The following is a 63,958-nucleotide window of genomic DNA, read 5'->3' as shown; positions in this document are numbered from 1 at the left end:
CCCTTTTGCTGGTGCTGGGGATTGAATCCAGGGCTTTGTGCATGCTAGGCAAGCACTCTTATCAATTTAGCTATATCCCCAGCCCTGCTGCTTGTGTGATGAATCAGATAAAATTCTTAACATTCCATTTGTTCTATTATTCAATTGAATGCGCTGATAAATTGTTTATTATTATAAGAACAGTAGATGCTCTTTCAGGAAAAAAATGAGTAGATGATATGGAAGTAGATACAACCCTAAAAAGCAGCTTCTCTATAATTCTTTGGGTATGAGTAAAAATATTACTTCAGATTAATTAAATACATACACAGTTCTTTTACAACTCGATTCACTTGGGTATGTCTTAGACTTGTATTTCAAGGATTCATTTCTACTTTTAATGCATGTCATAATTTTCTGTTGATAATTTTTGCTAGTTTTGTAGTTTTTTAAAAAACATTTTTAAAGTATTAATAGGAGAAGCAAGTACAAAATACACTGAAAGGGCCTCATAGCAATGAGACCCCAACAGCAGTGAGCACTTCTAGCATCCAGATCTTGGTTTCTCTATAAAGAACAAGAGGTCCTTGGAGAAATGGTTCATTCTAGAGCTGGGGCAACGAATGTACGAGATGAGCCTAGAATGTACAAGATGAGGTGTGCTATAGAATACCTGACCAGTGTGCCTTAAAACTGTCAAAGTGATTAAGAACAGAGAAAGTCTGAGAAACTATCATAGCCAGGGGGTCATGACTCCTAAATGTAATGGGGTATCCCAAATGGGATGCTGAAATGGAAAAAGTTCAATAAGTGAAAATAAATAAATTTTAATAACAATGTGGATTTTAGTACTGATTCATTGATTATTGCAAACATACCGTAGTGATGTAAAATGTTATTATGGGAAGTGTGGTATGAGGCATGTGGGAACTCTTTTTTGCAACTTTTCTGCAAATCAGAAAATTTATTTTGAAATGTACAACTCAACAGTGAGTTTCTTACAAAGCAAATACCTTCAATTCCCCAGGTTAAAAAATAAAAAACATTGCCAGCATCTTAGAAATCATTTTTTTACAAGTCATTTTTTTATGCTCTTAATTCTTTAGTTTCCTCAAATTGCAGTTAGCTTTTCACATGACACTTTTTGTATATTTTGAATTTTCTGTAAATTGATGCATCCACATTGTGGCATGTAGCTGTAATTCATTTTTAGTGTCATATATTTCATCATGAGAACATAAAATTTTTCCATATTGTTGATGTGCAGTTTTAGGTTGTGACTATTCAAGCCCTTTTATCTCTTTTATGTCTTTAACTTATTGATGTTTAGTTGTTTACATATTCAAGATATATATTGTCAGTTTGATGGGTTGGAAATATTTTCTTCTATTTTGTGGCTTTTTTTGGGGGGGGGTAAAGAGATTGATCTCAGGGGCATTTATCACTGAACTGCATCTCCATTCCTTTTTAAGTAATTAATTTATTTAAAATTTATATTGAGACAGAGTTTTGCTAAATTGCTGAGGCTGGCCTCAAACTTCTGATGCTTCTGCCTCATTCTCTTATAGTCATGTGCCACAATGCACAGCTATATTTTTAATTTTCTGTTACTAATCTTGAAATTCTTTAGTGTCATTCAATTTATCAGTGTTTTTTTTTTTTTCCTGACGATTGATGCTTTCTTAAGAAATCTTCCCCCAAGATGATGAGGTTGTTTATATTAACTCTCTTTTTCCCCTGTGTTCAGGGCCTTACTCAGTAAGATTTTCCCACCCAGGATTAGCAAATTACTAGAGATAAACAATTCTTTACTCTCAGTGCTGGCCAGCTAATCCAGAGCCCATTCTACCAACCAACTTTATCATTGGCCTGTCAAATTCAGGACCATTAACTACCTGACTTAATCACTTCAGGGCCCAGTATCAAACAACTAGGGACAGCCCCTAAATCACAGCTTGCTGAAATTATTTACACAAGCCAATCCTGAGACAAGGCTTTGTTGCCCTGGCTGGCCTCATGGTTCTCCTGCCATAGCCTTCCAAGTAGCTGGGATTACAAGTATGTTCCCCCACATCCAGCATGTACATTTTCATATTAAACTTGTCCCAAAAAAAGGTGAATTTTTTTTACTCTTGCCTGCAAACACTTCTATATTTAGTTTCACAATCATTTTATAGTTTTGTCATACATCACTTAGATTTGATATCTTTAATAGTATATTTTTGAAGTTTCATACTTGCTGATATGACTGACTTCTCTACATTGACTTTGTAATCTTCAAAATCTAAATTTAATTATTTGTGTATTCAACTCACCATCTATGAATTAATTATTTCTTCTTTTTAGAGTCTTCTTGTTCTTAAAATATTATCTAAGATCTCCAGTCCATTACAGGGTTTCGTGAGAGATGGTAGTGGGTATCTTTGTTTCATCTCACAGGAAAATCTTTCAAAACTTCTATTAAATATTTTTACAATAGCATCTTTGTAGATATGGATACCCTTACAAGAAAGAAATTTTTAAAAAATTTTTAGAAATTTTGATCTTGATGTTTTTGTTGCTGGATTTCACTAGTGTTTTGTTTAGGATTCATGTGTTCATGAATGAGAATCTTTGTAGGCTCTGCAGTTTCCTTTTTCTCATTCATTATATGTGTTTTTTTTTTCCTTTCTAGATGAGTCTTGCTATAGTTTATCAATTTTATTCGTATTTTTAAACACTCAACTTGGTATTGCTTCTATTAGGCTTGTTTTAAGTTTTCTACGTATGATAGATTGTTTTATACATTTTGGTTAATTTCTTTTCCTAATGGGAGGGAGATAGATGCTGAATGTGCCCTCTGAAAATTCACATGTTGAAATTGTAATCCCCAAGGTGATAGATATTAAGATGTGGGGCTTGGCAGGGGTGTGATTAGCTCATTAGGATGAAGACCCGAGTGGGATTAGTGCCTTTACAAAGGAAGCTTTAGGGAGTTGCCTTGCCCATTTCTACTATTTGAGGACCAGAGATGCCATCTATGAGGAAATGGATCCTCACTAAGATACCACCTTGATGTTGGGACTTTCCAGTTTCCAGAATTGAAATTTGTTTTGCAGTATCAGGAACCTAACCCAGGGTCTCAAGCACACTAAATAAATGCTGTACTAGTGAGCTCTATCCAAAGTCCAAGAAGTTTCTTTGTAAGCCACCTAGCTTATGATAGTTTGTTATAGCAATCTAGAATAGGAGGCTGGCTGTTTTGTTTATCCTATGTACTTGGCTCACTGAGTTTCTAGCCTTTTTAATATAGCATTTAAGGCTATAAGCACTTTTTTTTTTCCCTGAACCCAAGTTTTTACATATAGTATCTTCAATTAAAGATCCTTTTGTTATTTTTATTCTGATAAACAAATTACAGGTCAAATAGGAACCAGGAGACATGAAAGAAAAATTAACATTTTCTAGGCAGCTGCTAATTATCTCCATTTTACAGATGCAAACAGACTTCCAGAGGCCTTATACTGGTAGTAAAGGCAAAGGTTCTCTAGGAGGTGAGAAAGCCACCTGTTTTAATTTGCTAAGTTATTCAGCAAAAAGTCCTGCTGTGTTGACCCAGTCACAGGTTGCTCTTGAAAATGAGGGCATATAAACAAAATAAGTTTACATCTGAGACATAGTTCTAGAATAAGAATAAAAACCATTTTCTTGAAGTTGGTAGCAAATTGCTATAATCCTGTGTTGATTTACCCAAACTAAAGGGGGGAAGCATGCTGGATTATTTTGTTCCAACTCTAGGAACTGGAACTTTTCAATGAAAAGTATCAGTTTGTTTTTTCTTTTTTAATCCACTTAATGCTTTATGGCTTATAAACAGGAACTGCTAGTCCTCCTATTGAGAATGGGCACTTTGTTAATTTGGCAAAGAATGACACAATATACAAGTCAGAATGAGGATGGTAATGTTATTGAGTGTCAGGATACAAAATTATACATTAGATTTCTTAATTAACTTTTCGATTTGCTTTCTTGGCACTTTAATTTTTAACATTATAGCCAAGTGTGAGTACAACAACTAGATTCACAATTACAATTCAGTAATTTTGAAAATTCCAAGGTTGTGGCAGATAGAAACTACTGATACAAATCAACTTTGTTTTACAGATTAACAAAATAAGGTCAAGAAAGGGAAAGAAATATACTTGCATTCACTCAAGAAGTTTAACAACAACACTCAAATCAACTACAGTATAAAGTAAGATAATGCTGAGACTATTCAGTATGAAAATTATCTTTTATTTTGTATTGTCTTACTTGAGTTCTATTATTTTTACACAACCTTGAAATGCAGTATAGATTAATAAATAAAAACTAAAAAAGGGATCAGTACAGAAAATACAAGCCAAAGAATCAAATTACCCAAGAAGCTATTCTACTGAGTCATTTTTTTCTTCAAGTTCTAATGACCATTTATAAGTACATTAGCCAAAAAACAGAAGCAAATGCAGGCTTTTGCACAGTATAAAGTGCTAATTTTAATAGATCCATAAAAAGAAAATATGTAAGAACGATCATTAGTAAAAGTTATGGTCATTCAATTCAAATTAATATTAGACAGTTTACAACATTTATAGTTAGTGTTTTAACTCTATATGAGCAACATTTAAGGGCCTGCAGAGCTAGTTTTTTAAACTTCACAGAAAATCCAGTATAATACTGAGTGCTTATCATGCAAATATAAAATATAGCCTTAAGAAGTAATTCAAATGTTAACAATACTATGGTCCTACAATAGGCCTCTTTCAGAGACTAGTAACTGTAGATCATCATAGTAACCATATAAATGTATCCAAATAAACAGAACAGTTACACAAACCATACATGGTGAGGTGGTCATGACATGATCACTGGCCATCTAGTTCTAAAGCTTCAACAATGCGTGCGGCAGAGGGACGATCTTTAGGATCTTCATTAGTGCATACAGAGAAGAGTTCAATTACTTTCTGGTAGGATTCATCAAGTTCTTCCATATTAATAGGTGGCCTGGTTCCCAAAGCTGCATAATATGCCTCATCATTGAAGTCATCTTCATCAAAAGTTTTATCTGCTCACAAAGAAATTAGAGGTTGAAATAAGCTAAACCATTTGAGGTCATGGAAAAGCTTAATAGCTTACCTTCTTGAAGTAAGAACTTATCATCCAATATAGTGTCCATTATACCACAGGCAATCTCTTCAGTCAACATGCCATTGAGTAGATTACTATTGTCTTAGATTTTTAGGCTACCAACCCATATTCCTCCTATGATAACTTTCCAGTATTTTTTTCTCAAGGGGAGTTTTTAAGGTAACTTTGTTTCTCTAGATTTAACTCAGGGGCTCTCAACCTCTGAGTGAGTCCTATTTTGTGTTTTATTTAGAGACATTGATGAGGCTGGCTTTGAACTTACGATTGTTTCAGACTCCAGAGCTGCTGGGATTATAGGTGTGAGCCATTTTCCCCTTCCTAGACCTAAATTTATTTACCTATTTTCGATCAATCTAAATCTCAATTATGTGACATTAAACATAACCAAATTAATCACTAATATTAATATACTATGTACGTTACAAACTATCTACTAAGTCAAACATCTTGCTTTTTAAGAATTTTATCTTAATGTAAATATATAAATGTATAAGCAAATCTTCAATGTGAAGCAAAGACATTGATTTATGTTCTATTCATACCACTGGTCTGGGGGTGTAGTTCAGTGGTAGAGCATTTACCTAGCATGTGCAAGGCCTTAGGTTGGATTCCTAGAACTGAAAACAACACAATAATAATAAAACAAAACTGTACCTTCATCATCATCATCATCATCATCAAAATTAAAGTGTGGAATAGATAAAGTCATCATTTCCCACAGAGTAAGGCCATATGCAAATATGTCTGCCTTATCAGTAATAATGCCATTTTCCTCTAAAGCTTCCTTGGGCTTCCACGGCTCAGTACCAATGTAACAGGCCTCAGGATCAGTCACTGAAATAAGCAAAATGCAAATAAAATTATGAGGGCAGCATTAGAAATCCCTAAGAAGAAAAGCTACACAATAAAAATGGGCAAATGGTTCACAGGCTAATCATATCCAGCAGACATGAAAACACATTCAACTTCATTGATAAGGTACTTTCCCTGTATCAGAATGTTAAATTTCAAAAGGTGATCAGTTGTCAAGACATAGGGAAACAATTCTCTTAGAAAATGGTAGGAATATAAATAGATTGTGGATAACAAGATTTCATACTCTAGAGCAAGACGGCCTCATCAGAATTCAAATACATGCAAGCTGTCAGCCTTGGGCAGATACCTAATGGGCCTCAGATTCTTCGTTTTGTGAACTTGCTGTCATAGAACGGAGGATGAAATTTCATTTCAATGCTTTCATGATTGCTAAGTCAGAAAATCAGGAAAGGGTCAAATCATACACTGGCTCTGCTTAGGAATGACACAGGTCCACTCACATTTCTATTTAAATTTTAGAGTCAATTCATCAATTTCATCTATAATTCTGACTGGGAATAGACTGAATCTCTACGTCAATTTGGGAAGAATTAACATCTCAACAGTATTGAGTTTTCCAGTCTATAAACGCACTATTTCTCCATTTAGTTATATATATTACTTAATTCTCTCAGTGATGCTTTATGGTTTTCAATATAGAGACCTTAGACTTGTTAGATTAATTCTTGAATATTTTTTGAGTTTTGACACTTAAAAATGGAATTTTTATTATTTATTGATAATATACAGAAATATAATAGCTAACTTTACTTTTTCTAATGGTTTTATAGATTTCTCTAATGTTCAAAAGAAATCAACAGTAGAAACATTTAGCTCTTGAGTTTTCCTTGTGGGAATGTTTCTTTAATAGATGTAAGGCTATTTAGATTCCCTATTTTCTTCCTATATCAATTTTTGTAATTATATTTTTAAGGCAATTGTCCTTTTCATTTTAAGTTATCCAATTTAGTGGTATAAACTATCTTATTCTTTATATATGTGTAGAATCTACAGCTGTATTTCTTTTGCATTCCTGACATTGTTTTCTCTTTTTTTCCGGATCAGTCTATAGGGACTTATAACTTTTATTATCTTTTCTATGAACCAGCTTTAGGCTTTACTAATATTTTCTATTGTTTATTTTTTCTTCTGATTTCTATTCATATATTTCTTATTCCCTTTCTCTGGTCTCCTTTGGATCTGTCTTGCTCTTTTCTAGCTTGCAAGTGAATACAGGTGATTCATTTAGAACTATTTTTTTTTTTTTTTAACTATAGTCACTAATAGCTACAGATTTCCCTCTAGGCCTTGCTTTAGCTTTCCCTCACATATTTTAATGTTGTATTTCCTTATTATTTAATTCAAAATACTCTCCAATTTCCCTTATTGTTTTCTTTGGCCCATAGGTTAAATTTTTGTTGTTAAATTTCCAAATACATCTTAGTGGTTTCTAAATTTTTATTTATATATGACAGAATGCATTACAATTCATATTACATATATAGAGCAAAATTTTTCATATCTCTGGTTGTATACATAGTATATTCACACCAATTCATGTCTTCATAAATGTACTTTGGATAATGATGTCCATCACATTCCACCATCATTTCTAACCCCCTGCCCCTTCCCTTCCCTTCCCACCCCTCTGCCCTATCTAGGGTTCATCTATTCCTCCCATGTTCTCCCTCCCAACTATGAATCAGCCTCCTTATATAAGAGAAAACATTTGGCATTTGGTTTTTTGGAATGAGTGGTTTCTAAATTAATTTTGTAGAACTTATAAATTTTCTATTCATTGCTGTTTTCTGCTTTTCTTAGGGTTTCATTTTTTTGTTTGTTTATTTTTATGTGGTGCCGAGATCGAACCAATGCCTCACACTTTCGAGGCAAGTGCTCTACCACTGAGCCACAACCCAGCCCCTCTTAGGGTTTCATTTTTTAAAAATATTTTTTTAGTTGTAGATGGACACAATATCTTTTTTTTTAATGTGGTGCTGAGGATCGAACCCAGTGCCTCACACATTCGAGGCAAGAGCTCTACCACTGAGCTATAGCCCCACCCTAGGGTGTTTTTTTTTTTAAGTATAACTCAATTTCATAAAAGTTAAATAATGAAAAAGTTTTCCTTTGAATAGTTTTAACTATATTAACTAGGTTTTGATTTGTTGTAAATTTGTATTTTTTGAATATTTTCTAACTGGAATTTGATTTTTCCTTTCAGCCAAAAATTATTTACAAGTGTTTTAAATTTATAAAAAAAAAAAATTAGGAGTTTTTATTTCCAATTTTGCTACATATTTCTAGATTTACAGCACTGACATCAACACATGCCAACTACTACACTACTTTTATAATCTGAAGTTTTCTTTTGTGACCTAATAATACATGGCCAATTTTAATATTAATTTCCCCCTACCCCTGTAGTAAGGACTGAACCTAGGTGTGGGTGCTCTTTCACTGAGCTCCACCCCCAGCCCTTACTATGTGTTGAGACAGTGTCTCACCAAGTTGCTGAGGCTGCCCTAGAACTTGCCTCATTCTCCTGAATTGCTGGGATTAGAGGCATTGCTAGGATTATAGGTGTGCGCTATCTGGAATTTTTAATAAATATACTAATACAAAGAGTTTAATCATATTATTCAGATTCCTTACTTAGTTTTGTCTACTTGATTATTAAGTTTTGAGAAAATGACATTAAGAAAATCTCATTTTTATTATCTTTCAAGAATTTCTGTTTTTCCCCAAAGTTTTGACTTTGTTGTAGTTATTTAGCATAAGGATACAGGACAATTCTATTTTTATTAATTATTGATATCATTATAGTCACTATTTATTCTGGCTTTTGCCCTCAATTCAATTTGTAAACTTGTTTTATTCTAATTACTTATACATGATAGCAGATGCATTTTGATTCATTATACACAAATGGAGCATAACTTTTCATTTCACTGGTTGTACACAATGTAGAGTTGCACCACATGTGCAGTCATACATGTACCTAGGGTAATGATGTTCATCTCATTCCACCATCATTCCTACCCACCCCGCCCGTAAACTTTTATTTCTGCTAAAAATTAAGGTTTACATATGACCCATAAAAGCAGTCATGGGCCATCCTTTTAACTTATATTCATATATTAAAAAAAAAAAAAAAGGCCCTTTCTTAAGGCTGGCTCTTGGTTCTCACCAAGAACATATCTTAAATTTCTGAGAGTGATCAGTATTTATAATGCAGAGGGAAGACTGGGTTGGGCTGGGCCAAAAAGCAAAAAGCAGAAGACTGATTTTTACTAACATTCCTCTTTCCTAGTTCTACTCCAGTTTCTTCGAGCAGTTCCCCAAATTTCATCACATTACTGAAATTAAGTGAGTCCCTTTCAAAAATCTTGTTAAAAAATTTTATTTTCCATTCCAAGATGTTTTATATCTTAAAAATCTCAATCCATATTAGAAATCTTTCCCAAGCCTATCTTCAGTTAAAACATAAGCTAATAGTAAAGCTAATAACATATGTGGCATAGGAGGGCCTGGAGGCTAAGTCAAAGTGAGATAGAAAAGTAGGGATACTTTTTATTATATATTTTTCAAAATTTGTTTTAAATCTTTGAAGCATGTGAATTTACTATGTATTTTTACATATAAAAATCAGGAATTTTGAAGTTGTATAAAAACAAAAATTTAAAACAGTATTACTTACCAGTCATATTTTCATCCAATGGTAGAGAGACTCCTACATCACAGATTTTAATTGTTTCAAAATCACCTTTAATTACAACATTTGAAGACTTTATATCTCCATGAAGCAGTTTCTTTTCTTGGTGTAAATACTAAAATTGTAAAAAATCAACACCCGTGAGCAGAAGTACAACTTAATCGACATATGTAACCTTCAGGACTGGAGATGTAGCTCAGTGGTAGAACACTTGCCTAGCATTCACAAAGTCATGGGTTCAATCCTCAGCACCACAAGAAAACAAATTTAAAAAAAAAAAAAAAACCTTCAAATAAAATTGAAGTTCAGTGACTTGAATTCCCTTCCTAAACTATAAACTTATTCAACCATAATTTCAAATTATTTGAAGCCAGAGAAGGGAAAATCTCTGATAAATCTGAAAGATTTCTTAAAGATAGATGTCTAAGTATATGTTAACTTCTTTGTATTTTCAAACCCATCCTATGTATTTACATATCAGAAGGCGCTACTGCAGTTTTCCAACTTCAATTTTACTTGAGGCTAGTATTTTGGAAATGATTTTGGAATCTTCCACAAATCTTCCTCAAATTGTTTTTTGTTTGTTTTTTCAGTACTGGGGATTAACTTAGGAGTGCTTTACCACCAAACTAAATCCCCAGCCCTTTCTAAAAATATTTTAATTTTGAGACGAGACAGGGTCTAAGTTACTGAGGCTGTCTTAGCTTCCTGGTTAGCCAAGACTACAGGCATGCACGCACCACTGTGTCTCCCTCAAATTACTGAGTTAATGAAGAAGTGACTTAGGGCCACATAATTCAGAAGCAGAAGTGGAAGCAAATGCACTACATTTTGTTTTATTAACTCTTTTTTGTACTTGACAAGTAATAATAATACATTGTAAAATGACCTGCAAAATGGCTATTTGTTCATTCATCAGTATTTGAACATTTCTCTCTGAGCCCAGCTTAGAAATGAGACCGTTTCTTGCCCACGTCCCACAGGGGTGGTGGAATTTGGGTTTCTTCTGTGTAATCAGCTGGCTGCAAAATAAAGCTAAGAAAGAAACAGCAAAGAAACCACAGGACACAGGAAGTAATTTTAGAAAGGTGGGGTAGCAGGTGGCTCTCCCATCCTAGGGATCAAGCTTCCACACTGGAAAGAGTGAGAGAGCCCACATGTGCTTTATTTATACAGGGGAAAGCATCAAAGGTTTTCTATGGGATGTTCTTTGCCAAATAAGGTAGGAGGTGGGCTGTCCAGTTTCCAACAGGTTACACCCTACTCTGGAGCTACAAAAGCAGTCTCCCTAGTGGAGGAAAATAGAGGTCATGTCCATTGTGCAATCCATTGAGTGGGAGGAGCCACAAAATAGTTTGCAAAGTAAAACCTAATGGCTAAAGGTCGAGTGAAGACCTCAAATAAACTCAAATAATTAATTCATGGGTGGTGTCCCACAACTGTTCTTGGTGTAGATCTGCTCTTTACACAGGTACGTTTACATACTTAATTTAAATGCAATCCATCATAGAGTGAATAGGCCCAAGTATATTTACACTATTAATTTCATTATTCATACACATCAAAAATATTACTAAACAATTCAGATTTTTAAATTTATTCTATTTGAAATTAGTTTCTTTATAAAAGTATTAGAATATTTAGGAACATTGCTTTTTTTTTCCTAATCTGTTTTATCAATTTCATTTGAATTTTTAACATGCAACTTTGGCATCAGTATCATCATTACCTGATCCAATTTTGAGTCACCCAATAGTTTTTTGGAGCCAATGTTACTTCTGTGTAAATGATTTATCCAAAATTACAATAATTTCTTTGCATAACCCTGAAGAGTTTTCTTCATTGAACCTATATGTGTATACCCATGATACCTAAAACTTAACATCACACAAAGTAATCCATAGGGGGTTTGCTTATATCAACAAGGGTTAAGGCTATGCCCCCAGGAATAATTACTAAATTTGTGTTAACTAAGTCTAACATGTAATCGCTATTGTAAAACTACCTGGTCTTAGATTATTTCAGGCATATGTGGGGGCCCTAAACAATACTTTCCTAATCAAAATAAAGAAATGGTACATTCTGCAATATGAGACTCTATTCAGACTTAAGGATTAACTCCCTCCTTTGAAGAAAAAAAATTGTAATTATGTATAACAAGTATTTAGTATTTTCATAGTCCACAAAAATATAGTTACCTTTAGCCCTTTTGCCATGTTCAAAGCAACTTTTAAAATTACAGCTGCTGGAAAGGCATGCTGGCTGTCTTTATTTCGCTCCTCTATTAAATCATTTAGAGACTTTTCACCTCCATACTCCATAGCAAGGCACAGACTGCCATCACTGGCTTCAGTAAAAGCACGATAACCTCAAGAAAACAGAACATGTCTTTTTTACAGCACTGTGATTGAAAGCATGAATCTGGACTAATACTAACAAATATACGATGAAACAGCTATTATTTACAAAACTAATTCAGTAGACCAAATTTTAAATGCCTTCAGTGGTCGACACTAGTAACACAAATTAAAATTTTTTTATACTCTGTGCCTCCCTGAATAAAATGATTTTACCATTAAATGAAGATCATTTTAAAAGGACAGCACCATAATGACTACATCCCCACGAAGTTTAAATATATACTTAAAAGATTTTTATGAGATTTTTTTTTTCCCTTCAATCCAGGGTTTCTCTACCACTAAGCTACATCTCCAGCCCTTTTTATTTTAAGACAAGATCTCCCTAAGTTACCAAGGCTGGCCTTGAATATACAATCCTCCTGCCTCAGCCTCCAGAGTTCCACAGGCATGTGCCGCTGCACTAGGGTAGAATTTTTTTTTTTAGACTGTCCACATTAATTTGATTCCTGACAACCTTCAGCCCCATTCTCTTCATTTTGATTAGTGAAACCAGTTAAAGTATTTATACTATTTCTGGATATAAAGAATAATAATATTCCACGTAACTGGTAACAAATTTAAAACTTACCTACAATGTTTGGATGATGAAGGCTTTTCAAAATCTTAGCCTCATCAATTAGTCTCTTTTGATATATACTCCGATAATCATCACTACAGATGGGATTAATCTTTTTTACAGCCCAAGGAGAATGAGACAAACCTCTTGGAGATCTAAAATAAGTAAGTAAATATATATGTATGTATATATTAATAAAAAATAGTATTAGAATGAATAAAGACCCACAATACATTTTCAAATATTAAATTTTGAAAGACTTGACAGTAATTGTTTTTAAAAAATATTTAAGGGACTGGGACTGTAGTTCAGAGGGAGAGTGTTCACCTCCCATGTGTGAGGAACTGGGTTCGATCCTCAGCATCACATAAAAATAAAATAAAGATATTGTGTCCACCTATAACTAAAAAAATAAATATTTAAAATATTTTAGACTATCAACACCTCTGCTACATTTCTCTTGCAACTAGAACATATGAAAAGATGAGAGAAATCTGTTGATGGAACAACAGAGATGGAATAAAAAAAGGAGAGACTGTTATAAACTATCTAAAATTATAAATTTTTAAGATGGACATAAGTCTGTAACCCAGCAATCTGGGAGGATCCTTGGGAGGACCACAAGTTCACGGCCAGCTTCAGCAATTTAGCAAGGGCCAAAGCAACTTAGTGAGACCTTGTCTCAAATAAAAACTAGAAAGAGCTGGGGATGTGGCTCAGTGGTAGAGTGCCCCTGAGTTCATTCCTGGTACCAATAATAATAACAAAATATATGTATACACACACACATTTTAAAATTGGAAACTACTATTTTCTATTTTTTCTCTTCTAGCATGTCATATAACCAAATGCTTATTAAACATATGAATCAGAGATGAGTTACAGAATGATAACATAATAAATATTAAACCTTAAGAAATTTAATTTAAATTTAAGAAGAGAAGTTAAACAAAAACACTTGGGGGGCTGGGGTTGTGGCTCAGCGGTAGAGTGCTCACCTAGCATGTGTGAGGCCCTGGGTTCGATCCTCAGCAAAGGGGAGGGTATGTAGCCAAACATGGAAGTTTGTGAATAGGCCCAAGTATATTTACACTATTACACCTGTAATCACAGTTTATCAGGAGGCTGAAACAGGTGATGCCCAAGCTCCAGGCCAGCCTGGGCAACTTACCAAGACCCTGTCTCAAAAAATAAAAAGGGCCTGGGAAATAGCACAGGTAGAAGGGCCCTGGTTCCATCCCCAGTACTGAAAAAAGATGTAGACTGAACCAAAGATACAGTTAGCTTTGTACTCTCTCACAGGCATAGCACTGCTTTGCAGAACTTTGTTCAATGGAAAATCCTGTACTCAAAAGAATCATAATATTTCTTAATTCATATATATCTATTATCCATAAGTTTATCTAAATTGTTTTTAAACTTCCAGGTTTTGGGGGTTTTTGTTCATTTGTTTTTGTTTTGTTTTGTTTTGGTACCAGGGAATGAACCCAGGGACACTTTACCACTGAGCCACATTCCCAGCCCTTTTATATTTTATTTAGAGACAAGGTCTCACTGAGTTGCTTAGGGCCTTGTTAAGTTGCTGAGGCTGGCTTTGAACTTGCAATCCTCCTGCCTTGGCCTCCCAAGCCACTGGGAATGCAGGGATGTGCCACCATGCTCAGCTAAACTTAGTTTTAAATAACAGCAGCATTTGAGGGGAAACCTTTTCCATATCATTTTATTGTAAAAAAAAAAAAAAAAAAGCTATTTCTCAAGTTTCAGTGTTACCCTCATAGCTCTTGAATGTTTAGACTCTAGAGAGAAAGTCTATCCTCTCCTTTTCCATACCTACTCTGATCTACAGAATAACAAGAACAGATTTATAAAATCTGAATAAATACTTGGCTATGCTAAAAGTTGATTCATTAAGAATAATAAAACTGACAAATTTCTGATGAGATTATGCAAAGAAAAACAAAAGGTAGCATAAATAATATTTCAAATAAAAATGGGGACATGACTACAGGTATAGTAGAAAATTTTTAAAGTAAATACTAAAACTTTTTGCCAATAACTTAAGACAAAATGGATGTTACTAGAAAAATCTAAGAAAACTGATTAAAGAAAAAAATTACTCAGTAGCTTAAAATCTTCCTACGAGAAATATGAAGCACAGATGATTCTATAAGTGAATTTACTAAACTCTCAAGAAATCTGCCATTCAATCTCATACAAACTATTCCCCAGAAAATGAAAAGTAAAGGGACTCTAATATAACTCCCCTTTTAAAAAAAATCAAAAAGAGAGAGCAGAAAAAGGAAAATCACAACCAATTTCACTTATATATACTTATAGAACAAAAATTCCTAGGAAATATTAAAAATCTATCAATTTATTTAATAATAATCAAAATACATTGGGTAGTTCAGGAATTCAAACTTGATTTAACATTTAAAAATATAAACTTCTTGATTAAAATAATAGCTTACACACATATGTATATGCCAGGGATGGTACCACATGGTACCATGTGGTAAAAAAGTGAGTCTGTAATCCCAGTGACTCTGGAGGCTGAGGCAGGAGGATCACAAGTTTAAGGCCAGTCTCAGCAATATAGTGAGGCCCTAAGCAAGACCCTTTCTCAAAATAAAAAGGGCTGGGGATGAGGCTCAGTGGTTAAGCATCTCTGGGTTCAATCCCCAGTACCAACAAATAAATATATGGCAAATAGCTGTTTTAAGACATACCCACTTACAAGAATGGAAATAACAGAAGAGGAGACCAGAGCAACTCAATTTCAGAAGCTAGAAAGCAGATGAAAGTAACTGACTCAAAAGACCTAGTGAAGAGCTTGAAACATGATATACAAAGCAGGGGGATTCCTATACACCAGTCCCAATTCCGTCCCACTGGGCAGTCCCCAGCCCCTACTTCTAGAGACCTGCTTTGGGAGGAGGTAAAACAGAGGGTCTTTAGCCTTTGGTTTACTAGCAGTTGAAAACATGAGACTCAGGTAGGAACAGAGTAATAACTAATAACACAAGCATACTAAGTGCTCAGTGAGTTTTTACATGTGTATACATCTGTTCTCGATATCCAAGATACAGAACACATCTACAACCTCAAAATACTTGGATGTTATTTTTAAGAAAGATAATTAAAATCAAGATTTAAAAAATGAAAAACTCAACTGAAACCTTGGAAGATAAAGTTGGGGAAATATCCCAGAAAACAGCAAAAAGACAGGATAACCAGATTAAAAAAAAAAAGAAGTAGGTTAGAAATCAGTCCAGTAAGTTCAATATCCAAATAAAAGGATTTGAGGTAGAGAAGAGTGAAAAACAAGTTGGAAATCATCAACAAAGTAATTTTTTTAATTTAAAATATTTAAGAACAGTAACTATCAGATTCCAAGCGGGGCACACCCAGACATGTAATTTGTCAAATTTCAGAACACTGGCAACCATCAGATCATACAAAGATCTGGAGAGTGGGGGCTGGGGTTGTGGGTCAGTGGTAGAGTGCTTGTCTAGCATGTATGAGGCACTGGGTTTGGTTCTCAGCAACTCATAAAAATAAGTGAATAAAATAAAGGTTCATCAACATCTAAAAAAATTTAAAAAAAGATCTGGAGAGTGGGAGAGACAGATAACATAAAACAGATTACATGAAAAGGAATGAGCAATCAGAAAGGCTTCACAATTCTCAACAGTAACACTGTAAACTAAAATACAATGGTGGTGATAGATATTCTCAAAATACTGGAGGAAAATTATTTCCAAACAAGAAATGCTTCAGGAATACTCCACTGTACATAATTGCTAGAATATTCTTAATTCATTAGCTTCTTATTTTAGAAAGCATTTCTGTTTGGAAACAATACAAATCTAGGTAAATGAAGCTAAGATATCCTAGGAAAGATTGGACTAATCAGGCCGATTCCAAGAATTCATTAAGGAATACATACTGAGTATTCTGCTACTTAACAGACATGAAATTAAGTAAAGAGTAATGATTAAAAGAAATAATTTTAGAAAACAAACCATCACCAGTGCCTGTAATCCCAGCAAATGAGGAGGCTGAGGCAGGAGGATCACAAGTTCAATATCTGCCTAGGCAACTTAGTGAGATCCTGCCTCAAAATTAAAAAAAAAAAAAAAAAAGAAAAGAAAAAAATGCTGGGGATGTATGTGGTACAGCACCCTGTAGGTTTCAATCCCCAGTAACACACATACACACAAAACTGTTGACATCTATATTACTGATAATTAGCACCATACTTATTCAATTACTTCGTTTCTAACACAATTTCCTACACTTTAAAATCATGTATTTCCTCCTCTTAATAACAACGCCATGAGAAACAAAGCCCTTTTGACTTCTTTTAGAAGGAAAGATCCTGAGAAGGCAACTCACCAGATAGAGGAAGTTATTAGTCACTATCATTTTCAAGCAATGGCTTCCTCTTTGAGGTTTACTTATTGAAAATCTTATGTTAATACTACAAAGGAAACCTTTCCTCTGTCACTTCCCCTTCTTATAGAAGCCAAGGAAAAATTAAAAGGTAAACTACTTCCTCTTAAGTAATTCATCAGGAGTAGGCTACAAGAAAAGTATACCAGGCAAGAGCTGGAAGTTATTGCATTCTAGGGACTGGGATACAGCAGTCAGGCAGGATAAGAAACGTACCCTAAAGCCACATATTTGACTTTTCATATTCCTTTTTTGTTTCTGAGTTCCATATAAAACGGTTAACCTGAAATTTTATACTCACCTCTTCATTAGGTAAACATTTACCCCAGTCCCAAAGCCAAGCTTCTGCATAAATGGAGAGGCAGGGATAGTTACATACGGAGTTGGACATAACACTAAATGTTGGAAAAAGAAACAAAAATAGAATTAGTTTGTGAAAAAGCTAATAAAAGCATCCTAATAGTCTAAAAATATTGTCATTAAGACTATTAATTGGCATAATCTTTTTGGAGAGCAATTATAGTTATCTATCCTAATCTTAAATGGATACCCTTTAACCATGCCTACATTAACCCTGAAGCAGACGTCAGTAAATTGTCTTGTGTTTCTATGGCCCACAGACTAAGAATTTTTTCCAAATTTTTAAAGGGTTGTTAAAAAAATAAAGAATATACAACAGAGTTCACGTGTGTGGCCCTCCAAGTCTAAACTATGTACTAACTGCCCTCTGAGAGAAGAGAAATAAATGAAATATAAATATATATATTTGAATATTGGTGTTTGCTGCTTTTTTTTTTTTTTTGGCACTGAGGATTGAACCCAAGGATGCTCCACCACTGAGCTATATCCCTAGCCCTTTTTGTTTTATTTTGACATGGGGTGTCATGAGTTGTTATGGCTGGCCTTGAACTCAGAAAAAAAAAAAAAACACAACCCTCAGTGATCACCATCAGAAGCCTAATTACAATATACATTCCAGAGCATTATTGTCTTTAAAAAGATGTGATAAAGGAGTTCTACTTCTGCTCATGAACAATTACTGCTCTTGAAATGACGATCTCATCATGAACAACAGAACACCTGACACAATACAATGGATTTTACACATGACGACAGGCAGAGTAGGTCTGCGTTCTCTGAGGGAAGAGAAAGAAATGAAGGGAGCCCTATATAACTGCCCTGATTTTATGCATAAAGGCAGTTTCCAGGCTGCAACATAAAGGAAACACAGCCTTGCAGTCTTGTAAAACTATGGAGATAGAGATCAAAGAGACCTAGGTGACTAGAATTTGTAGAGCAGAGAACCAAAATGGAAGGAGCTAGAGAAAGAGTGCTCTGAAGATCTGGCAAGATCTCCCAGTGAGTACTTGGCTAAGTGCTCATCTGCAAACACAATGGGTAGTTACATATGGAAAGCCAGGAAACAACTGACTAATTACTAGAAATCCCACAAGTCTAGGAATGAATTCACTTTACCATAAGTCAGAATGTAGTAACTCTAGTCACAACTTGGTAGCACAGCTACCTTTTAGCCCAACAAGAAAAATCTATTAAAAAACTTAAAAGCAAGTCTCAAAAGGAACAGACTAACATGCAGGTGAGTTAACTTTAGGCCTTAATGAAATCAAACAGTCTAAAAGAATAAGAAAGTCCAGCACTAAAAGATGTGAAATATAAAAAAATTACCAGCCATGAAAGAAGCAGGAAAATATGTCCCCAAAATATGTCCCATACCAGGGGAAAAATAAACTAATAAAAACATACCATCAAATGACAGGGATTGTGGAATTAATGACAAGAAATCTTAAAACATATGTTAAAAATGCACTTAATTTTGTAAAGAAAACTCAAAAGAATGAAAAATGTAAGAGATAAGAATAACCACCTTAGAGTCTAAGAAAGGTGAACAGAAACTCAAGATACAGCAACAAACACTACCAAAAATGAAGCAGAGGAGAGCAAAAAAATCAGTGAGCTATGGAGTGTTAGTCTGTAAACAAGTCAGGATGGCGCCTGGCATTTTGCCAGAGGGAGTGGTTTGAGAAGTAACGCCAGCGAGCCTTAAGTGTGGAGATTCCTTATTGGTTGACTGCTGTATCTAGTTTATGTTAATTAAGATAAGTTGTATGGAATGTATATATACCCCTCCTGCCCTACAATAAACAGCTCCCACTCCTGCTGTATCAATCTACACAAGTTCTTTGTCACCCCCCCCCGTCCCCGTTATTTTGCTGCAGCCGGACTGCGGCAATGGAGCAATAGCAAAATAGATTTAAGTTCCATAATTTATTAAGTATAAATGGTCTAAACAGTATTATCCAATAAACCCTGCCACAAGAAAAATATTCTGTATTTATGCTGTTCAGTACAGAAGTCGCTACCCAAATGTGGTTACTTAGCACTAAAGAGTGTGGCTAATATAAATGAGAAACTAAATTGGTGATTTTATTTAATTATGATTAATCTGAATCCAAATTTTAAATGGCCCCATGTGGCTAGTGGTGAAATTGTCTAACTAAGGGTGAAAGTTGTCAGAATGGATAAAAACAAAACTATATAATATTTATAATAAACTCACTTTTAAATATAAAAACACAAATAAAAGGTTGGAAAACATATACCATTCAAACAATAATCAAAATAAAGCTGGATGGCTCTGTTATTATCACATAAAATGGGCTTCAAAACAGAGTATCACCTAGGATAAAGAAAGGCATTTCATAATAGCCAATGAAATGGAGACCCTGCCTTAAGTGTGGGCAGCACTGACCAATAAGATGATGGCTTGGATGAAATAAAGTTTGAAGAACAAGGAAGCAGAGCAGATGCAAGCTCCAGTCTTCTAGAATGGGTTCTCGATTTCTGCTGCCATCATCAGAGGATATTGGACTCTTGCTTCTTCACTCTTCAAAGCAGTCTCTGACAGTGATTCTCTGGAAGCCTTTGGTCTCAAACTAGGGTAACACCATTGATCCCTCTCAGTCTGAGGCTTCAGCCTCTTGGACTGCACAGCTACTGGTTCTTCCAGCTCTCCAGCAGATGGCCATTGTGGACTGTCCAGCTTCTGGTTACTTAATCTAACCTAATAAGTCTCCCTTTTAGAATTATACTTCCTGTTGATTCTGCTCCTCTAGAGAACCCTGATTAATACATGTGTGTACTTAACAACAAAGCTTAAAAATACATGAAGCAAAAACAAATAGAACTGAAGGGAGGGAAAACAGACAAATCCATAACTGTAATTGGAGACTTCAATATTCCTCTCTCAGTAATTAAGACTAAATACAGAAAAAAAATCAATAGGGATATAAAAGACCTGAATAAAACATAACAGTTCATCCAGATTGACCTAAATGACTTGAATGGAACACTGCATTCAGCAACAGGTGCAGCATTCACCCAGATAGATGAACCTCAAGTCCAGTTGATTAAGGCAAAAAAGGAAGAATATATAAAATACCAGCATCAGAAACCAAAAAGGGCAGAAGGGTAATCAGTATATCACTAATAACTTTATGCCAATAATCTGACCATTTAGAAGTAACAAATACCTTGAAAAACACTAATAAAGCTCATAAAGGAAAAAACAGATTAGTTGACTAGCACTATATATATTAATTGTGAAATCAGTTAAAATCTTCCTATGAACTGGGAGTAGTTGCACACACCTATAATCCCAACTACTTGGGAGGCTGAGGCAGGAGCATGAATACAGCAAATATCAGCATATCAAGTCACGTAATAGATAAAATACATCTCAACCAAAGTGATTTTACCCCAGGAATGAAATGCTGGTTTAACAATCGAAAATTAATGTAATTTGCCACATATAATGCATTGCAAGCAAGGCAGATATGTCCACTAACACTTTTTTGTTAATTCAGTACTGGGGATTGAATCCAGGGGCACTCTATCACTGAGGTATATCTCTAATCTTTTTTATACTTTGAGACAAGGTATTGTGAAATGCCAAGGCTGGCCTCAAATCTTCCTGCCTCAGCCTCCCAATTAGCTGGGATTACAGGCTTGTGTCACTGTTTCTGGTTGATTTTAATCTTATTTACTTATTATTTTTTTAATTTTGGTACTTGGCATTGAACCCAGGGATGATTTACCACTGAGCTACATCACTAGTCCTTTTTATTTTGAGACAGGAGGTCTTACTAAATTGCTGAGGCTAGCCTCAAACTAGCAATCCTCCTGCCTTAGCCTCCGAGTTGCTGAATTATAGGTATGCTCTACAATGCCAGGCTTATTTTAACCATTTTTAAATATGACGTTGAGTTAAGGGTCACGGTTCATTATTTGCATATAGAGACCCAATTGTTTGTTGAAAAGATTTCCCTCTGCCCATTGAATCACCTTAGAAAATATCTTTTCCTCATAAGGACATGTAAGGAAGGGAGAAAGGTAAAGCAATTCCTTAATGGTTTAAGCTAAATGGATTCTTCACCAGCCAAAACCTCGATAGCCGTTAGAATGTTAATAAATTAGTCCATAGATAACCAAACCCTGTTCTATTAAATAAGTCTTATTAACATTATAAAAGAGACATGCTAGATATGAAAGATAGTAAAAGAACAAACTAAAACAATACTAAGACATTTCTAGTAGCAATAATAATGAAGAAACATCTCATTACATCTGCTATCTTACCAGATTTCCTTTTTTCAGATAATTTGCTTGGTGTCTTGAAATTATCAGTTCCTTCCATTGTAACAACCTCTCTAGGTCCTATGATAAAAATAATGTTACACTGCAGTCACAAAGAGTACAACTTTCATTGATGTAGAAAAATTCCTGTAACATCACTCATTTTATAATATGAACATAAAGTCTGAAAACTAAAAAAGACCTCAACAAATATTTAGTCCAATTTTATTTACAATAAGTAAACTGAAAGCCAAAGGTACGGCTGTTACCTGTGTTCACACTATGGGTATTGTGTGTGTGTTGGGGGGGTATTTGTTAATCATAAAATATAAGAACTTGATTAAAGAAACTAATAATGCACTTGATTAAAGAGAACATTAGTTCAAAAAGGTAAAAAGTATGTCCTCCTCTTACATGTCCCAAGTTGTAAACAGTTATCCCATCCAGGAAAACTGTCTATGCAAACAATACTCTTCATAATAGCCACATAGATGATGAATATATAAATGTGGTATATGCACACAAAGGAATATTACTCAGTCATAAAAACAAATAAAGCACTGACATATGCAACATAAATGAACCTTGAAAAACATCAAGCTTGGGGCTGGGTTTGTGGCTCAGTGGTAGAGCGTGCACCTTGCACATGTGAGGCACTGAGTTCAATCCTCAGCACCACATAAAAATAAATAAAGGTATTGTATCCATCTAATATTAAAAAAAATATTTAAAAACAATCATGCTAAGTGAAAGAAAGTGCACACAAAAGGCCACATATTTGGACACGATGATCCCACGCACAGAAAATATCCTGATTTCCAGATGAGCAGACTATGGTTAAAAATAAGTCCAAAATGGCTCCATTTTCTCGAATGAGCACCTGGAGAAAATAGGAGCACCAGAAATAGAGAATAAAAGCTCACCTTTACATGCCACACTGGACAACTAGGTGAAAATGTGAAATATATGGACATATTTGTGTACATAGGATATATACCTGGAATCCAATAGCTGAAGACAAAACATTTGTGGGATACCAGCACAGAGGTGGCACTAAAGGCAAGCGAGTAGGTGAGACCACCCAGGACATCAGTGTAAAAAAAGGCCACCAGTGCAGGCCCTAGGCAAGTCGAGGGACCCGGGAAGTCTCACTGCCAAATAAAAACCACTTGATTTAAATACAAATAATTTCATTATTTTCTAGAGACACAGGAGAACTCAGTCACACCTTCCGTACTTAAGGCTATTTGCACCTAAATATACTGTGTCTCTTCCATTCACAGTTGTCTGACTAATCCCAGCAGCTCCAGAGGCTGAGGCAGGAGGATCGCGAGTTCTAAGCCAGCCTCAGCAAAAGCAAGGCCCTAAGCAACTCAGTGAGACCCCGTCTCTAAATAAAATACAAAACTGGGCTGGGGATGGGGCTCAGGGTTCGAGTGCCCCGAGTTCGATCCCACCCCCCAAAAAACCACTGTGGCTCTTTTAGAAGGCGACACATAGGAAACGGCGGTACCAGGGCTGCGGGGAACCCGTTCTCCGTGGGGTGCTCTGAAGCAGCTGTGCGGGGAAGTCCACGGGGCTCGCTCGTCAACAGGCCTGCTGGCTCGGACGCCCGCTCCCGTGGGCCCCGCACGGCTGCCCGCGCACCGCCCGCCAAGCTCNCACGCAGCCAAGTGGAGGAAGAAAGCGCCCACCCGGCAGCCGAGCAGCGCTTACGGGGTAAGGACCGGCGCAGACGCGCAGGTGGCTCTGCAGTCCGCACCGCGCCGCTCCCCTCGGCCGGACGGGGAACTGCCGTTGCGTTTTGACCGCTCGTCGCTTTGAAAAGGCCGCGCGCGGCCCAGAACTACGGAGGGCGCGAGGGACAAAACGCGCCGACCTCGCCCGTGTACCGACTGAGGAACGGGAGGAAGGGAAACGCCGGAAAGGACAGACTGATGTTAAGCCACTGTCCTTAGTGTTTGGAAGGTTGCAGCTGTTCCTCAATCGCAAACGTTAGGTCTGGACTCAGAGTAACAGCCATTTTTGGCTGAGAATAAAAATAAATATTTAGTAGTTCTGCTAACTCTTGTGATTACCAAATTCAGTTCAACATTCACTCACTTATTCAACATATATTTACCCAGGTACTCACTATGTGCCAGGTGTGCACTGACTCTCCATTCCTAGGGTGATTCGTGGTTGTCACTACAAAAGACAGAAAGATGGTGAACTCACAGAATTCTCCCCGTCCTGGAAGGGGTTAAAGTCTATGAGGGTGAAAGATGGGAAGTGTCCTAAGAAAAGAAAACACACACACACACACACACACACACACATGCCATATTACAAAAGAGATTAGAGTCCTTTTGTAAGGGGAGACCAGTGTGCTCCAAGTTCAAAAGAGTGTGACCTCTTCCCTTTGGTAGAAATCAACTCACTCTAGGTCTAGAAAGAGGATTGCTTGTTTCCTAAGATTTTATCACATAGTGACAAGACATGTATTTATTCGTGTGCTTGTGTACATTTGAACACGTGCATGCACACAGCACTACCTTTTTTACTTCTGACCTTCAGAAAGTTTCCCAGTCCATTTTGAGGCATGTTTTATAATTAGAGATAGACCATTCTATCTGTAAGTGGGTGAGAACCTGTAAGAAACAGATGCTCTTCGTGTACCTTCATCTATCATCCCGAATTACAATTTGTGGGGAGGGTGGCTACTGGGGATTGAACCCAAGGGCGCTCAACCACTGAGCCATATCCCCAGCCCTTTTTTTATTTCACAATTTTTTTAAGTGGGAAGAGAAGCTTAATTTGTGCCAGATCAATCAAGAAGAATTTATTGATTATTCCATGTTCTGTGTTGTTAAACAACTGTTGGGGGTGGAGGGAAGAGAGGCAGCAAGGAGACTAACAGGGTACCCAGTGAATGAGCTGTGGCATGTTTGCTCCCCCACCCACTCCAGCTACTTAAAATAAATGGAAGTCATTCAGAGACTCTCGCTCAGCTTCCTCCCTTCAAAAGTCATATCCACTGCATCTGTTACCTTCCTTCTCAGCCTCAGGAGAAAAGTTCCTTCCTCCTGCCTAAGGGGATTCTTCAAGACACAGCCCTACCTTTCCCATACTACATCCAAATCACTCCTGTCACCTAAGACTTTGCCTTCACCCCCTTTAATGGTTCTTTTTCTTCTAAATCAAACCACATGTACTGGACAGTGGCACATGCCTGAAATCCCAACAACTCAGGAGGCTGAGGCAGGAGGATTGCACATTCAAAGCCAGAGTCAGCAATTTAGAAAGGCCCTAAGCAACTTAGACCCTGTCCCAAAATAAAAAGTAAAAAGGGCTGGGGATGTGGCTCTGGGTTCAATCCCCAATACAAAAAGAAAAAAGAAAAAACTCAAACAACAGTAACTGTCATGAGTGTGCTATACCATTAACATAAATGAAACACTTTGGTGTCTTTCCACAATGTCAGAATTTATTGAATAATATTATGGTTTGGATGTGAAGTGTCCCTGCAAAAGCTCAAGTGTGAGACAATGCAAGAAAGTTCAAAGGAGAAATTATTGGATTGTGAGAGTCTTAACCCAATCAGGGAATTGCTGTCTGATGGGATTAATTGAGTGGTGACTGGAGGCAGGTGGGGTGTGGCTGGAGGAGGTGGGGGCATTGGAAGTGGCTTTGGGGTATATATTTGTATCTGGTGAGTCAAGTCTCTTCTCTCCCCACCCTACCCCCTCCTCCTCCTCCTCTGTTCTCCACTCTTACTCTCTCTCTCTCTCTCTCTCTCTCTCTCTCTCTCTCTTTCTGATCATCATATGAGCTGCTTCCCTTTTCCACACTCTTCTGCAAGGAATGGAGCCTGCTGTCAGTGGATTGAGACCTCTGAAACCGCTGTCAGTGGATTGAGACCTCTGAAACCGCTGTCAGTGGATTGAGACCTCTGAAACCGCTGTCAGTGGATTGAGACCTCTGAAACCGCTGTCAGTGGATTGAGACCTCTGAAACCGCTGTCAGTGGATTGAGACCTCTGAAACCGTGAGCCCTCAAATAAACTTTTCCTCCTCTACAGATGTGCTGGTTGGGTCATTTAGTCACAGATTGAAAAAGCTATATTTGAAAACAAATCACAGTAAATTCACGTCATAGCATTTTCATCAGGCAGGTCACTAAATACTTGTGGGCCACCTGGTCATCATAAGCTGGGCAAACACGAGTTCCTTTATTCTAATCTTAATTTCTAATATCTGTAACACTCAAGTCACACATACTCCAAATAATGAGATATAAATAGGTCACAGAAAGTCAAAGCAGCCACAGGGTTTCAGGATGCTGCGTCCAAGAGCACAGGTCTGAGATGTGGAGGCAGAGTCAGAGTCACTGTGGGTGGTCAGATAAGGATCTGAACCTACAGAGTTGTCAAAGCAGAAGGTCCAGATGAGCAGCAGTTTCTGTTTCAGAGCGTCCACTCAGGTTTAAGCTGGGAGGTGGCCTTGTGTGGTCGTCATAGGCGGGAGAACCACATTTTGCTGAAGCACAGTGGAGACAGGAAATTGGAAGTTCATCACTGCGTCAACTTTCACAGGCGAGGCCCATAATGAGGGACCTGATGACAAGGTCAAGGTACTGAAACTGGACTTGAAAATCAGACTCAGGTCCTTGTTTCCCCAGTGTTGAAGATTAAAACCCAAGAAACACTCAGGCAAGAAAACAAGTTTTATTTAAAGGCTAGAAGAGAGAGAGAGAGACTCCTCCAGGGAAAAGGGGCTCCAGAGCTGGTGCCCAAGGGAGTGAGGGCGTCTTGCCCCTTATTGATATCACCCCTCCTCCTACTCTGCCTATGTGACCAAAAGTGACCAAAAGGGCAGGAAGAAAGCCATTTGGGGGTGATTGCTTGTGTTAGAAAGTGTGATCCTTCCCCTCCGCCAGAGGCTGTTAGCAACCTAACGGGTTATGGGGAGTGCCATCCACCTGTCCTTTGCCCTGGTTTCAGACCATGTTAAGTCTTGGTGGGGGAGGCTTCTCCCTTTATGGGTCTCCAATGAGGGTTCTCATCAGGTAAGGTTGATAAGCTCCTGTGTCTGGCATTCCTGATATGATGTGGGATATCCACATGTCCAGGTACTCCTTGATTTAGTTGGATAAGTTGGCACATATAAGTTATTTATCAATTTATGCCTTTGGTGGTGCCAGGCAGATAGTAATTGTTTACTTGTAAAAACGAGATATGGAGTCATTCTACTTTGGCACCTGTAGTCAAAATGGAGTAATTTAGGGCAAACTAATGCTTTACAAAATGGAGTGACTTAGGTTTAGGCACAGACTGAAAGCTGCTGTTCTGTACACCCAAGAGTAATTCAGTGGAGGGCATGGGCCGCTCTCCAGAGTAACAGTGACAGCAAACAGTATTTCTAAGTGTCAGGCATTGTTCCAAGTGTTGTATATTTTTGGGGATGCAAATCAAGTCAAGATGCGCCTGGCACTTTGCCAGGAGGAGTGGTTTGTGAAGTAATGCCAGCGAGCCATTAAGATGATGAGGATTTCTTAATGACTGACTGCTGTATCTAGATGATGTTAATTAAGTTAAGCTGTGTGTAATTAGTTGGGTATATGTACCTCTGCTGTCCCGCAGAGAAGCGGCTCCTGCTACCTCGGGTGCCCGCTACTTTGAGTTCTCAGTTCCTGCTGAGTTCACTCGCAATAAAGTAGTTCCTGCTTCAGCCTTCAAGTTGCTTGTCACCTCTCGGTTATTTTGCCCGGTCGGACTTAGGCAGCCCAGCTGGACTAAGGCAGTATATGTATTGACATATTTAATCCTCACAACTCTAATTATTATGGTTATTACACCTCATTTTTCAAATGAAGAAACTAACTGGGGCACAAAAATTTAAGCAATTTGCCTAAAGCCATAGAACTCATAATTGATAAACAGGATTCAAATCCATGTTGAGGTTAGACTCCGGCTTTAACAAATATGCTCACAATATCTTCCGTCTTAGATGTGTGTGTACCCCCTCCCACCTCAAGCCTCCCATTTTTGGGTCACCCTTTTCCAGACAGAGGAACATAATGTCTCATCCCACCTTCCCTCTAGACTCATTCTAATTTTTTATGAAGGTATAATATTATAGAACTCGGCATCTTTTCTTTAAATGTCTAAAATGTCCTATATGTTTTATTAAGTCTTACATTTTTACAAGCCCTCTATGTTCTGCTCTTACTGGTAGTAAAATCGTGTCTGAAGCCAGAGCCTGAACGCTTCTTAATTAACCATTGCTTGTGAAAAGAAACCCTAGAGACACAGGCTTATTGACACAGGTGTAAGATGAGGCCAAAAGTATGCAGGAGATTGAAGGCCCTTGCATAAGAAGCATAGCCATCCTGTTCTCCGTTTTAGAACCCTCCAGAGACAATCCTAGGAATATCTGACCTTCACAAGTTTAATGTTATCACCTGAAAAATGTAACTGTTAATCTCCACATCTTACACACTACCCAATTGTCATGGGAAATAGCTTCCAACCTGGATTAGTTCTTTCTTTCAGTATTCAAAGGCCTATGTTAGAAAAAGCTAATGCTGACCAACCTTCCTTCCTTCCTTCCTTCCTTCCTTCCTTCTTCCTTCCTTCCGCAGTATTGGGGATTGAACTCAGGGATGCTTTACCCCTGAGCTACAACCCCTTGCCCTTTCTGTTTTCTATTTTGAGACAAGGTCTTGCTAAATTGCCCAGGATGGCCTTGAACTTGAGATCCTCCTGCCTCAGCCTCTGGAGTTGCTACGATCACAGACATGTGCCACCACACTCAGCATCTAACTCTGTATTTGACTCTTGGCTGATTGGGCCCAAGGGCTCATTGGCGTTATCACCTTTGTATGATATAAATTCTATCTTCTGCTCCATTGAGGGCCTTACCTTTTTGAATTTCAAGGACTTAGTTGTTGTTGTTGTTACTGGGGATTGAACTCAGGGGTGCTTTGCCACTGAGCCAACATCCCCAGCCCTTTTCACTTTTTTATTTTGAGACATGGCCTCACTAAGTGGTTGAGGCTGGCCTGGGAAATTGCAATCCTCTTGCCTCAACCTCTGGAGTCACTGGAATTACAGGTATGTGCCACCAAGCCTTAGTTTTGGGATTATAGGTATGTGCCACCAAGGCTTAGTTCTGAAGTTTTTTTTTTTTTCTCTCTCTTTACTACTATTGCATCCCAATTCTCTTTAAGGTAATATGGATGCTGATTGGCTACAAGAATGGTGGGAACATTTAGGAAAGAAATGAAAAATAAAAATTTAACTTTTTATCTTATAACATCTGTATATCCAACTAGTCAACTTGACATATTCCCTCTGGTGCCACCAGGTCCCTGGGCGAGGGCTCCTGAGCCTCCTCATGATGCCGCTCCTCTGGGTGCTGTCCTTGTCTTTGTCCTCTCATCCCCAGCACCCGAGCTGAGGCTTCACCCACCTCCCCCCATCCCCATCTGACCCTCTTCCTCCTCATCCCTCCCTTGCTCTCCATCCTCCTGCCGTGGACCATGAAGCCTCTTGACTCCCACAGCCTGCACCTGCCTCAGCCCTCCTCCCCCCCCCCCCCATGGCCATGTCCACCTGCTGCCTGGTTCACCTCCCTGTTTGTACATCTCATCCTGTCGCCCTCCTCCACTGCTTGAAACCCTTCAGGGATCCTCATACTTCGGGGTAAGATCTCCTCCTTTATGTCCTGAGCCTGAGTGTCTCTAGCCCTGGTCCATCCCGTGTAGACTGGTCTCTGGCTGGACAGGTTCAGGTAGTACTAGAGGGCTCACGTTTCCTCAGATGTCCAGCACAGGCACCCACCCTCCCTTCTGCTGAGAGAGCCCTCTGTACCCTCTTCTGCGCTGGGTCACCATCCTGTCACCCTTCAATGCTCAGTCAGGTGCCACCCACTCCTGGGAGCCCTCCGTCCTCCTCCCCGTCTGGGCAGCTCCTCAGTCCTCTAGAGCGCCTTCCGGTGCTCCAGGCCCAGCACACATCCCGAAGCACTGGAATTATCCTTCTGTCTTCCTGATACAGGGTCAGTTCGAGGTCCCTCTTCTGCATTCCTACGGGAGTGCTCAGAAATAAATGGGTGAATAAAAAAGACGGGTACCATGCCAGTTGGCCTGGGAAGAGTTACTGAGCTGAAAATGTAATATCTTATGGTTCCTAAAACCAGGGTTTGCTAACTGCTGTGGACTGAATTATTTCCTCCACCCTCCAAAAGAAGTTTATTTTTTCAATCCCTAACCCCTACTGCGATGGTATTTGGAGATGAGAATTTAGGAAAGTAATTAGGTTTGAATGAGGTCATGAGGGTGGAGCCCTGGTCCAATGGGATTAATGTCCTTCAAAGAAGAAACACCAGCCAATTCTCTGACACCAGCTGGGTGTCCCATGGTTCAATTCAATCCTGACGTCAATCAGAGTTAGCACAGACCCCGCAGGTTAAGGGCTCAGTCCCCAGGACTGCCCCTCACATCAAAGGACAATCAAAAGTAGGAGCCCCAGGTTACTCATAACTTGTGCCCAACTTGGGTACAAATCAGAACTTCCCAGGACTATGTCCACAGGTTTGATGATTGGCTGGAGAGCTCACTGGACATGGAGTTAGGGTGCATCACCCTCCTGGCGTGTGAATGTGTTCACTGACCAGTATGCTTCCCGAACCCCATCTTTTGGAGATTTCTATGGAAGCTTAATCACATGGCATAACCAATTATTAACTCCGTTGCCAGCCGCTCTCTCCTCTCCAAAGATGGGGAGTGGGCTGAAAGGTCGATACTTCTAATCATGACTTGATCTTTCTGGTGACCAACTCTCATGCAGTAGCCCACCAAAGGTCACCCCGGGAGAAGAGCAGACACTCCTATCACCCAGGAAGTTCCAAGGGTTAGAACCAGGCATCTGGGGGAGAGAAGCAGCTGGGGCCCTGGAGCAGAGCAGAGGGGGCTGGAAAATCCTCACACACACACACACACACACACAAGGCCGCCTGCTGGAAGGCTGGGCTCCATCGCCTTGGCTCGTCCTTGGTGGCTAAAGGTTTCCACTCGCAGCCTTCTGATTTTTCCTACCAAAGTGAAATTAGTTGGTTCTGGGAATATGGGGCTTGAAAAACAAGAAGTGCTTTGGAAAATGTGCTGGGATCCGAGATGCCTGTAATTGATGAGTTCCTGCCTCTACCGTGGTCCAGAGAACTGAAGATATGACGGGGAATCCAAACCCTCCCTGGGGGAAGATGCCTACCGCATGCCTAACAAAGCCGAGTCCCCTGTGATTGTGTAAGACTCTGGGCTGGCCCTCACATCTGGCCACAATCTCAGCACCCTGACGTTGTTTTGCTCCACAGTGTCCTTTGCTTTCTAACTCAGCCAGGAAAAAAAAAAAAAAAGTCTTGATTCTCAACTTTTTAGGGTGAATCAATATTATGATTAATAGGAAAGAATTTGTGGTGGTTTGCATTTTAACTATTCAGTACCCACTTGGAATATAATGGGTGGCCAGGGGCTTATAGGAGTGGAAGTCCTTCTGTTTACAGGGCACAGTTTGAAATCATCCCGCCATCAGGCAACAGCATTCACTGAACATATTGTATGAAGAGAAATAAACAGGGCTCAGTTGGTAGAGTGCTTGCCTTTCATGCATAAGGCCTGGGTTCAAACCCCAGCACCACAAGAGAGAGAGAAATAAAGAGAATCTTCCTAGGACATATGAAAACCTTTGCTTTGGACCCTTTTCCCAAGGAAGATGGTGAAATGGAGAAGCTGTTTGGGTCGTATGTACAGATACTGGGACCAGAGGTCAAGAACCGACTGTGGAGTGGTCCTTGGGCTTTGGGTGTGATGCCTAAGATTAGAGCAGTTACCCCATCACAGAAATGGAGTTCAGAGAGGCAGAGAGCAACTAGAGCAAGTTTATCTCAGGGCAAGAGAAGGTGAAGAATGCCCCAGAGAGAGGGGCAGGCAGATTCGCTGGGGACTGGAATGATTAGGCCTTGGGCTTGGGAGTGGGAATTAGCACAATCTTTCTGGCTCCTTTTGGGGCCTGGCTTTTTGTGTAGCTGCTGCCCATTTTGCAGAAGCCATATCCCAGCCCTGTGTGAAAATTGTGGGTATGTGTCTGTGTGCTTGGTTTGATTCGCGTTTTCTGGGCTGATGCCGCAGGCAGAAAGTGGCGTAATGGTCAACTGACACTTTGAGGAACTTACAGGCACATGTGCGACCTTGGGAATATGATGACATGTGCCCATTAATCTATGGAGAAGGTAGTTTTAGGCCCCCTTTGTGGAATGTGCTGGGAGGGACAGGTGTGCCACTTGGTGGCTCTGAGTACTGCTTCCCTTCATAAAATGGATTTATTCCATAGGCCAACCCACACAAGGGGAGGGGGGAATTTATGTTCTTAGAGTGTTGCCTGTGGGTATTGAGTCCTGGGTCAACTGCTGGACAGAGCCCCCCTGCCCCACCCCTGCTTTTTTTTTTTTTTTTTAGCACTGGGGTTTGAACCCAGGGATGCTTAACCGCTAAGCTACATCCTCAATATTTTGAGACAGGATCTTACAGGCATATGCCATAGCACCCAGCTCCTCCCCTTCCTGCTCATCTCTGCTGACTGTCTACACCAACAGGACCACACACTAGAACCCAGGAAGCACAGCCAGAAACAAAAAACCCAGTGCTGGTTGCCACCAGACCTCTTCCAGCAACAGGTACCCAGTCCTTTGAAATGACTGTTCCTCAGGCATTGTGAAGGACTAAGCTATGGTTTGAGTATCCCCACTGGTGAAATTCCTGGTGACATTTAATTCCCACTGTGAGACATTAAGAGAATGGACACTCAGTCCAACCCTAGTGCTCAGAGTAGGGCCTTGTGGGCGGAGATTTGGATTAGATAAGGTGGGGCTCCCATTATTGAGGGCTGGTAGCTTAATAGGAAAGGGAGAGACCAGAACACACATATACTCATTATGTCCCACCAGGTGATGCTTGTGCCACCTCCAGACTTTGCCAGCAAGAAGGCCATCACCAGATCAGCCCCTCCACCATGGGCCAGAACCCTGAGCCAAAATCAGTCTCTTTCCCTTATAACTTACCCAGTCTGTGGTGGTGTTATCAGATGTCAGGTGCAGGCTCAGACCCGGGGAAGCAGATTCGGGATCCCAGCAGTGGAAGAAGATGCAAGAGGCACTTGGGATAGTAGACGTTCTTTATTCAGAGTGGCACAGCCCCAGCCTCCAGCTCCAGCTTCGTTTACCCCCAGTTAATGCCATTTAGTCCTTCCATTGACCTTTTCTCCATGCAGGCCAAACAAAGAAGGCACATTAAACCAACAGGTTACATAAGAGGGCGCATGCTTACAAGCAAATGTTTATGACCTTCAGTACCTACGCTGAATCAGGGTGACTAAAACAGCCCGCCAGAAGCCTCCCTAAGGGAGCCTAACTATAGCCATTTTGGGGCCTGCCCAAATCAGCAATGAAAACTAGATTAATACAGAACAGGTGGGGCATTAGAAGGGAGGAATTCCCCAAATCTCAGGGCTTATGCTCCTTCACGTACCTTTAATAGTCTCAGCACTAATTCAGTAAACCTCAGTCAAAAATAGACCTAAGTTACAAGAATAGCTTATTAAATGCCTACTATAGTGAAAGGAAGTTCTTTCTTTTTTTAAATTGCAAACCCAAAGGAGGTGGACTTTGATGAGACTCTTTCCTGTGAGGGGGAGGAGGGATGGCATTTCCAGAATTGCTCGTAAAAATTCCAAAAGTGGGTGACCTCATTTGCTCCCTCTGTCAATATCGTATTCATTTACTATTCATTAAACAAACAATCCCCAGCTAGGTGCAGGAGTATTTGGGGGCGGGGGGTGCGGAGGCAGATTTTTTTTTTTTTTTAAAAAACCTCTGTCTTTGGGGAACATACAGACACACTAGTTAACAAATAGACACAATACAACATGGTAAGTACATAGTGCTTGGGGGTGGAGGAAGATTTCATTAAGTTGGGTCTTGGAACTGAAAACAAGTTTCAGGATGGTCCTGATTGTGGGAGGGGACGAGCTCACTAGGCAAGAGGACACACCTGTAGAGGTGTGAGAATGGATGCATAGTCTTAGAACAGTCAAGAGCTGAGAAAAGTGACCTGGGAAACAGGGAGCCTCCAACTCATGGACTTCTCCAGCGGGTTTTGTTTTTTGGGTCTTAGGAAGCCAAAGGATGAACCAGGAGACTGGCACAATCAGAACCATGTGTTAGATGGAAAAGCCTCCTCCGGATTGTTGGAGAGAACAGGCAGTGGGAAATGGTGATAATCCAGGTGAGTGATCCCGAGACCTTGAGCTGGCCAGTGGCATGGGTTGGAAAGGACACAACTCCGCAGAGAAATTTTTACAGGGTGGACACCACTGTAGGGTGAGGTGACTAAAGGCCCAACATAACAAAAGGAGGTGGATGCTTCAAGAGTCTTGGAACAGGATCAAAATAGAAAGACCCAAAGAGACATTGTTCCCTGTAGCAGGGACAGGCAGAGACCTGGAAGGCAAGGAGGCTAGGAAAAGCACTTGCCAAATGGGAATAGGTCTGAGTTAGCATTGTGGTTTAGGCCTAAAAATCTAATGGGACATAGTTTAAAATTCAAGGCTGGATCGTGGCCCAGGGGATGCATTTTTGCATCTTCTGAAAAAAATTTTTTTTTTCTTTTAAGACCATTTCAAAACATGTGCTACTGTAATCCTGGTGGCTTGGGAGACTTAGTGAGGCACTAAGCAACTCAGTGAGACCCTGTCTCTAAATAAAATACAAAATAGGGCTGGGGATGTGTCTCAGTGGCCAAGTGCCCCTGAGTTCAATCCCCAGTACAAAAAAAAAAAAAAGTGCTATATTTATTTAATCTGAACATAGCCAAAATTCACACGCAATGAAATGCACGAATTTTGTGTGTACCATTGATAAGTTTGATTTATAGGCATAACATACCCATATATACACAGCCCCTTTGTATGTACAGCAAATATTTTCTCCTAGTCTGTGAGTTTTCTTGACGAATATAAGTTTTAAATTTTGATGAAGCCTAATTTAACAATTTTTCTTGGTTAGTGCTTTTCCAAAGAAACTTTTTCTTAGAGCAGTTTTGGGTTCACAGAAAGTAGTTTCCGGGCTGGGGTTGTGGCTCAGTGGTAGAGCACTCGCCTAGCATGCATGAGGCACTGGGTTCAATCCTTAGCACCACATAAAGTAAAATAAAGACGTTGAGTTCACCTATAACTAAAAATTAAACTAATAAAAAAAAAAGAAAGTAGTTTGTACCTACTTCCTGCCCCCACACATATATAGCCTCCCCCATTATCTACATCCCCCACCAGAGTGATGTGTTTGTCACAACTGACGAACCTATGTTGACACCTCGTTATCACCCAGAGGCCCTAGTTTACATCAGGGGTCACTCTGTCTTCCACAGTCCATGAGCTTGAACAATGTACTCTGATATGTATACACCATCTCAGTATCACACAGAGTATTTTCACTGCCTTAAATGTTCCATGTTGCACCTATTCTTCCCTCCCTTATCCCTAATTGCGGGCAACCACTGATCCTTTCACTGTCTCCATGGTTTTGCCATTTCCAGAATAGCATATGGAATCATGCCAGTGCGGAGCCTTTCACATAGGCTTCTTTCTCATAGTAATATGCTGTGAGATTCCTCCATGACTTTTCATGGCTTGATAGTGCATTTCTTTTTACTCCTAAATAATATCCATTTTCTGAATGGACTGCAGTTTGTTTATCCATTCACCTTTTGAAGGGCATCTTGATTGCTTCCATGTTTTAGCAAGTATGAATAGAGCAGCTGCAAATTTCATGTGGAGGTTTCTATGTGGAGTTTTTAACTCCTTTGTGTAAATCTAGGGATCTAAAAAGTCATTGCCATACCTGAGGTCATCTGGGTTTCCTCCTATGTTATCTTGTAGGAGTCTTATAGTTTTTGCATTTGACATTGAGGTCTATGATCCATTCTGAGTTAATTTTTGTAAAGGGCATAAGATCTACATAGGTTAATCTTTTATTTGTTCACATATGGGATTCCCAGGTGGTCTAGCACTGTTGAAAAGCCCATCTTTTCTCCGTTGTATTTCATTTGCTCCTTTGTCAAAGATCAGTTGACATATGTATTTGGACTGCTTCTGTGCTCTGTTCAGCTCGTTTGATCTGTTTCTCTGTTTTGCACGGATCCCACACTGTCTGGATGACTGCAGTTTTACAGTAAGTCTTGGAGTTGGGTAGAGTCAGCCTTCCAACTTCGTCCTTACTGGTCATGTCATCTGTGACGAAGACAGTCTTATCTTGATTATGTCTTTCCTTCTACTTGGTTTGGCTTTAATTTGCTTTCTTCCCACTAGCTTCTTAAGGCAGATTTAGATCATTGATTTTAAACCTTTCTATCTTTTTCATTTTCTCCTCCCCCTTGCCCCCAGTATTAGGGATTGAACCTAGGGGTGCTCTACAACTGAGCTACACCATCAGATCTTTTACAATTTAAGACAGAGTCTCATTAAGTTGCTGCGGCTGGCCTTGAATCTGCCATGCTCCTGCCTCCGTCTCTCAAGTAACTGGGATGGCAGGCATGTGCCACTTTGCTCAGCTTAAACCATTTTTCTCTTATAAATTCAAACCTATACATTCCCTGTATGTATTAGCTTAGCTGCATCACGTATTTTGACATATTTAATTTTTGTTATATTTTAATTCAGATTATTTTCTATTTCTCTTGTGTTTTGGTCTGGCTACTCACAAGGATGGTTTTTAATTTTCAAATATTTGGGGGTTTTTTTGTTTTTGGATGCCATAGTATTGGCAATTTCTTTTTTTCTTTTTATTTTTAAAGTTATTGATGGACCTTTATTTTATTCATTTATTTATATGCTGAGAATCGAACCCAGTGCCTCACACATGCTAAGCAAGTGCTCTACCATTGAGCGCAACCCCAGCCCAGTATTGGCGATTTCTAATTTAATCTCACTTGGTCAGAGAACATACTCTTTAAAATTTTTAAACATTGATTTCAAAATTTATTGAGATTTATTTTTATCTTTCAACACTTGGTCTATATTAGAGAAATTTCTAACATGTGCAAGCATAGAAATGTTATATTCTGCAATTTGGAGTTGATTACCCTATAAATGTCAATCAGATTAAGTTGGTTGATAGTATTGTTCTATATAGAGACTAGCTTAAAGAGTGTCTTCCTTGTTCTTGTTGATTTTTCTACTTATTTAAGTAGAAAAATTTAATTGCTTAGAGAAAAGTGTTGAAGTCTCTTATTACAATTCTATATTTGTCTAAGTTCTGTTAGATTTATGTGTTCTAATGTTCTTAGATAATGTTGTTAGATATATACACAATTATGAATGTTAGGACTTTCTGATTAATTAATTTTTAAGGAATTATTACATAGTTCTCATTGTCTCTAATGATATTCCTTTTTGAAGTTTACTATTGAATTAATAAGGCTATAGCAGTCTTATGCTTACTACTCTAACTTGTAAGCTATACATGTCTTTATTCTGCAAGTCCTTTCATTAATTCAGTTTGGCACTCTAATCTTTTGGATTAGAACGTGTGATCCATTTGCAGTTATTATTATTTATTTTTGCAGTGCTAGAGGTTGACCTATGCATGCTGGGTAAGTGCTCTACCACTGAGTTACATCTCTAGACCCTCAGTTAAGATTGGAGTCTAACATCTGGCTGTGTCCATTTTTGTCCCATATGTTTTTTGTTCCTCCTTTCCATTTTTGCATTAATCAAATACTTATTAGCATTCCATTTTAAATCCTCCATTGGATTTTTAGCTATTTTTCAAAAGTGGTCAGTAGAGGAATTATAACATGCATCCTCAACTTGTCAGAGCTGACTATAGAATTAATATTGTGTTGTCACATAAAATATAAGAACTTATCAATGATGCAATTTCATTTTCTTCCTCATTCACTCCCCCACCCTCAAACCCTCAGTTTTAATAACTGGTTAAGGCCTTTGTTTGCCAATTCCAACATCAGGTTCATCTCAGGACTGTTTTTAGCGACTGCTTTTTCTGTTCATTTTAGACCACATTTCTCTGCCTCTTCACATGTCTAGTAGTTCTGGACCACTGACCCTGGAAAGACACCTTTTAGTGAGTCTGGATTGTATTTCCTCCTTTTAAGTTTTGTTCTGGGAGGCAGTTCCAATTACTGGAGGATCCTCTTTGTGCTGTCAGACTTGGAGTCATGCTATGTGAAGGCAGGTCCGTTTGGTTTTGCTCTTAAGGTGCTGCCCTTACTTTCAGGCATTGTCCTTCTAACTAAAAATAGTTGGAAGATGGGGGATGGGAAGAGCACATGGATACGTTAAGATGAGAGTGTTAGGTACTAATACCACCTTACTGGGAATTATAGTAGATAATGCCTAAAAAGTCAGTAAATAGCAAATAGATGAAGTAGATACAATTCTTGATGTATTTGAATGCTTGAAGGAGGTTTAAGGTAATGGTAAAGGGTTTGGGGTTTAATTATAGTAAGTGTGCAGAACTAAACAGAAGAATTTGATAATTATTAACGTAATAGTGAGTAAAAGAATGTGCAGGAAATAAAAAGCAATTATTTTCATCTCTGAATACTATCAACATAATATTAAGAGTGAGTTAAACATTTTTAATTGAAACTGTAAATATGCAGAAAAATTGAATGTACAGTGAACTCTGCTACACACTTCACCTGGATGCATGAATTAAAAGAGTTATATTTTTCATAAGGAAACAAATGATGTCTGAACGTCTGCCTTTTTATGATATTGGTTCTTGATGTTCAGCCCCTAGATTCATTAATTTCTGATGGTTATGAAATGATGATATTTTAATATGTCAGTACTTTTGTATTTATTAACTTCAATGACCATTTTGTGACTTAATCATACCACTTATATAAAAAATGCAGAAAAAAATGCTTCATTCTTCTCATTTATTTAAGTTTTCAAGATAATGAATTGATTCCCAATCATCCTCCAAAGAAGTTCACTTATTTTTTTTTAAATATCATTATGAATACAAAGATTTCAACAATTTTTATGGATTTGAACACATTGCAACTATTATCTTTACTGAACCCTTGTGCTGCAATATCTTTGGCTAGTGGGAACGTCTTACACGGCTTTAATAGTTTTTGTAGCTTCCCTTTAAATTCATTTGACAACACATTTCTGGCTCATCTTGTATGTTTCTCACTTCAGACTTGGAATCAAACATTTCTTCAAAAAGCTCCCATGTTTTTCATTTTAAAGTGGGAAACAGTCTTTAAAGGACATAGTCTGAATTCTAGAAGTAATCATTGCTTTGAGTATGGTCACTGTTCTAGATCTAATCATTTTTTAAAATTGATTTAAAAAAATATCAGCGGAATGCATTACAATTCTTTTTACACATATATACCACAATTTTACATATTTCTGTTTGTATATAAAGTATGTTGATAGCCAATTTGTGTCTTCGTACATGTACTTTGTATAGTGATGTCCATCACATTCTACCATCCTTTTTTTTTTTTTTTAGTTTTTTTTTTTTTTTTTTTAATTTTCAGAAGACACAACATCTTTGTTTGTATGTGGTGCTGAGGATCGTACCTGGGCCGCACGCATGCCAGGCGAGCGCGCTACCGCTTGAGCCACATCCCCAGCCCCACATTCCACCATCCTTGCTAATCCCCTGCCCCCTCCCTTTCCCTCCCACCCTAGATCTAATCATTTTTAATGGACTTTCAGCCAATCTCCTGATGTTGTCCACACCTTCATCCTACTTCCAAACTCAGCTACTACCATAGTGCCAAACATTTTAGGAATTCTGTGGCCTTCCCTCTTCATGCTTAAAATTTAGTCCTCTCATGGTTATCAAGTCAGTCACTGCTGTCCATCAGCTTACAACTTTCAAAAATGTCATGCTTCTGTCCCTCCTCCTGTTGGCCCATTCTTACGTTTTTATGCCTGTAAATATGACATTGCCATATTCTTGTTCCACTGTGGGTTTTGGAGGTACTAAAAAATGGGTGTATGCTCAACCTACCTAGTTCTGACAGTCTCTCATGTGTCACGCTATTCATGGTCCAAGTGTAGGCTACATTACTCCATGGTAAGGACTGATGGAGGAGGGTCACCCTCTCCTGGACTTGCTTGTGATGAGATGGTCAGCCTAGGAGGAGTTGTGGCCTAGACATGTTTCTTTCCACCTCAGGGTCTGTCTCTGCCTGGTGTGTTCCCTGGCATCACATGGAGCTTAGCTGGGGGAAGTGGGCCACTGGGGAAATGCCCTGGAAGGGTTTAACTTTGCTCTGCCTTCTCCTTGCTCCCCAGCTGCCATGGGCTGAGCCACTTTCCTCTGCCATGCCCACCTGCCACGATGTTCTGTCTCTCCTTTGACCCAGAGGAATGGAGTGGGCCAACCATGGACTGAGATCTCTGAAACCGTGAGCCAAAACCAACTTTTCCGCCTCTTAGGTGTTCTTGTCGGGTATTTTGGTCAGTGACAAGAAGCTGACCAACACACAGCCTGCTTGACTGTCTGGGCTTTCTGACTTCACCAGCATCAGAGTCCTGCTATGGGTTGGTCTTGTCTGAGTGTATCCCCCAAGGGTTTATGCGCTGGGAGGCTGATCTCCAATATGGCAGTGTTAAGATGGCGGAACCTTTCAGACATGGGTCCTAGTAGAAAGTAAGTAGGTTATGGGACACCATCCTAAGCAGGAATTGATGCAGGACTCTTTGGGACTAGTTTAGTTTCCATGAGACTATGTTGTCATAAGGGAACCTTGCACCTCTCCTGAATGCCTCTTCTGCAAGTGCCACTAGCTCCTCTTGCATAAGTTCCCACCATTGTGATGCTATCTCCTTGAGGCCCTCACCAGAGCTGTACCCTACTTTTCTATCTCCAAAACTATGAGCTCAATACACCTCATTTCTTTGTAGGTTTTCCATCCTCAGGTATTTTGTTGTAGCAACAGACAATGGCCTAACAGGAATCCTGTCTTGGTTATTAACCTTGCTGCAGACTGACTGTCACCAAAACTATACCCAGAACTCTGATTCCCAGGCACTGTTACTGGTCAGCTGTAGGCAGCAACTAAAATCCTCATACTGAGTAAACCCAGAATCTGCTGACTTCTATGGCAGGAAGGCCTTTTCAAACAGGAAGAAAACTTCAGGAAAGGACCATTCTAGCCTGTCTATGAAGCATGGAATATCATCAACCTGCATCTCCTTTTGGCTTGATGGACTCTGATCAGGACTCCCCACTCCAAAGTCCAGATGAGGAGACTTTGCCAGAGTTATGATTTATTTCCAAACACTTTACCTTCTAAAGAAAAACCTCAAAAAAAGGATATTATTTGTTTTGGAAGATATTTTGCTTTGCCCCATTGATCCTCATATTCCAAATAATTTGTGGGAAGAGTGAATTTCTTGATTCCTCTTGTAAAGAGGAAAAAGGAAGAGAAAAATAAAACCTCTTAGAATTCTCTGGAGCAGCCACATGGAATTAAACATGGGAAAGGAGACACCAGCGATACCTCTTATTTACCTCCAGCAGAGGCCACGGAAGGACATCCCGACCTCAGAATCTGCAGTGCCAGCAACGAGTGCAGCCTCTTTTCTCAAATGCAACATACTTTCCACAGAACCTGATTCTCATCTTTGCTGTGGCTGCCTGTGGCCACTCAGTTACTGGAAACCTAATGTGCCAGTTCTCTGCTAAGTGGCTCTGGCAAGGCCTCTGCTAGCATTTAATCACGGTAAGAAGGCTCCCGAGACTTTACTAGTCACATAAGGAATTGTAGAGATATTAGCCTGAGTTGGATGAGGGCCAGGGCAGCTGCTTGGCTCTTCAAGTTCAGAATTTCTCAGAGATATATTATGCTAACAGAAAAGTGTCCTGGGAGTTCAGCCCTAAATCACATTAATAATGAACATAGGTGTTCCTTCATGTACAAAATAGCTGTAGTTCTGAAAACTCTGAGATGTATCCCATTTCCCCGTTCAATATATTATGATTTCAAAGGGCTGAATCTCCATTTATGGCTAAATGTCAGTCTGTGGATTCTTATATTTCAGTTCTTCTCCAAATCTCTTGGACAATTCCTTAATACAAGAAATGTAAATATACTAGGACAGCTATCTAAAGAAGGGTTTATTAAATATTTTGACAAAGTAAACATTCACTCAGTATTTTGATTTTTATATATTACGGGAATTCAGTCTTGGCTTCATCCAAAATGTACAGTCGGGTTTACTTAACCTTCCCAAATGTATTTGCCTGTAATTAATATGCACTACTATAGGGTGGTGGTGCTTTGGCTACTGACTGAGATCAGCACGCCCTTCCTTCTGAAATCAGATTAAAAATATTTGACCATTAAAATAGACACAGTTTATTTTCCATTAAGCACTAAATGTTATCATTTCAACTTAACCTACAGCTCAATTCATTCCAGCGCTTGCTTAGCTGAGATCAGTGTTTCTCAGAGTAGACTGTATAGAGCACTACTCCCCTGCACAATGGTTTTCTTCTATGCCACATAACAAGCTACCACAGTCTTAACAGCTTAAAATAACAAACATTTAGATTTCTACTTCCTTTGTGACAACATGAAGACCAACCAAGTCTCCTGAAAAGCAAACATAACTGGTGAAAATGATCTTTCAAATCCCAGAATTTAAAGTCTCTGGAAATTTTCCTAAGGGTCTATAGCAAATAAAGAAACATTTAGTCAAGAAAATCTAGTAAAACTTGGTTAGAACACTGAGAGTGTGGCATTTGAACTGGGACTTCTCCATCCTTACTCCCAGTTATGTGTGACAGACACTCCACACAGATGGCCACTCGGGGGCTTTGGTGCCTTCCTGGGAAGGGCAAGCCATCAAGATTTTTCATGGCCCCCAACTGCATGTTGCAGGGGCCAATCCCAGGTGAGTGTGGCCAAGAGTCGGATGTTCTTTCCATGCACCCAACCCCCATTCCTGGGTGGCTGTTGTACATCAGGTGTATCACCTGAGAATACAGGGGCTGCAGTCCTCGTTGCCACAGATTGTCTTTAGGGCAGAGGCTCCATGTTGGGAGAGGCAAACCAAGAAGGCCCAGCCCTCTTGAGAGCCACAGCCAAGTCGGGATGGCGCCTGGCATTTTGCCAGAAGGAGTGGTTGAGAAGTAACGCCAGCGAGCCATTGGGATGATGATAATTAAGTTAACCTGTGTATAATTATTAAGATAATGACTGATTGATGTAACTGGATGATGCTAAATTGAAACAAGCTGTGTATTCAGTTGTGTATGTAGACCTCTGCTGTCCAGCAATAAGGCGGCTCCCGCTACCTCGGGTGCCCGCTACTTTTGAGTTTCCGTTGAGTTCTCACAGAGTTTCCAGGGAGTTCTAGAGAGTTCCCGTAGGGGTTCGGGCAATAAAGTAGTTCCTGTTTGAACCTACAAGTGGCTCCTTACCTCCCAGTTATTTTGTGCCCAGCCAGACTGCGGCACAGCCCCCTGCTCCTAAGGAGGGTGTCACTCAGAAGCAGGCTACTCACCCCATCTCCAGAGCCACCGATGGACTAGGTGATGTTTTTCAGCAGAAGAGGCGAGGCCAGAGGCCAGGAACTTCCCAAGCTCTCCCTGAGGAACTGATTTTATTCATGATATGTGAAAGCCTCAAAAACTGTGGCAATTTTGGTGGTGAGCAATTAAGAGGAGTCTGGTAGCTTCATGGGAGCAAAAAGCTAAGTGTTGGGGTTTTAGTGGACCAGAGAGCAGCAGGGAAAAGAAAGCTAAAAAGAGCATTTCTGTCACCGGGACAAGTCTCAAACACTAGCATCAGGGTTTACCCTTGCAAAGGGCTCTCATTTAGTTGGATGAGGCTGAGGAGTAGTTTATGCCCTAGAGCATTATAGAGAACCACAGAGCTATAATCAGGGATTAGTGGGGCCCAGCAAATGGGTATGATCAGGGAAAGAGACCGCCAAAGGGAGCCCTGCACAAATAAGTAACTCTCATGCCCAAGGTGACTGCATATGTGCCCAAGGCCACAAGGCCCTGAGGAGCCCTCGAATCTGCATATCCCAGAGAGAAATAGGCTTTGCTAAAAATAACCCCATCAGTTAGTAAACAAATAAGTAAATAACAATAACAAGCTTGGGGTGGGGGTGTCAGGACCCTGACTTGCTGCAATATGTTATTTAAAACATACAGTTTTCAACAAAAATATTACAAGGGATGCAAAGAAACTGGAAGGTTTCTTTAGATAAGAAGTTTTTCCATACACAGGGGAGGAGGGGAAGATATTAAACAAGAGAAATTGTGTTAAAGGATCCAAATGTTAGATTTCAGAAAGATGTCAAAGCAGTCATTATAGCCATCCATGGTGATGCACACCTGTAATTCCCGTAACTGGAGAGGCTGAGGCAGGAGGATCACAAATTTGGGGCCAGCCTCAGCAATTTTGTGATTTCATGTCTCAAAATAAAATAAAATAATAAAATAAATAATAAATAAGATTAAAAAGGGGTAGAGATTGAACGCTTGAGTTCCATCTCAAGTATCACCCACCAAACAAAGCAGTTATCCTAAATATGTTCAAAGAACTAAAATAAGTCATACTCACAAAGTAAAGGAATAATGAAAATGTTTTATTAAATAAAAAATATGACTAAAGAGGAAGAACCAAATGAAAATTCTAGAATTGAATGTTGTTACAGTAACTGAAATGAAAATTTCACTCCCAGGAATGAACAGTAGAGTTGAATTGGCAGAAGAAAGAATCAGAAAATTCAAAGACAGACTGATAGGAAGTAAACTACAAAGAACAGAGAAGAAAAAATGAAGTAAAGGAACAGAGTCCCAGAGAAGCATGGGACAGTGGCACATCAGCAGGAGCATACAGGGAGGGAGCACCAGACGGAGAGGACAGAGGGAACAGAGCAAATATTTGAAGAAACAATTGTGGAACGTATGATTTAAAAATGAGGTTTGAAGGGTACTGTTTCCAGAATGAGGTAGCAGGGACCTCCAAAACTCTGCTCCCAGTAAAATAAATGAGAATACTGGTAGAAATCGCCCAGATCAATTTTTCTTTTATTTTGGGGGTCATGGGGATTGAACCTAGGGGCACTCTATCACTGAGTTACAACCCCAGTCTTCTCATATATTTTGAATCAGGATCTTACTAAGTTGCCCACATTGGCCTCGAACCTGCAACCCTCCTCAGCCTCACCCTCCTGAGTCATTGGGACTACAGGTGTGTGCTGCCTCTCCTGGCAAATCAATTTTTCAAAGAAGTCTAGAAATTAAACAAGGGCCAGCAACAATGAGGGGGAGCATTTATTTTTTAAAAAGCGAAAGCACCTGTATGTAGGTGGCACTTTAGCTTGTCATGTTCTCCTTCCCCTCTCCTCTGTTCCATGGTAGCCTTGAAAACCAACAGCCTCACGATTTCGCTAGCTATGAAAATCAGCAGCCTACTAACCACTGGAGGTGAAAACAAGCAAATGCCCCCTTCTCAGTATTGCCATCACTGGGCCGGCTGGCCATTCCCTGGAACTTGTACTTTCAGGCTTGTTTTGTCTGACCCGACTGAGTTTGCTCCGTGTAAGCAGCCTTTGCCCCAGTGCATTTCTTGACAGCACTCAGTGGGAATTATTTAACACCGCGGCTGGCTGAAGTAGAACTAACCACTGGAGCAGACAAGAAACTGCCCCAAAAACTTTGAAGGAGGAGCTGAGGAATAAGACACTCTCAGGAGATTTGCAAAGCTCTAGCATATTCCTGGGATTCTAGAAGGTCACACACACCTGCAGAGCTGTGAACATGCCCAGGAAAGCCCTGGGAAGGCCCTCCATTTCTCACCTCTGCAGACCTTGAGACCTTGAGGCTCTGGTAAGCAGGAAGCCAAGGGTAAGGCCTTGGACGCTGCCTGCCGGGATGTTGCAAGCACTTCCCAGCATGCACAGAGCCTTTTAGCAGGAGCTGGAAGACTTTTGGGGTGAAGCGATTGAAGGAAATCTTCCTCCAAGCATTGGTTCACCACTGTGGTAACCAGGCAGAGACTCCAATGACCTCACATTGACGACAGATTTTATATAATTCATCCAGAAAAGTCACTAGAAAAACAGTAACAATAACACCTAGCATCTACAACACACACACACACACACACACACAAACAACAAACCCTATGGAGTGGTGGGAGAAGGATATGAGTCCCAGAATTGCCGCATTATGTTATTTACATGCCTAGTTTTCAACAACCACAAAAAAAAATATAAAGCACACAAAGAAACAGGAAAGCATAGCTTAGACTCAGAAAAAAATATAGTGCTTAATAGTAGCTATCTCAGAGGAAAGCCAGATATTGGAACTTTGGACAAAGAATTTAAATCAGCAATTATGAATATTTTCAAACTATTTCAAAAGAGAACTATATTTAAGGAACTGAAGGAAAGTAGAAGCAGAATGTCTCACCAAGTACTGAATGTCAAAAAAGAGACAGAAAATATTTTTAAAAGTATGAGAAGAAAGAGAGGCCTGTGGACCAGGGAACACCATCAAGCATACTAACATGTAATACGGGGATTCCCAAAAGGGGAGGGAAGGAGCAGAAAGAACATTGTGAAGAAATAATGGGTGAAAACTTTTTGATGAAAAGTATCAATATACACGTCCAAATAGCTTGATGAGCCCCAGGTAGGAGAAACTCAGAAATCCACACCTAGACATGCCATAATCACATCATGTTGAAAGATAAAGCCAAAGAGAGAATCTCATGAGCAGTCCAAGAAGTTCTCGTCACCTGCAAATGACACTCAATAAGATCAACAAATGACCTCTCATCAGAGACCTGGAAGGCCAGAAAGCACAGAAGACCATATTCAAAATACTGAAAGAAAAAAAAAACCCTTTCAACACGAATTCTGCATCCATCAAAACTGTCCTTCAAAAATGAAGAAGAAATCCCCAGACAAAAACAGAATTCATTACTAACAAACTGTCATTCAAGAAATACCAAAGTGTATCTTTCAGCTGAAATGAAAAGACACTGGACAGTAACTTGAATGTGATGAAGAAATAAAGAGCACCGTAAAGGTAAGCGCATGGGTAAAAGAAAAGACAGTATAAGCTGTCAGAATGGCTGAGTGGTCTAAGGCGCCAGACTCAAGAAAAGACAGTATAAACAGATCTGTTGCTAGTAAGTTTATTTTCTTCTATTTGATCTAAAGGAAAAGTGCATAAAAGGATAATTATCAATCTGTGCTGATGGGCGTATAATGTATATGGATGTAGTCTGTATGATGATAGCAGTAACACAAAGGAGGGAGAAATGGAGTCATACTGGAGCAAAGAATTTTTATATTATGGGAATTTAGTTGGTATTAATTCAGACTAGATTGCTATAAATTAAGATGTTATTTGTAATTCTTAGGGCAAGCACTAAAAATTAAATTAAATTTCTGTTGCTTTTAAAATAGAGCAAAAGGAGAGAAAGGGAATCAATGTGATACACTAGAAAATATCTAGTCAACAACAAAGAAGGCAGAAATAGAAGGATAGAAAAGCCAAAATACATGAGGCCTGCAATGATTTGAATTTTTTGTCTCCTTTAAAATTCATGTTGAAACTTAAAATCCCCAGTCGACAGTATTAAGTGGTGGAACTTTTAATTTTTAAATTTATTTTATTTAATTTTCTTGTACTGGGGATTGAACTCAAGGGTAAGTTCAATCACTGAGCTATATATTCCCATCCCTTTTTATTTTATTTTATTTTTTGAGACAGTGTCTCACTAGGTTGCTTGCAGCCTCACTAAGTTGCTGAGGCTGGCTTTGAACTTGCAATCCTCCTGCCTCAGTCTCCTGAGCCACTGGGATTGTGAGCATGTGCCACCACGCCCAGCAAGAGGTGGGCCTTTTAAGAAGCAACTAAACTCCAAGGGCTACACCTTCATGAGTGGGATTAGTGACTTCTAAATGGGCTCCAGGGGCGAGGCCAGATCTTCCATTTCCTCTATCATTTGGGGACATAGCATTTGTCCCTTTTTGTCTTTTCATCTCTTCTGCCATATGAGGATGCAGTGCTCCTCCATCTAGAGGACACAGTAGCAGGGCACCATCTTGGAAGCAAAAAACAGCCCTCACCAGGCTCCAGACCTGCCAGTGCCTTGATCTTGGCCTTTCCAGACTCCAGCACTGTAAGAAGTAAATTTCTGTTGCTTGTAAATTACACAGTCTCAGGCATTTTGTTTCAGTAACACTAATGGATTAAGCCATGGAAAGCAGCAGCAGAATGGCATTTAATGTATATCATTACATTAAATGTAAACGGGTTAAACAGTGCAACCAAGAGGCAAAGGTTGGCTAATGTTTTTGTTTTATTTTGTTTTTAAGTTTGGGAAACAATGGCTTAAATAGACAGATTACTTACCAAAACTTTGAGATATGTTGATATACATTATTCTAATGTTATAAATACTATCTTGGAGCCAATTTTAGATGTACTTCTGGTCAATTTTATGTGAAAAGTGGTTTGTTCATAACACAGATTTTATTTTCACATTTCCTTAATATAATAAGTTAAGTTCTTTATTCAGTTTTTTCAGTGCTCAGGATTGACCTCAGGGCCTCATAGAGCTACACCCCCAGCCCACAGCTCCCTATTTAAGCCACTAGAAAATTTTTCCCCAAGAGGATTACATTATCTCTTCTCTAGCTTCTTAGTTCACTTTCTTTCCTGTGGCATAATGAGGAAGGCAAAGGAACATTTTAACAGTGAAATTATCTTGATAGTGAGAATAATCCTAAGACAAGGTTTTTCAGTCATCCTAAAAGTTTTTCACTTCTCTGTTATCAAAAGTATTTCCAATGTTGCTACCAAGGTGTTATTCATAAAACATATCTTTACAGTTTGTTGTAATTAGCTGAGCCTGGTGCCGTGGCTCACGCCTGTAATCCCAACAGCTTGGGAGGCTGAGGCAGGAGGACCGTGAGTTCAACGCCAGCCTCAGCAACTTAGCAAGGCCCTAAGCAACTAAATAAAATATAAAAAAGGACTGGGGATGTGGCTGTGTGGTACTCCTGGGTTCAATCCCCAATACCAACAAAAAGGTAATGATCTATATACAGTTTTTTATACTCTTCGATTCAAACCATTTTTAAAAAAATATTTAGATTTTTAAAGACAGGGTCTCTCTGTGTTGCTAAGGCATGTCTCAAATTTAAGGGCTCAAGCAATCATCCCCACTCAGCCTTCTGAGAAGCTGGGGCTATAGACAGATTTTTCAACACAGCTAAAATGTTATGTCAAGTCAAATATTTGCCTTTAGGTCTCAGATAATTTTATTTTTTCACTCTGTACTATTTCCCAAGGCTGCCTTATCTTTCCCCGTGGCCTTAATCTCAGCTGATACATGGCAGGTGACAACTTCTACCTTTGTACTGAGGCTAGCAGGACTTGAACATTGGATTGTCTTCCTGACTCCTCTACCTGGACGTCTCAGGAGCACTCAGCTTCAGCACACATTGGAATGAGCCCGTTTCCCTCCCCCTCCTGTTACGGGCCACATCCAAAGAACCCTCCTGCTCTGATGCTTTTTGTTCATGCTTCCGGAAGCCTTTCTGCCTCCCACCTCCGACCAACTCATGGCAATTTTCCTGCCCTGATATATCTGGAATTCAGCCTTCATTGTGCACTTATAATGCCACCTACTACTTCCATGCCACCGTCATCTCTCCCGGATTGCTATGTTTGCCCTTCACCTTAGGTTCTATTTGCCAACTAGAGTTACATGTAAATGTGAATTTTTACATTTTTATTTTTTATATAAATTACATTTTTATATACTACACATTCTGTTTTGTGAGTCTTTGGTACTATGGATTAATCAAGCCAGTTTTCAAACTCTTACCCAGAGATATACTTTTGTTTACTTTGACATCTTCTGTTCTCTCAATTCTTTTTCTTTTTGGTATTGGGGATTAAACCCACATGTGCTTAACCACTGAGCCACATCCACAGCCCATTTTATTTTGAGTCAGGATCTCACTAGATTTCTTAGGGCCTTGCTAATTGGCTGAGGCTAGCCTTGAACTTGCCATCCTCCTGCCTCAGCCTCCTGAGTCACTGGGATTACAGGCATGTGCCATTATGCCCATTAATTCTCAAAATTCCTAATTCTTTTTTAGCACTTTTGAAACTTCTTGGTGATTGCGTTGAATTTTTCCATTTTTGTAGTTGAAATGTGCAATGCCATATACCACAAGTGACACACACACCAAAAAACACATTAGGTTTGAGATAAGGCCTTTCGAAAAAGTAGAGACTGTTTTCTGAGCTGGTCAGGCTGCCGCTGGCTGAGCACTCAGCCTCTGGGACTGACGCAGACTCTCTCTGCCTCTGCTGAGGAAGGTAGAAATGGATAGATGGCAAGATGATGGCATAGGGTAGGTCAGACAAATGTTCCTGCATCAAGGGACAAGGCTACCCCTCACGAGCATGAAGGGCAGAAAGCTGGAGTGAACTAGGAAGTGAGGCAGCTTTGTGTCTCCTCTAAGAGGAAGGGCCATTTCTGAATTATCTTTATTGCACGGGCGATTATAATATCCATGAAGCTCACTTTGATGGTAACGATTGCTTATATACATTGACAGCCTGGTAAGCGGAATAGAATATTAGGCTAGAAGTCAGAAAGCTTTTATTATAACTTTGTCATTTAGCCACTGTGTGATTTTAAGCAAGTTTTCTAAACTTCACGTGCCTCAGTTAATTTGTCTACACAACGGAGAGAGCAATAACTGTTGGAGCTACCTTACAGGGCATTTATGAAGACCAAACTTAGAAAAACCACCTTAGATCAGGTCACCCTATGCAAATGAGGGGTCTATTTTTATTATTGGTGATGGTTGATCACCAATCGGCTGGCAGTGGTTGGCTGGCTCAGGAAGTGTGGTTATTGAATCATTATTCGTGATTAATCAGACATGTGTACAACCAGTTCTTGGGGTTACTCATGGACATGGAGCAATCAGTCCATGATTCTGAAACCTAGGGAGCTTGTTGAAAGGAAGACTTCAGGACCCTCTCCCCAGAGTTTCTGATTCAGGAAGTCTGAGTTGGGATCTGAAAAAGCACATTTTCTAAGAAGTTCCTAGGAGACAATGATGCTCTTAGTCCAGAGACCACCATTTGAGAAGCACAGCCAAGGAAGACAGAAAATTTTCATTCTTGTTACAATTGGTATAAGTGCCCTGAAGATCAATTCCAATATAACATGAAAACCTTAAAAAAAATTTTCATGCCTAAGTTAGTCAGCTTGTGCTACTGTGACAGAATACCTGAGAAAACCAACTTAAAAGAAGAAAAGGTTTATTTTGGCTTACAGTTTCAGAGGTTTCAACCCATGGTCAGTTGGCTCTGTTGGATTTGGGTCTGTGGTGAGACAGAACATCAAGGCAGGAGCAGAACAGAGCAGCTCACATTGTGGTGGCCAGGAAGTGAAGAGACAAAGGAAGGGGCCAGAGTCCCAGGACTCCCTTCAAGGGCACAACCCGAATGACCTAACTTCCTAGGCCTCCCCCAAAGGTTCCCCCACCTCTTCCCAGACATGGGCAAACCAAGTCTTTATTTACCATGTTTTTGTTTTTCCCAGTACTGGGGAATCTAGCCCACAGGCACTTTTATCACTGAGCCCCCTCCTGGACCCTTTTTTACAGTGAGATAGGATCTCACTAAATTGCTTATGGCCTCCTTTAAGTTGCTGAGGCTGGCCTCCAATTTGCCATCCTCCTGTCTCAACCACCTGAGTCACTGCAATTACAGGTACACACCACCACTCCCAGCTATAGGCCTTTGTGGGGCATTCAAGATCCAAACCATAATACCACCTTGTTAGAGTCTGTAAACAAGTCAAAATAACACCTGGCATTTTGCCAGGGGAATGTTAAAGTTCGTAAACAAGTCTGGATGGTGCCTGGCAAAATGTCAGAGGGAGTGGTTTGAGAAGTAACAAAACCGAGCCATTAGGTGTAGAGATTCCTGATTGGTTGACTGATGTATCTAGTTTATGCTAATTAGATAAGCTGTGTGGAATGTATAAATACTGCTCCTGTCCTGCAATAAAGGGCTCCCACTCCTGCTGTATCAACGTACACAAGTTGTTCGTCACCCCCAGCTATTTTGCCGCAGCTGGACTGCGGCACCACCTGAGTCTGGGGGAACCCTGGAAGTCTTCAAGAGGGAACATTTGAGCAATCTTGTAAATACGAGTGGTGGTTAGTAGGACAGGTGGTAGGGGGAGCCATGGCTGTGCCAAGAGAGGAGCATGGCAGAGCCCCTGAGGGCGATGGAGCCCAGGTGATGCTTCTGAGGAAGCCACGGGCAGCCTGCTAGAGTGCAGGGGCCCTGGCGGTGGGCGAGGGAGAAGCTGGAGAGCACGGGAGCCCGACCAGATGGTGAGTGCTAAGAGCCACAGCCAGGTAGTATGATGCAGGGCATTTTTGGTTGAAAGGTGACGCCAGCCAGCCATTGAGATGGTATGATTATGTTAAGATCTGCATTCATATGGATATTAGACCCCTGCTTTCCCCCCTCAGCCTGCTACGGGACTCCTGGAGAGTTCCCATTGGTTGGGGAAGTGCGGTAGGAGGGAGTTCCGGAGGAGGGACTTCCTGTTGGTGTCCGGGAGAACGCCGCGTGGGTCTGTCGGCGATTTTCCCGGGAGCCTCCGGGGCATTGGCGGCAGTTTCAAAAATAAAGTTTGTTCCTGCTTGAGTGGCTCGTGATTTTGTGCCCAGCCAGACTGCGGCAGGTGAAGATTGTGAATTTCTTCTGAAGACCCGTGGGAGGTCCCCTGAACGTTGTCAGCAAGGGGACAGTGACCAAGTGAGCACTTTTTAAAAGTTTGTTCGGGCTGCTCTTTGGAACACTGATTGGCGGCAGGCAAGAGCAGAATGGGGAGATTAGTTGCATCTAAAAGGCGAGGGCTGAGAAGGTCTATGTGAAGCAGAGAGTCCAGGGAGGGAGTGACTGCGGGTGGAGTGGCAGCAGGGACTCTTGGCACCCCACCTGTGCCCAGCTGCCACAGAGCCCAGCCCTGTTGAGCTGGAGGAGGATGCAGCACAGCGTGTCCTGGAGGAGGGACGGGGTTCCAGACTTGGTTTGGGACATATTGTACTTACATTTTTAAAATTCACATATAGTAAAGTTCAGGAATTTTGGCAAATGCATAGATTCTCGTAACCATCACGACAATGGGGACACATCATAATTTCATCTCGCCCCAAATTCCTCTGTAGTCACATCTTCCCCTTATTCCTAAAACTGTCAATCACTGCGGCAGTCTCAGCCTCTATATTTTCACCTTTTCAGGAATGTTCTATAAGTGAAAACATATGGCATATAATCTTCAGGATCTTGCTTCTTTCACTTAGCAGAGTGCATCTGAGAGCCATCTGTGCTGTGGGCCCTTTCTGACTGTTACTGAGTAATGTGACATCACCTGGGGTGTGCCACTCAGCCGCTCAAGGACACTTGGGTTGCTTCCACTTTTCAGTATTGATGAATAATGCTGCTGTAAAGTTCTACATGTAGCCTTTTTAAAAACAAAACAAAACAACAAAAAAAACAGTACCGTGTATGATCCAGGAGTAATCTACCACTGGTAATCTACCAACCCTGTTTTATTTTTTATTTTGAGACAGGGTCTTGCTAAGTCTCCGGGGCAGGCCTTGAATTTGTGATTCTCTTTCCTCAGCCTCCCAAATCACTGGGATTACAGGTGTGCACCACTGCATCCGGCCACATACAGGCTTTTAATATGAATACAGGTTTTCACACCTTTAGCATAAATACCTAGATCAGGGCGCTGGCTTGTCAAAGTTTATGGTTAATGATAAATAGAACAATTCAGCTATTTTCCAAAATGTCTGTGTCACTTTGTACACCTGCCAGCAGGTATGAGGTTCAGTTGCCCTGCATCTTCACTTCTAATATATGTTGTTGGGTTTTCAGGTTTTGCTGTTGTTTATTAAATTTTGGTCATTGGGGTAGGTGAGTGGTGCGGCTTTGACACTGTTGAGCATCTTTTCATGCACCTACTTGACAGGCAGATCTTCTTTGCTGAAGCATCTGCCTAATTGTTAATGGGGATGGGACATAGCTCAGTTGGCAGAGTGCTTACCTCGCATGCACAAGGAAGGCCCTGGGTTCAGTCTGGGGCTGGATCTTGTGGCGCTCCAGCACTCCAGGGGGAATGGTGAGCCTGGGAAGGGTGCTGGGGACAAGCAATCCTGGGAGGCAGAGGGAAACCCAAAGAGGGGGAGGGCACCAAGCCCCAGGAGCATGCCCCAAACAGAAGGCAGACAGCAGGGTTAAGCTTTAAGAGATTTTAAGAGAGAAAACTGTAACTGGTGAGAGGTCCCATAAGAGAGCTGCTTGGTTTACCAACACGGAGGTCATCAGTAAGCTTGTGACTTTGTCAGTGGCCCTAAATGGGTAGATGGATCCGGACATGCTGGGGGTGGGGGCTGGGAGTCAGGAAACGGAGTCAGCAGTTGTCTCGTTTGGAATTTGGACTTAAAGAGGAAACAGGACTGTCATTGCACGTACAGGGAAGGAAACTGCACTGAAGCTTTGCCTGAACCTGCGGATTTCTAAATTAAGATGACTCTTTTCAGGCCCTCCTCCACTCAACAAGCCCAGGGTCCTGCTGTGTACACGCTCTGCCTGCGGAGGAGAAACCCTGAGTGTGACCAAGGCCCCAGATGACAAGCAGCTTGCCGTCTGCAGCTCCCCGGGACCCACCAGAACAGAACAGAGAGCGCTGCCTTCCACCCCGGAGTCCACGGGGGGTCTTGCTAGGACATTCTTCTTCTGTAGAAGTTGTAAATTTTACTTTGGGCTCTCCTCATTTTGAGGTAATAAAATCCTGAGCCTGGAAGGGAACGGGGAGATCATCCTTCACCTCACGGATGTAAAAAGTTGAATCCTGGAGAGACGTAGGACACACATCCAGTAAGGGGAAGATTCAGGGGCAAAGCTCTTATCTTCTGCTTCCCGGTTCGGGGAATTTTCCACTACCTCGCGCCAGATTGCATACACGAGAGTCGATTCTGCGTCTCTAAGTTCATATAGCTTAACCATTCCTTTAAATGGCTGTGTTAATGACTTCCATGAGTCAGTGCTTATTTTCCATATTCTGCCAATTAATTGTGGTTTGGGGGTGATCTGTTCCAAATCCCTGGATTATAAAGTGTGGCATCAGCTATTTTTTGAAGGTAATTCATTCCAAAGCTTGGACCAATTATAGCTAATATAGTTGAATTTGTCTTTAAACATCCTCGAATCAAAAACCAATAGTCCTATTTGTTTCCCCCCTAGCATGGCTACAAGGAGGATGAATTCCCCAGGACCCCGTCCCCCCTCCCCACAGGACCTGGGGAAGCAGATACCCTGAGGATCCGTGAAAGTCAGCTTGGAAGTACCACTGTCACCTGGAAGATGACTGGCTGGAGCAGTCTGTTTGGAGGTGTTTGCTTTTCTTTTTATTGTGGCCAGAAATAATAGTAAGAAGGACTTAATGTTATTTCTAACTCCGAGAGTCCCCTTTCCCTCTCCCCAGGCAATCTAGATTGGGCTCCTACCATCTGGAAAATATAAGTTTTGTTTGGAAACTAGGAACATCTTCTACCGCATCTAAAACTGGTTACTTTCCCCACCAAGCAGCATATCAAAGACAGGGATAAAAATATCCATTGTATGAGACAGCCATTTTTACATCCATGGCTTTTGGCTCTCAGATTGATCTTTGGTGGCCTCTGCCATCCAGTCTAATCAGCCTAATCTCTTGAGGGGCAAAGATGAGGAGTGCACCGCTCCGTCGAGCAGCCCGGCTCTGGGCAAGCGATCTCATTGTCATATATTAGAATTGAGAAGTGCAGGGGAGGCAAACATAATATTCCCTCTACCCTTGTAACTTCTTTTCTGGGACCCTTAAACAAAATACAGATTGACAAGAGAAAATCAAGTGTATTAAAATGTATGTTTCATGTATACACGAAAGAAAAACCAGGGAAAGAGTAACTACCAAAGATGTCATCTGCAAATTCTTGCTTATTAGTCTCTTCAACAGTAAACGATGCATTTTTAATTTATTTATTAATTTATTCTAATTAGGTATATATGGCAGCAGAATGCATTTTGATTCATTGTACAAACTGCAGCACAACTTTTCATTTCTCTGGTTGTACATGATGTAGCCTCACACCACATGTTCAGTCATACATGTACCGGGCCATGCATTCTCAGACAAATGATGAACAAAGGAATCGGACTGTGAGTCTCTATGAGCGGCAAAGTGTGGGAAGGCAAAGGTGTGGGGAACTCACTGTAGGTAGAGACTTGACAGTCGAGATTGGCACATAGATTCCCCTGGCCTAGTCCTGGCTAATACGGGTCTCAAGCCATCTCTGGGGATGGACTTAATCCTTCCTGATGGAGAGGGGAGGAGGGACAAGGTTTTGTTCTACTTTTAGACATACAGAGGGAGGGTAGGGAGGTTTTCTTGTATCTGTCTCTTCTAAATTGCTTCCAGCTCAAAATAATCCTCATGCCAAAGTGACAAATGTGGCTTTTTCTGCTGTCTTTGAAAGACTTTCTGAGCTCACATGGTTTGATATTACAGACAAGAAAACCAGGCTTAGGGAAAGAAACCTCTTGCATGCTCTCCATTTGTAAGAGGACCTGCTTCGTCATTTCCACCTCTGACAGTCCCTGCTCTGAAAGTCCCTTCGGGGTGGCTGTGGACAAGCAGCCCAAAAGCATCACTTGGAGCTCCTGGAGAGGGCAGATCTGGGCCCCAGTGGGAATCTGCATCTGAAGGCCTCCTCCAGGTGACTGCCTGGGCCTCAGGGGGCTTTAGAAATTGCACTGATATTGGCCTAAGGCATTTTGTGACTTGTCTCTCCTTGGTCTGCAGGTGTCACCAGAGAGCTGACAGTGATCTTGTGAAGCCCAGGACGCTTTCCTTCCGCCCCCCTCCCCTGCCTGCTTCCTGCCCTGGAAGTTCCCTTTAGCTCTTGGCCTGATACCCAGTACAAGGACAGGGAAATGGGCCAAGAGGGGTGTTTGCGTTTCCCACACCACACACACTTCAGCGCCTACCCTTCTAAAAGTGCCGGAACCAAGGGTCCATGAGCAGACAAATCGTGGAATGATTTTTAAAACTCCAAATCCCATGTTTCTTTGCAAATTTAGGCAAATCTTGGTTCACAGACCACTCTGACATGGTAAGCTAATGCAGTGTAATTTATTCTGGTCCTGGAATGTGTTTGTTAAGGCATTTACATGGCATTTTATCATCCATCAACTCCTTACCATGTTAAATTATAATTACTCCCTCCCCAATAAACCAAAGGCCAAAATCTCCTGTTATTCTACAAATTACATCATTTTTATAACACTTTCGAGTTTGTAAAAACCACTTTCAATTTAACTTTTTTTTTTTTTTTTAAATCCTCATAACACGAGGTGTAAGGATGCACCCACTTATAACAACAATGAGCCTGAAGCCAGAGGTTTCTCCGGGATGTTCTAGAATTAGCCTTGAATCCAGGTCTCCTAATCCCATATTCTGGTTAAATAAAGTTTTGTAGGTGCCGTCTATTTGAACTAGGCTCCTGCGCTAACCAACAGACCAAACCAATTTGGAATTTAATCACAGTAGCTGAGCTTTAATTAAAGCAGGAGGCCCTGGAAACAATTAACTAATTAAGCTGTAGCCAGTTAAGTTGTCTCTGTACCCCACTTCCACTTTCCATAACTGTCAGATCACGCTGTGGGTTGGAGTTCTCACAACCTGCTCTGGGTTGGAGGCTGCCTGATTCTCTAGACCTTTTTTTTTTTTTTTGCTTTACTTTGTTTTGCTTCCTTTTGTTTTGTTTTGCTTGTTCAAATAAACTACTAAATCTAATTGGCCAAAGGAATGTTCCTCTTAGCATTCCACAATCTTTCTATCTATTTCACCGAATGGCCTCCACAGCGTAACTAAGTCTGCACCGCGAGACGCCAAGGTGAGAGGTTCTGTTTGGGGACTTGGCATTTTTTATCAATATTTCTTCCCAGCAGTGCAGTTCACCAGTAATAACTGATTAGATATTGTGATTTCCAAGAAAGATCCCATTCCTTCTGTGGTTGGGAAACTGCCTTTGGGCAAAATGGACTTTAAAAGAAATAAAAAACAAAATAGGGCTGGGGATGTGCCTCAGTGGCCAGGTGCCCCTGAGTTCAATCCCTAGTCCAAAAAAAAAAAAATGATATTCCACCACGGATGGAGATGGTTCCTCAGAAAGCAAAGTCACACCCCCATTCCCCTCACTCCACCACCATGTAAGTCCTCTTTCCACTCTCTAGTGCAGAGAGGAAAGGATTTTTCCACCCCCTGTCCCATCTTATTTTGTCACATATTAAATACCTCGTACCTCTGTCCATTTGGGCTGCTATAACAAACCATCATGGACTGGTACTTTATAAACAACAGAAGTTTATGTCTCACAGTTGGGGAGGCTGGAAAGTCCAAGACAAGGCTCCAACAGGTTGGTGTCTGTGTGGGTCGGCTTCCTGGCTCATAAAAAGCCATCTTCTCCCTGTGGATATGCAGAAGGGGCAAAGGAGCTCTCCTTGGGGATCTTTTACAAGGACTTTAACCCAATTCATGTGGGTTCCACCCCTGACCTCATCACCTCCCAAGGCCCCACCTCCTCACACCATCACCTGGGTCAGGGGGTTAGGTTTTCTTTCAACTTAAGAATTTGGAGGAAGACAAACATTCAGACCACAGAACTACGTTTATCAGGCCCTTTATTAGGTGCTGGTGACAGTGGAGAAGAAGGTCCAGCTCCTGCCCTCATGGGGCTGACAGTTTACCAAGGAAATCAGACATAAAGGAGGGATAGTATAGAAGGGGAGGTGTCAGGGTACCGTGGCAGCTGGTAACGAGGGACGTCCCCTCATGTGGGGATCAGGCAAGGCTCCCTCAGGGAGCAGTGATGTTTAGGCTGAGATCAAAGGACATGGTGAGGGGCAGGAGTGGGGCAGCAGAGGGAAGAAGTCCATGCAGAAAACAGCAGACGTGTTAAGATGTCCGGTGGGACGGAGGGAGGAGCTGGGAGTGGGCAGCGGGACGAGATGGGGCTGGAGAGGTGGCCTGGGACCCAGTGGCCAAGGGCTTCGTGGACCCCAAGACAGGACCTTGGTGATGAGTTCATCTGTTTGACTATTTCAATGGGAGTATTTTGCTGCTATTCATACTTTTAAGAGGTGTAAAGATTAGCACATAGATATATTTTTTCTTTGTTTTTAAACTTCTGAGTTCAGAGCCTGTCTAAAAGTGAGGAGGTGTGTGTGTTCACATCTGGGTCACCCATTCACATATTGAGCGCTCGTTGTTCCGTGGTGTTTGTCCACTGATTATCCTGGGCTGCCTACACCACATCACCTGCAGACACTTAGTTTTGTTCCTTTCCAGTCCTCATAGTTTTTTTCCTTTTCTTTTCTTACTGTGCATCTCAAGATCTCCGGCACATTGCTGAAAGGCAGCACAGACCACTGGCGTTGTTATCTCATTTATTATAATCTTTATATTAGTAATATGTGCATTTGAGTCTGCTTCTGACTAAATTGTTCATAGACACCTTTATGAGAGGTTCCCATCTCATGTGAGTTAACAAAGGGTTTTTATTTTGATGAATATTGACTTTTCTACATCTACTTAGATAACTTTTTCTCCTTTAATATGTTAATAGGTTGAATTACATTAACAGATTTTCTAATCAAGTTTGTATTCCTAGAATAAATCCAACTTGGCACAATGTGTGATTTTTTTTTTTTCTGGATTGTTTTTTAGGCGGGGGGGGGGGCCGTTACTGGGATTGAACTTAGGGGCACTCAACCACTGAGTCACATCCCAATCCTATTTTGTATTTTATTTAGAGACAGGGTCTCACTGAGTTGCTTAGGGCCTCACTTTTGCTGAGGCTGGCTTTGAACTCATGATCCTCTCGCCTCAGCCTCCTGAGCTTCTGGGATTACAGGCGTGTACCACCACACCCAACCATTTTTGCTGGATTCTATTTGTTAATATGATGTTTACGGTTTCGGTTCTCTGTTGGTGGATGAGATTCGCCTATCATCTTTCCCTTTTCTTATGTTTCTCTCTTGTTTTGTTATGAAAGTGATTCAAGTTTCATGAAATGAATTGGATGGAGTGTTTTCTCTTTCTTAGTGTTTGGAACTATCCGTATAAGATTCAGATTCTCTGTTCTTTGGATATCTGTAAGGTTTACCTTTTAATCATCTGAGCCTGGTGTTTTCTTTGTGGGAATATTTTCTTTTTTTTGAGAATTTTAATATTTATTTTTTAGTTTTTGGCAGACACAACATCTTTGTTTGTATGTGGTGCTGAGGATCGAACCCGGGCCACACGCATGCCAGGCGAGCGCAATACCGCTTGAGCCACATCCCCAGCCCTGTGGGAATATTTTCAACCACAGATTCTATTTCCTTAAATGTTATTGCACTATTGAAGTTTTTAAATCTTGATTCTGTTTTGTTATTTAAAAACATTTTTTTTGCAGCTCCATCTAATTTTCCAGGAGAATACTTCAGGCATAAAGCTGTTAATAATATTCTCTATTTTCATTTTATTCTCTGCTGCCTCTCTACTCTGTCCTCATTTACATGCCAATAGTTTTTTGTTTGTATCTTTTCTTTTTTTCTTCTTGATTAGTTTTGCTTCAGATCTGTTAATATCATCTTTTTCTATCTCAAAGTGTGTGTGCGCGTGTGTGTGTGTGTGTGTGCGCGGGCTGAGGTTGAACCCAGGGCTTCGCACCTGCTGGGCAAGTGCTCTACCACTGAGTTACATCCCCAGCCTTTTAAAGTTCAGGATTTCAGCTTTGTTCACCCACAGTTCTGTCCATCGTATGGCTCCAACATTTGTCTAGCCACTCATCTGCTGGTGGACATTTCAGTTGTTCCAGTTCTTGTCAGACAAAGCTACTTGGAACATTCGTGTATAAGTCTTTGTGTGAACATGTGCTTTCATTTCTCCTGGGCAAATGCCTATCAGTGAAATGGCAGGGTCTTGTGGTAGGTACGTGTTGCAGCCTTTAAGAAACTGCCAAATTGTTTTCCAGAGTGGTTGTATCATTTTACATCCCCACTAGCAGGGCACGAAAGTTCCAGTTGTTCCTTGTTCTTTCCAGGACAAGACATTGTTGTTGTTGTTGTTATTTGTTTTGAGCAATTCATTATTTTTTCCAGAAACTTAAGCATCAAGAAAGATATTGGTTATATTTACCCGTGTGGTGACATCTGTAGGATGCTGGTCTTTGGGTGGCTACATGTTCCCGTCTCCTATCATGGCGCTTTGGCATGAAGGACTTCCTGTAACATTTCCGGCAGCTCAGATATGCTGGCAAATCCTTTCCACTGTTGTATATCTGGAAATAATCAGCATTTCACCTTTGTGCTTGAAAGATATATTCACTGGGCTAAGAATTCTAGGTTGGCAACGTCCTTTTTTTCCTTTGAGTGATTTAAAGAGACATTTGCTGTTGTTTTTATCTTTGTTCCCCTCTCTGTAATGTTTCCCCATCTCTGGCTCCTTCCTTCCTTCCTTCCTTCCTTCCTTCCTTCCTTCCTTCCTTCCCTCCTTCCTTTCTCTCCTTCCTTCCTCTCTTGTTCTGGGATTTGAACCCAGGACCTCACACATGCTAAGCCCCCTGGAGGCCTTTCTGGTTTTTTCTTTATCAGTGTTTTGGAGCAATCTCATTTGCCATGTGACCCTGGTCTCCCGCTGGATCCTCCAGAGCCATAGTAGGCAGCTTGCCCACAATCCCGTGAGCCTCTTCGGCAGTCGTCTCAGACTTGACTGGTTGGAACAGAGGGCGTCTTTTGCGACTTGTATCTCCAGCACTACCACAGTGTTCCCCCTTCTGACCATGAGGGGCTCATTGAGCATCACACCAACCTCAGGCTGTGGATGCTCATCTGAGTTGGGTTCTGTAGACTCTGGGTCACTTTCGTAGGAAAACTAACCTACAAAACTGTTTTAGGGCTTATGACATAGGTATAGTGTCTTCCAAGTTATTTACTAAATTTCTGTCCCATATTTTAAATAAGGCGAGAGCCAAAGTTTTTGTTGATGTTTATTAACAATGTTTTTTAGTAAATTTTTTAGATGTTGATGGAGCTTTGTTTTATTCATTTATTTATATGTGGTGCTGAGGATCGAACCCAGTGCCTCACACTTGCTAGGTGAACGCTCTACCACTGAGCCACAACCCCAGCCCAGCAATGTTTTGTTTGAGTGTTTAAACACAGAAGAAATGGTGGCATTCGGTGACTATTTCTGAAGGGGGGAGTGCCAGCAATTACTTCATACATTTCACTGTGTAGCACCAGTTATTTGAGAGGAAATGCAGTGGAAAGAATCATTATCTGGTTAATTGAAAGTGCAGAAGGGTAAGTGAATACCATGATGGTGGCAAAGACAACCTCGTGCAAGGGTACCAGGACGACTCGGGGAGAAAAGGTGGGGGGTCTGCAGAGCTGCAGCTCCGCCTTCTATCCCACGCTGTGTCTGGGGCGGGTTCTAAAGTGTGGGGAAACCCGCAGCCTGGATCCGGCTGAGGCTACAGGAAGGAACCTCGGCTGTCAGGAGGAGGACTTCTTGCTGGGGCCATGTTTACAGAAACCTCCAGCAATCGGGAAAGGGTCAAGGAGGAAGAGCCTCCTTCCTGTAGCAGTGGACAGCAGGACAGGATGGAGCCTCACACTCTCCCTCTAGTGCTCTCTATGTGCAGAGCCACCAGGGAGTCCCCAGAACCCCAGCGCCATTTCAATGTCAGGCAGTACTGCAAAGTTGAGTTTCAGGATGTGGTTGGGGCTGAAATATAATCACTTCATAATGGATGGTCCCTGGGAAGTGGCAAGGGACTTTGGGTGCCAGGCTGGGCTGATGCCCCAGAACACAACTTTGGCTTCTAAAAGAAGCAAGGAATGATCATGTCACGATCTGATCCAGCCCTTGCACAAAGTTAGAGTTTGGGCATCACAACATTTGCAGGAGGAGGTACCTAGCTGGGTATTTCACTAAATCTGATTGATTAGGGTCATGATTTTAGTAAAATAAGTGAATGTCATTATGTGTAAATTTTAATAAAAACTCTGATTTTAATTTTCTGAGATGAGTAGGAAATGAATGGTCCTAGACTTTCTATTGACAGCTAAAGCCATTCCAACCAAGGCTGGTGCTCAGGCAGTAGCCCTCGCCACTTGACGAGAGATGGCCCTGAACAAAGGCACAGCCTCCAAGGGGGATGGATCAATCCAGTGCATGAAACAACCCCCAGAATGGCATCCTCAAAATTTCTTTGCCACAGGCAGAGGAATCTTGCCATCAGAGGACACTAGTACCTGGAATTTCAGATAAGAAGTTGACAGTAGGAGAGAGTTCACACCATCTAATTGCCTTTCTCTGGGTTTGTTTATATTATAGAATCTGAAGTTTCTGGGTCCCAACTCAAAACTCCGAATCCTTGTAGAAGTCTCCAGATTGCTCACCAACCCAGTTCCTCCCCTGACTTTCCTCCTGTCAGTTACCTCAACCTCATAGACCAGGCTGAACCAACTCGCTCTGGCACACCCCACCTGGGTCAATGAGAAATACCTGCCTGCCTTTTGCTCCCTCCTGACCAATACTAAGCCACCCAAGAAGAACCTCAGAGCACTGACCTTTTCCAAGTTCGTTCATAACTACACCTCAGAAGCACACGGCAGAATCATGGCATTTGTCTGACTGTAACTAGATGACTCGGGAAATACAGTCACTGTAAAATAGTACATGGCTCCTAATTCTGATTCAGGAAAGATGATTCCATTTGCCGTAACATGCCTGGTGAGGCTTCTGACATTCCTTGCATCGAGTTATATGTCCCTCCTTGTCAACAAAATTTCCTCCTCAGTCCAATCTGTGATTTGAAAGCAAATAAATAAGTAGTTCAAATATTTTAGAGAGGGAAGAAATTATAAGCCCAAATGGTTTGGTTTGAAA

The 63,958-nt window shown here is 40.5% G+C and overlaps 1 protein-coding gene and 1 long non-coding RNA gene across 8 annotated transcripts; one reads left to right on the top strand and one right to left on the bottom strand.

Moving 5' to 3' along the window:
* Positions 1-3,966: 3,966 nt before the first annotated feature.
* On the bottom strand, positions 3,967-33,119 carry Pbk (PDZ binding kinase). 6 transcript variants are annotated; one of them, XM_048801518.1, is made up of 9 exons: positions 32,896-33,119; positions 23,934-23,986; positions 21,803-21,880; positions 17,448-17,541; positions 12,704-12,846; positions 11,914-12,083; positions 9,701-9,830; positions 5,800-5,979; positions 3,967-5,062 (listed from the first exon to the last, which is right to left on the bottom strand). In XM_048801518.1, exons 3-9 carry the CDS (start codon positions 21,858-21,860, stop codon positions 4,863-4,865), a joined length of 975 nt encoding a protein of 324 aa, XP_048657475.1. In that variant the 5' UTR covers positions 21,861-21,880; positions 23,934-23,986; positions 32,896-33,119; the 3' UTR covers positions 3,967-4,862. The 6 variants fall into 6 exon arrangements, with proteins under 6 accessions (XP_048657475.1, XP_048657478.1, XP_048657476.1 ...); XM_048801521.1 differs by having other exon boundaries at positions 3,967-5,064; positions 5,805-5,979; positions 32,896-33,118; XM_048801519.1 differs by lacking the exon at positions 23,934-23,986.
* A 19,385-nt stretch (positions 33,120-52,504) lies between these two features.
* On the top strand, positions 52,505-58,054 carry LOC107153888. 2 transcript variants are annotated; one of them, XR_007347016.1, is made up of 4 exons: positions 52,505-52,654; positions 54,522-54,858; positions 55,225-56,735; positions 56,822-58,054. It is a non-coding gene; the product is annotated as an uncharacterized LOC107153888 (long non-coding RNA). The 2 variants fall into 2 exon arrangements; XR_007347015.1 differs by having other exon boundaries at positions 54,522-55,121.
* The last annotated feature ends 5,904 nt before the right edge of the window (positions 58,055-63,958 follow it).

This window comes from Marmota marmota, unplaced genomic scaffold (genome assembly GCF_001458135.2).
Source record: "Marmota marmota marmota unplaced genomic scaffold, marMar, whole genome shotgun sequence".
Lineage (NCBI taxonomy): Eukaryota > Metazoa > Chordata > Mammalia > Rodentia > Sciuridae > Marmota > Marmota marmota.
Note: the sequence above shows the minus strand (reverse complement) of the source record. Positions and strands in the feature narration are given on the sequence as shown.

Bases quoted from the DNA above. Each gene is read 5' to 3' on its own strand.
- Pbk (XM_048801518.1), bottom strand. From the start codon at position 21,860: ATGGAAGGAACTGATAATTTCAAGACACCAAGCAAATTATCTGAAAAA. The intron at 9,831-11,913 runs GTAACTATATTT...TTACAATTTTAG, and splicing joins ACATGGCAAAAGGGCTAAAG to TATTTACACCAAGAAAAGAA. The intron at 5,980-9,700 runs GTAAGTAATACT...TGCTTATTTCAG, and splicing joins ATTGGATGAAAATATGACTG to TGACTGATCCTGAGGCCTGT.